This window comes from Anabrus simplex, chromosome 3 (assembly GCF_040414725.1).
Source record: "Anabrus simplex isolate iqAnaSimp1 chromosome 3, ASM4041472v1, whole genome shotgun sequence".
Lineage (NCBI taxonomy): Eukaryota > Metazoa > Arthropoda > Insecta > Orthoptera > Tettigoniidae > Anabrus > Anabrus simplex.
Window position 1 is genome coordinate 152,430,787 of NC_090267.1, and position 72,089 is coordinate 152,502,875.

The following is a 72,089-nucleotide window of genomic DNA, read 5'->3' on the forward strand; positions in this document are numbered from 1 at the left end:
TATGTTTTTTTTGCTAGGGGCTTTACGTCGCACCGACACAGATAGGTCTTATGGCGACGATGGGATAGGAAAGGCCTAGGAGTTGGAAGGAAGCGGCCGTGGCCTTAATTAAGGTACAGTCCCAGCATTTGCCTGATATGAAAATGGGAAACCACGGAAAAATTCTTCAGCACTGCCGACAATGAGGTTCGAACCCACTATCTTCCAGATGCAAGCTCACAGCCGCACGCCTCTACGCGCACGGCCAACTCGCCCGGTAAAAAAAACCTATGTTTCTTAAAGAATGTGTTTGTTTATTGTAGTTAAATTAGAATCTACATTTTTGTTGCATAATATATACTATGATAACATGGTGTTGTCTGACAACTGTTAAATTCCATGGACAATAAACAAAACTGAAGTTCGATGGAAAAAAAAAAGAAGAAATCAGATGCGATCTGCTACGTGCACTTGTTTACATCGGGTTTAACATATAAACATGTTATTTGCATTACGTCCCACAAACTACTTTAACGGGTTTCGGAGACACCGAGGTGCCGGAATTTTCTCCCTCAGGAGTTGGCGTGCCAGTAAATCCACCGACACGAGGCTGGCGTATTTTAGCAAGTTTAAATACCACCGGACTGAGCCAGGATCGAACCTACCAAGTTGGGATCAGCAGGCCAGCGCCTCAACCGTCTGAGCCACGCAGCCCGGCGACATCAGATTTCAGCTTCTAGTAAACATGCAATTATTTGAATATTAAGCTACATACGATGGGAATATTTTCTTTAATAAAGCGTCGCAATATATAAGATAGTGTTTCGATTATGGTAGGATAGGGAAGGAAAGACTTATATCGGGAAAATAACAGGTTTTCTCAACCGACACTTTAGATTCTTGAGAAACGATTCTGATTGATCGTAATTTACTCGTATAATTTATTAACTGATAGACATACAGTATAGTTACTGTACTGTAGATAGTTAATGCTTTTATTCGTAGTGAAGTCAGAGCTCAATGCCCTCCGTTACACAGAAATGCTTTGTAATATAAATATGGGTCCGCCTCTGTGGTGTAGTGGTTAGTGTGATTAGCTGCCACCCTCGGAGGCCCGGGTTCGATTCCCGGCTCTGCCACGAAATTTGAAAAGTGGTACGAGGGCTGGAACGGGGTCCACTCAGCCTCGGGAGGTCAACTGAGTAGAGGTGGGTTCGATTCCCACCTCAGCCATCCTGGAAGTGGTTTTCCGTGGTTTCCCACTTCTCCTCCAGTCAAATGCCGGGATGGTACCTAACTTAAGGCCACGGCCGCTTCCTTCCCTCTTCCTTGTCTATCCCTTCCAATCTTCCCATCCCCCACCAAGGCCCCTGTTCAGTATGGCAGGTGAGGCCGCCTGGGCGAGGTACTGATCATTCTCCCCAGTTGTATCCCCGATTCAATGTCTGAAGCTCCAGGACACTGCCCTTGAGGCGGTAGAGGTGGGATCCCTCGCTAAGTCCGAGGGAAAAGCCAACCCTAGACAATAAACAGATTAAGAAAGAAAGAAAGAATATAAATATGAACAAAATTAAAATTGTACCGGTAATTAATGCAATAGAATAAAAGTGTATTATTTTACCTGTCTCACCGTGTAAGGCTAGCCTGTGTATCTCTTAACAGAGAATTCAGGTTCGATTCCCGGCCAATGCAGGGATTTTAATTTTGGACCAAGGGATGAAACGGATTCATTCACAGGGGGTCATACCCAATCGATCCTCCATACATAGAGATGAGTGTTAGTGGACGAGAAGTGCATTAAATTAATAAGTTGTGTACACATTCTAAGAACTTAACGGTGAACAGTTTCTGAGAGGGAAGGGAAAGATTATTGTAAATGAATGTTCAACAACTCCTAATTGTTCTATCGAGTGACAGGCCCAATTACTGCGAACTGACTGGCAGGGGGGCAGAAAATATTCTTTACGGAGGCTCCTATCACCCTAAATCGAGGCCTATTAAATTTGTTACTGAAGTACACGTACATTTCTGATGGATCAAATCAAAGTACGCAATATTACATAAACTACAGTATTTCAGAAGATTAGTATAACAAGTTTTTTCACTTATAGCTTATTTTGCGTCCTTTAAAGCGCTCTACGAAAACGGAAACATGGAATTGTGGCTTTTATTTTCTTTGTTTGGGTGTTGTTGAGGGCACGCGACGCCACTCATTGGCAGAATCGCTTGAGGAGGGGGATCAGCGGTAGTGGGGAGGGAGAAGAATGAAGTGGGGGGGATTTCCATTCGCTCGCCGGCCTAGACTTGCGATGCTCCAACTCAGCCAGACGCCGCAGCGGAGTGAAAGCTGGTGGCAGGAAGTTCCGAACTGTGGGGATAGTACTTAGCGCATCACGAGGTGCTTGTAACTTTATTTTCTAAGGGATCGTATACCGAAAATTTAAGGGACACATTTTCTATGTGTATCGTTGGCACCTCTATGAGTGTAATTCAATGCTGAAACATTATCCAAAGAATTAGTAAATTTTCAGCGCTTTAATTACATTTTGTTACAGATTTAAATAATTATACCAACATAATATCCCCGAGCTGTGTCGGTATTTAATGTCTGTGAATATAAGGTACTGAACAGCACTTTCTTTATCGACTGTGGAGTGGAGTGAAGTATGACAGCAGGTCAGTGTTGTGTGCTGTTGGCCCGCTCGGCCGCAGAAGGGTGTGGACTGAAGGGGACACCAGTAGCCCGATGCCTGTTTGGCCCGCCAGACCCGGCGGAAACCCGGAAGCTCATGGAGGAAGAGTTCGCGATCAACAGAGAAAGAATGCTAAGGAGATGGGGGATGGATATCCTCACCCTGGAGCAACCCACGACGCCACCTTCACCGGCCGTAGTCAGACCTACGCCTTACTCACGACAGACCAGGATCTCAGGTAAATACACCAGAATTTAATCCTGTACAGCTCAAATTATTTCGAATGACAACTGTTTCATTAAAAAATTACTGAAGTTTGTGTGTTGTGCTATAAATACGTAATCTTTTCAGATTTCGTTACTTTGAAATATTAGTGAATTTATCCGGCATCATAAGACAGATTCAGTTCAAGTCTTTATTGAAGTTATTCAATTCTGTGACATATGAATATACATTTAAATCCTTTAACCAAAGTATGCTTTTGATAAGTGGTGTTCCTGCTTTTAGAGTATGTATAGACTTAAAAAGGCATTGCTGCTGTCTAGAAAAATAGACGGTAGGGAAAGACAGGGATATACTGTATATTAGGACTAAGTAAATCATAAAAAAACACAGAGCCAGGGAAGAGGAAAAGATAAGCAGAAATCATCCTCCAGCTACTTCCCATGAATACCATAAAATTGTTATTGTTGTTTGTTCACTTGAAAAGAATAAGAATGATGGGAAATCAAAATGCAGAATCTTTTCCTCCATTCTAATAAAATTTGAAGTTATCGGTGTTATTCATATCAGTGTAGGTATATTTTTTTTTTCGTCGCACCGACACAGATAGGTCTTATGGCGACGATGGGATAGGAAAGGCCTAGGAGTGGGGAAGAATCTGCCTTGGCCTTAATTAAGATACAGCCCCAGCATTTGCCTGATGTTAAAATGGGAAACCACGGAAAAAATCTTCAGCGCTGCCGACAGTGAGGTTCGAACCCACTATCTCCCAGATGCAAGCTCACGGCTGCGTGCTCCTAACGGCACGGCAAGGTATACTATTAACCATGTAGTTTCAAGAGTACCGTCCTTTGTATATCCTATCAGTCCTGAGAATGCCTATGTTGTTTGGATTGTTCACTAGCTGAGCTACTCCAGAGTTACGAGCTATCTTTTAACATTACGAGGTAAATTACCATCAAGTCGCATGTTCATAATGAATCATTACAAATGGAAATATCCGGATACCATATGACGCTACTGGACTTGATAGGGTGAAATCCTTTTCATTTGAAGAGTAACATATTCCCGAAATATTGTCACCAATAAAAACTTCATCTGCTTTTCTTTTCCTAATTAGCAAGAGTAAGCAAGCTTGTAGTTTTATGTGACTGTTGATATCGTAAGCGTAGCCAAGGGGTGATCCAGTTTTACATGGAATACGAACCACATGGATGTGTCTTTTCGTTTTTCAAAAACCCACACACATTGGCCGGGATTCGAAACATGATCGCCTTGGTCAGAAGCCAGTGATGATCCCACTCGGCTATCACGCCCTCTACTAAATGTTTGTACCATCAGATGGGGCAATGGAAGTAGAAGTAGCGCGCAGGAAATTAAACATACACAGGAGGGGGGCGTAACAGATGAGTGACATCATCATTGGCTTCTCACCAAGGCAAAGGCGGTCACGAAGTGGACTTTTTGAAAAGAACATTCACGTCCCTCCCGTTCGGAATTCTCGTAAAACTAGAGTATTTGACACTGTTATGACAATATTAAAAGTCATGTAGAACTACAACTTTTCTTCGCCCTCTTTACCTAGGTCTACCTACATTTTCATGGCGAACTGTCATTCCTATCTGTGTTCAGTGTCTCTGAATGAACTAAGAGCGTTCCTGGTCTTTTCTTCGTAACTCTTCGAATTCAGTGCGTAGTTATCATTAACACTGAATAGCCGATCTGAATTTCTCAATCTGGCTTTCAGAGCTCAAATTGGTGGGTTCGATCCCGTCCCGGCTTAGTCTGACGTGTGAAGGCGCTGGGATACGTCCCCCTCTACCAGTACGTGAAAGTACTCCTGCACCTTGGTGTCTGCAAAAACTACAACAGTAGTTAGTGGGATGTGAAACAATTATTATTATTATTATTATTATTATTATTATTATTATTATTATTATTATTATTATATTTTTTGCTAGTTGCTTTACGTCGCACCGACGCAGATAGGCTACGTCTTATGGCGATGATGGGACAGGAAAGGGCTAGGAGTCGGAAGGAAGCGGCCGTGGCCTTAATTAAGGTACAGCCCCAGCATTTGCCTGGTGTGAAAATGGGAAACCATGGAAAACTATCTTCAGGGCTGCCGACAGTGGGGTTCGAACCTAGTGTCTTCCGAATACTGGACACTGGCCGCACTTAAGCGACTGCAGCTATCGAGCTAGGTATTATTATTATTATTATTATTATTATTCGCATTCCTTATTTACGTTATTTCTTACTTTTCTTGGCTTTTCTCCCAATTTAATTGGGTTTTACGACCGGATGACCTTTTTCACGCCAACCCACTCTTGTGTGTATCTGTGGTGTTTGGTAGTGCGGTGTGTTTTATAGGTAGATGAAGGCAAAACGGTGTCGTATGAGTTGCGCCGAGTATAAGTTGCGCCGTGTTAAAATCAGTATAACTTGCGCCGTGGTCATTAATCATCCTAGGAACTAGAGGTCTTGTTCGGGAATTCCACAGGGAAGTTTAGTGTTTCAGAATGTGACAGTGTCCACTCCCTACTTACCCCTTATCAGGGTTTTCCAGCCTCGTCACAAATCCTCGTCACGCACGCATAAAACTATTCGTAATTTCTTACCTGGATCTCGTTGTGCATCGTTTACTTGAAGAACGCGAGCGATGGAGTTCATCGAGACCACAAAGGGAAGAACAAGTTTAGTTTTGGAAGGTTTTTGCTACCGAAAACGAAGAAAAAATAAAGATAATTCCATTGTATGGCAATGTATCCAAGAGAAAACCAAATGTAAAGAAATTGATCAGAAACATGTCTTATATCCTCCAACTGGATTAGACATTTAGTACTGAACCGTTCATTCAACGGTGCTTACTTTTTAAATATGCAATGTAAATATTATGTTTAAGACACTGACAAGGTTATAGGCCTACCGAAAATTTAAATCATGTATATAGGCATTAGTTTTCATAAGGATGACAAGGTCGAATGGCCGCTTTCTGTATTGCTAGACTTGGTTTGTTAAATAATGTCGAATCATTCAAGTAATACTTAAGCGGCTGATTTAAGTTCAATGGAGATCGTCTCATTAAGACATAATTAAACAACCCTGATAGAATGAACATTTGCGACGGAAAACTGTAAATTTCAGGTATTGTTAAGATTAAAAAAGCTTTATGACGCTGATGGAACGTAGGCTTCCCATCACTGCTCCGGGGGTTAAATCTACGATAACTTTAGATAGCGTTTATGCTGGACAAAGCTGGCGTTCAAAATATTATTTCTGATTTCTTCATATTTATATCAGCATCACTGTTTGAAACAATTTCATTTGTCATTTATTAATCTTTCATACCCAGGGGAATGCAACAGGCCTCACCAGGGCACATAATTTCCTTTCTTTGGCAGTAGCTATGGTTCATTCTTGAGCCCTATCACTTCATAAGGGGTGCATGTCGGGGAAACGTAGGGTGAGACAGTTTTTTTTCTGTTTTCACTGGTCATTCTTTATTCAACAAATTGGCTACATTCCATTTACCATCCATTAATCTTTGTCCGCAAAAGCACGTCAGATCTCGCATTCGGCAGTATTTTCTTCCTTTAGCGGTATTTCATCCTTCATTCATTCTATTCCTGACCCTTTCAGTTAGCTACAAACAGGCTGTGGATATTCTTCATAAGACTGAAAGACTGATTCCATGTTTCCACACTTGGTTTGTAAATTAAGTCAAACTACGTAGTTATACACATTTCACCCACTGATATAAATACGATGCAGGTTTTCTAAATATGCAAGAAACCAACATTGATAGAGTGAATACTGAGCTCGATAGCTGCAGTCGCTTAACTGCGGCCAGTATCCAGTATACGGGAGATAGTAGGTTCGAACCCCACTGTCGGCAGCCCTGAAAATGGTTTTCCGTGGTTTCCCATTTTCACACCAGGCAAATGCTGAGGCTGTACCTTAATTAAGGCCACAGCCGCTTCCTTCCCACTCCTAGCCCTTTCCTGTCCCATCGTCGCCGTAAGACCTATCTGTGTCGGTGCGACGTAAAACAACTAGCAAAAAAAAAAAAAGATAGAGTGAATGATATTTTTTTATATATTAATTTCAAAATCTCAGTACTACAGATATTCACAGACATTCCTTGAACTTGGAAATAACCCCCTGCGATGCAGCGCAGGTAGCAGATGCTTAAGACAGCTGTCAAAGCACTTCTACTCCTGGCGGGGAATCTCCACGGCGCAAATTATACTGGGCGCAACTCATACAGAACCGGAAAAACACGCACTCCCCGAAACAGAGGGATTAACCATACACTATTAAAATCCTTCACCTGACCGGGAATCGACCCGGGATCTTCTGAATCCAAGACCAGTAAGCTGACTGTTTAAGCAAGGAGCCAGGCCATTGACTTTACAATAACGTTCCATTAACGTGCATGTATTGGAAACTTATATGAGAAAGATGAGAATGAAACCAAGTAAATTTCCTTACTTTGAAAAGAAATTAAACAAGAGTCCGTTCGGTTCATTATGTTTCATTTAGGTAGGTCGGTAATAATGCATCTTGAATGATGAAGGTTGCATTATGTACATACACGTCGTTGGCTCCTCAACGAACAGGATCACTGAAAGTAACGTGCATTCTTCGCCCTTCCCTGCAAGTCTGCTAAACTTATTGTCTTGATTCTTATCCAAAGAAAACAACCACGTCTACTACTGATTTGGGGCCGATGACCTAGATGTTAGGTCCCTTTAAACAACACTGCTGCGGTTGAAGAAGTTCAGTGTTTGCCATTGAACGGACGGTGAATGTAAACAAAAGTCTACGGTTGTTTGCGAACAAAGCAAAGTCTTCTCCGTACAGGCCATGAAAGCCCTTGGAGGGGTGGAAGGTACCTCGGCACTTAATGGGATAGAGTGGTTAGCTCTACGCCCGGCCGCCTTTGCCTCCAGGAATTAACCTGGTACTCATGTTTGGTGTAGGCTGAGTGAACCTCAGGGCCATATGCACCTCCGGAAGTGGAAATCTCATCTCTTAAGTTTTACTACTTCCTAACGGGGATTCGAACCTACGCCCATCCGGGCGAACCGATCACGCCTTTACCGCCTCGGCCAGGCAGCCCCTGTTGATTGCGAACACTTCATTAATATTCTCGATTGTGGACACAAATTATTTGGGAAGAGTTCCAGCTTGCTCAAGCGTTTTCCTTTCCATCCCTCTTCCACACCCGTCTTACCAATCCAGTTTTGCTATAGTCATCATACTAAACGTTAGCTTTACCACTATGTTGAGTTTTTAATTCGTTTGCTTGTTTGGGGTTTTGAGTAATCGTTGTTGCGCTATTATGGAATTTCTTGAGACTGAGAAAGGTAAGCCATGTTCTCCATTGCGAGTCCGCAATAAAGACGCAACTGAAAAGGGAAAACCCTGGAACGAGCTGGCACTCTTTCCAAATATTTTGTGTCGGCAATCGAGACTGTTCGCAACCATGACGACTCCAAGTGTACAGCTCCTAGTGTGTGAATAACTAGATTCTTTGTGAAACTGACTCTAGTCGACCTACTGAGGTAATGGTGGTGTTGGTTATTTTTTCACGTAGAACTAGACAACCATCCTCTTCGTGAGGTAGAGAGGTTAACGATCTTCATATTCCTGACCTTCACTAACTCATAGGAAAGCTTTTTTATTTCTTACTGATAAGTTATCTTTATTTGAGAGATATGTCATACAAGCGACAGATTCAAGCACTGCATTAGAACAATGCTCTCCTTGTCCTGTGTAGCCAAGCAGCTATGTGTATGTAATTGATAGTGGCAAATTGGAGATGAGACAAATATTGTTTAATGCAACGTTCTGAAAATATAAGTTGAGTTTAAAAAGTAATATTTACAAAGCTTGTCGTTCTACAGTACGCGACTGTTGATAACTGTAATCATAGTTGTGGGACCTCCAGTTTCTGAACTGTGAGGGTATACAAGTATTTCATTTCAGAAATGACATGTTTCAAATCGAGGAATCAGTGATCATATTACTCAGCTATCATACCACACAGATACGTAGCAGGAATTGTTAGGTAGGGTTATGTTTTGCTACATCAGACTATAGGTCACAGAACGAACAAAACGAGAATACGACGAAAAATATGAAATGGCGTAGGCCTATGTCTTTTAGCGCCGGGAGTGTCCGAGGACAAGTTCGACTCGCCAAATGCAGATCTTTTGATTTGACTCCCGTTGGCGACCTGCGCGTCGTGATGAGGATGAAATGATGATGAAGTCGTCACATACACCCAGCCCCCGTGCTAGCGAAATTAACCAATTATGGTTAAAATTCCCGACCCTGCCGGGAATCGAACCCGCGACCCCTGTGACCAAAGGCTAGCACGCTAACCATATAGCCATGGAGCCGGACAAATACGACGAAAATACAGCTAAGTAATGATATTAATGGAGAGGGGTCAATCCCGGATATCAGTTCGACTGTAATTCATGTCATATTAATATAAATTGAATCTTCCTCAGTACATAACAGTCACACCAGGCAAATGCTGGGGCTGTACCTTAATTAAGGCCACGACCGCTTCCTTCCCATTCCCAGGCCTTTCCTATCCCATCGTCGCCATAAAACTATCTGTGTCGGTGCGACGTAAAACAAATAGCAAAAAAAGTACATGTCAGAAGGTTCATAATGATACTAATAAGTTCATCTTCGAGTATTTAGCTGTTGTCATGTGTGAGAGTGCCACTGTGATGTTTTGAAATATTTGGAAAGTAGATCTGAACTTTTTCCTCCGTCAGAATTAAAATTATCACGAAGCATATATTTCCCGTGAAGTTTCAGCAAAATCATCCATTTTAAAAATAAATAGGTGTGTCTTTTCAGTTATCGTTCTTATTTAAATAACGTGTAACAATCAACTTATTTCTGCTATACAGGAATTTGACCTGCGTATGAAAATGTAGGGATGAACTTTGAAGCTGTTTCTAGGAGAACTTCGAAATTCAGTCCAAATAAATCGTAGTTACAAAAGTACCAGTGTAACGTCCGACTCATTGGCTGAATTGTCAGCCTTCGGTTCAGAGGGTCCCGCGTTCGATTCCCGACCGGGTCGGGGATTTTAATCACCTCGGATTAATTCTTCTGGCCCGGGGTCTGGGAGTTTGTGTTTGACCCAACACTTTCCTCTTCATAGTCACACAACACACTACACTACCAACCACCACAGAAACACGCAATAGTGATTACATCCCTCCATATCGAGTTGGCGTTAGGAAGGGCATCCGGCCCTGAAACAGAGACAGATCCACATGTGCGACACAGTTCGCACCCGCGACCGCACGTGTGTGGGAAAACCGGTAGAAAAAGAATAATAAGAAGAAGAAGACAGAAGTACCAGTGTAAGACGTGTATGTCAACAAGTTTCTCGATTTTTAAAATACCTTGAGGAATAAGTATAGGTATTTTTAAAAGCTGTTAATGGATGGCTGTATAATCAATTTTAAAAATATTATAAGGATGTATGTGGAAGAAAATTAAACTTTTAATTTCAAGTGACTCACTTGAATTTCCGGGATTCAAACCGCAGCAGACATGGTAAAAACCTGGTGTTATACCTTTCGGCTATAACGCCCGTTTTAATCTGCTCTCCTCCCACCGACTTGATTCAGTATCTGCTCATTTGTGATACCTATTTCAGCACTCTTCTATAATACCACACTTCAGTATCTTCACTTTACTTTTAGTCCAGTTATTATCCGCATCTCACATTCATACAGTGCCATGCTCCATACAAACGTCGTCAGAAATATCTTCCTATTATGCGCATCTGTGAATGAGGTGAGATTTACTTTCTTGACAAAAGCCTGCCTTGCTGGGCCTAATCTCCTTACCTGTTCTATAATTGGTTATATACATAGTAATATTTATCTACTTCCCTCAAGACTTCTTCATCTTATTATCTTATTATCATCTTATTATCCACATCATTCAACTATTTTTCTACCGCATTCCTTTATTTTTCGTTTCATATTTACTGTCATCGTTTCTTCATTCTTCAAGACTGCAATCACAGCAGTTTACCCCTGCAAACTCAAGAAAATAATAGTAAAAGCAAGCGTACTCGGAATTTGCATTGCCTCTTATGGTAAATGCTGGGTGTGGAAGTGTTGACCCAGTTCGTGTGTTTATTGTTAGCTACTGTTCGCCTGATGCCCAGTCAGCCTAGAGTAAACATTTAAACTGCTACGACCTACTTTCATGAAAACTTAAAACAACACATAACCCTGCCTGAAAACTAAGCTCTTGTACATATTACTGAAGATTCCATCAACATCTTTTATTCTTGCAGGTAAACATGAAGTTATATTATTAGAAAACCCCACATGCTAGTGTGCAATTTGAATATACACAAGCAGCGACTTATCTGGTTACACAGGGCGAGTCTGTTTATGCTTGTACAGTGATAATATAAAATTCAGCTGGTATATAGCTGTGATGAAGATAGTTTATTGCCATTATGCTCAGGAACAGGTCTTTGTCGGGAGATAAAAGTTCAAAAACCAAATACAGTACCATACTTTGTCCTTATTTTGGTATTAAGTTGCGTAAATCTGTTGTTCCGGACATGACAGTGATTATAATTTTCGCTATAGGTCATTCCACGTTAAGAAAACAGTACTGCTCATGGCACAAGGTTGCCATATCGAACGGATCTGCTCAACAGGATTAAAGAGAACGGCAGCATATATATTGGCGAAGCTCACTATTTAATTTCATGATAAGGGGGAGGGGAAGAAATTAAGCTGAAAATTATTTTTTTATGAAATCGAGGGTATAGGGTTTGAGGGGGGAGGAACTTATTAGGTTTCATCAGAAACAAAGGTGAACTACTGCGAATATAAGACATCATTATTGAAGTTTAGGGCAAATTGGGGAAGAAAATAGACAACAGATCATTTTTATAGGCTCGGAGGCACTTAATAAATTTGCCCAGGCAATGCCTACTACTGTAGAATGGTAGCAATTAAACGCGCTTCTGAAAAAAGTGGTAAAAAAATAAAATGCACTTAAGAAGCAGGTAAATTACTGAATCTTTTTTGCTATTTGCTTTACGTCGCACCGACAGAGATAGGTCTTATGGCGACGATGGGACAGGAAAGGCCTAGGAATGGGAAGGAAGCGGCCGTAGCCTTAATTAAGGTACAGCCCCAGCATTTGCCTGGTGTGAAACTGGGAAACCACGGAAAGCCATCTTCAGTACTGCCGACAGTGGAGTTCGAACCCACTATCTCCCGGATGCGAGCTCACAGCTGCACGCTCCTAACAGCACGGCCAACTCGCCCGGTAAATTACAAAATCAAGCACACACAAAATCATAGCGAACTTCTGTATCTCTTCAAGTCATGCCGAGATGTATCTTTGCACACCACAGAATCATAAGCTTCCTAACAACTGCTGTAGTCTGTAATACGAGAATATTGGAAAAACACAAATTGATTGTTTCTCTTTAACTGTTATAAGCCATCGGGGATTTACGGATTACGCGGTACATGTACCAGAGTAACTCAGAAGGAAAATAAAGGAAGGCAACAAAGCGATGGTTGTTTCTGTTATCACGGAAAACCATCTTCAGAGCAATCAATCGACGATAGCTCACAGCTACACGACATGTACCACGTAGTGAACAGTCCTGCCAGATACCATCCTACAGCGTGCACATGCAAGGAAGTGTGGCGAAGAATCCTGTATGTTGAGTCAACAGCTCGTAGGCTGGTTGGATCCTCATGAAGCCCTGTCCTCTATCCACGTGGTTGTGAGGAAACCTCCAAAAACTACTGATGAAGAGACCAAGGCATAAATGACGAATTTTAATTAGCATGGCTGAAAGGAAAGTACGTCATTGAAATCTGGGTGTCGACATTCTTTTAACAGCTGAAATTGAAGAGCATTGAATTTCGAATTCTAAAAATATTCTGTAATTAGAGTGCTCATAAGCCAAGGAACCTTCGGTTTCACCTGAATCCATTCCTCATGGCCGTGAACTTTGATTTCGAAAATATGACGTGCATTGATAGGGCTTCATGTAGCGATCGTTCATGTTCCGTGTTCCGTGGCGGACTGGTCAACATCTTGGCCTACGGGCCTAAGGGTCCCAGGGTCGTATTTCAGTCGAATCGTGGGATTCCAGTCATGGACGTTTAACTCCCTTCACTTGGGGACTGGGGGTCTGTGCAGTTCTGAACATCCTTGCAACTCACACACAAGACTTTACTTTACTCCACGGCCTTCCTCAGATATAATAGCTACGTGACATTTTATATTTTTTATTTGCGAAATGACCACTTAGGATCACGCTACAATTCATTTTTTCTTTGTCTGAAGTTTCCTCTTCCTCCACTACTCCCTCATATGGGCGCTATGCTGTTTCTTCTGTTCATCAGTCTAGGCTCTTCCTGTCTTTCCAGTTCTTTCGACTTGAAACCCTTTCAAATTTTGAATCATGGTCCGATATGTTTTCCTGTCTAACATCTGAACTTCTGGATTTTGGAATTCTCTAGATTTTTACGAACTTCGTTAATCCAAGCCGTCAATGTCTTCTTGTTCCACAGCAAAGCAAAGTCGTCTCCGTACAGGCCATGGAGGCCCTTGGAGGGGTGGAAGGTAACCTCGTAACCTCGGCACGTGATGGGGTGGAGTGGTTAGGTCTACACCCGGCCGCCTTTCCCCCCAGGAATTAACCTGGTATTCATTTTTGGTGTAGGATGAGTGAACCTAAGGGCCAAAAGCACCTCCGGAAGTGGAAAATGCGTGTCTTCAGTTTTACGACTTCCTGACGGGGATTCGAACCCACGTCCTTCTGGGCGAACCGAGCACGCCTTTACCGCCTCGGCCAGGTAACACCTTCTTGTTCCACAGGTAGTCGAATAACATTTTGGTTAGTCTGGATTTGTACATTATTATTATTATTATTATTATTATTATTATTATTATTATTATTATTCGAGAGGATAGCTACTATACTTGTAAAGTATGACATCCAGTAATCTAACGACTATTTAAAAAATAATTAGAAGAAGTGGTAGAAGCCTGTTTATCCCCAAGAATTTACAGAATATGCTTCCATCTCCGCCTCGGTTTTTCAGGCCTTCTCTTCCCTTTGGTCTTTAATCTCATAATTATTTCCACATGAATCCTTTCGATTATGATCACTACACTGGCTCCTCCTCTGCGAATCAATCCTTTCAGTAATCGCCTTGATTTGACAGTATTCTCTACATGTTCTCATTTCTTTTCTTGCTTAGTAATGTGTGGTTTGTGATTTTTCTTGGACAATTTCCACAAGCTTCAGCTGTTGAGTGCGTCTTCTTTCGCTTCCTATTTCTCCTGCGTAGGCCTCTGTCTTCAGCAGGTTTGTTATTCTTAACCATTCAGAGCTAAGAATACATTGCCCCGCTCCTTTCATTCTGACCTAGGTTTTATGAGGGGAACTGTTGTAGAAAAGCTACCGAAAGTTATCTGTTCTAACCAATGTTGCTAGAAACATTTCCAGGCATAGACCGTGTCCTGTTATGAACATATCAGGCAGTAGCAGATCCAGAACACATTCAAGGGGGGGGGGGGAAGCAAGGATCACATTTCGGTGGGGTTTTTTTTACAAACTTGTCCACTAAAAATAGAGTGGTTCTTTCTTCAGAAAGATACTTTTACGAAGTTTACATAATATCAAGTTTAGCAAGTGATTTATTTTAAAATGTACTTAACATGTATGTTCAACCTTTAAGAAAAGGCTACGTAAATAATTGATATAGAATCTTCCACTTGGACGAAAATGCAGATCATTGATTTGGATTGATGGAACAGCAAGCGTTACTGATGTTGGCAAGGGAACTTCTCTACGATTTAAGAAGTTAATTGTCTATGTTGTAATGGATGTGTAATTGCAGAAAGAAGGGCAAGCCTATGATTCGCGTTGAGTCAATGTTTTCTGAATATTTAAATGGATTTTCTCTGTTAATAACAACGTGAAAAAAGGGCACAGGACAGGGACTGGGCCCGGGCCCTATGGCACACAATCACTTAATCCGAGCCTGACTGAGGCGTAGTGAATTTAAAGGAGGAACTCAAATATTCCTTATTTTTTCAGATAAAAATATTTATTCAGAAAACATACAACTGAATCATTTTCTGTAATAATAATAATAATAATAATAATAATATGGTTTTACGTCCCGTTGACTTCATGTCTACTGTATTCGGACACGCCGAGGTGTCGGAATATTGCCCCTCAGGAGTTATTTCACGTGCCAGTAAACCTACCGGCAAGAGGCTAACGTGTTTCAGCACATTCAAATATCACCAGACTGAGTCAAGTTCGAAACTGCCAAGTTCAGTGCTCTACCGTCTGAGCTACTCAGTCCGGCATTTTCATTTTCTGTATCCCACTTTTTTTTTTTCAAAAAAGAAATTCAATAACTTAATATCTCTAACGAACAAATTACGAAGCTATTCCATAAGGTTTTCTCTAACCAAATATTTTTCTGTTACGGTACAAGAAATAAAATTACTTATTACCGAGCACACTGACTTCTTACTGCTGAGTTCCGTAGTTCAGATCCCGGTCACTCCATGTGAGAGTGGTGTTGGACAAAGCGGAGTAAGGACAGGTTTTTCTCCGGGTACTCCAGTTTTCCCTGTCATATTTCATTCCAGCAACACTCTCCAATATCACTTAATTTCCTCTGTCAGTCATTAATCATTGCCCCAGAGGAGTGCAACAGGCTTCGGGACCCGGAACAATTCCTATCCTCATTGCTAGATGGGGGCTTCATTCATTCAATTCCTAACCCCGTCAAATGACTGGAAACGGGCTGTGGATTTTCATTACCGAGCGAATTGGCTTCGTAGCTCGGGCCGCATAGCATTTCGAAAGATTGTAGGGGTTTGTTTTTTTTTTGTTTTTTTTTTTTTTGGTACAAGTTGCTTTACTGTACGTCGCGCCGACACAGATAGGTCTTATGGCGACGATGGGATAGGAAAGGCCTAGGAGTTGGAAATAAGCGGCCGTAGCCTTAATTAAGGTACGGACCCAGTATTTGCCTGGTGTGAAAATGGAAAACCATCTTCAGGGCTACCGATAGTGGGATTCGAACCCACTATCTCTCGGGTGCAAGCTCACAGCCGCGCCCGGTAAGGAACGTTAAGGACGACACAAACACCCAGTCCCCAGGCCAGGGATATTAATCATTTACAATCAAAACCGCCTGTCCCAGCCGGGGATCGAACCCGGGGTCGCCGGGTGACAGGCGGACGCGTTGCCTCCTACACCGCGGGGTCGGACGTCCTACGCTACTAGTGAATTCAATAATGCTGACTCACATTATTGTTTCCCATGGCTCATACATCAAATACATGAAAATTATAGATATTTCGTCCCATGCTGCGTTCGCCCTGAAAAGTCTTAAGATGTATTCACTTTATTTGTAAAACCTGTCCCTACAAATGCAGTGCACACGTCCGCTTTATCGGCTACTCAATGGTGTTATGAACAATCGAAGAGTAAGAGTCTACTGTTAGTTGTACTCTCCAGAAGCATTAGTTCCGGAGACTCGTATCTCTCATCCACCCCTTCATTGAAATATATTGCTGCGCTATGCAGGTTGGTATTATCTCCCGACCGTTGTAATTTAAGATTAAGTTCTTTAAACTCAATAATTTGATAGCGTGTAACAGAAGAAAGCTTGCTGCCCTCATCTGTAATATAAAGTATCAGATAATATTTCCATCCCCTTCTGCCGTTAAGTGCGTCATCTCCAGTAGTATAGAGTGGCAATTGTAGTGCCCGCATGGATGTTAACGGATCGCTACATCAAGAAACACTGTTCCCAAAGCGAGACCACCGTGATCGTAGTACGAAGATATATCAGACTTAGCGGGAAGGGATTTTATCTGATCTGACCCTAGGTTGACAGATTCCACAGAATTAGGAATCTGGTTTGTAAATATATTCTAGAAAATACGGAAAATAGGTGGAAACCTTCCAATTAAGTAAGTATTCCAGAACATATGAAATGAGGTGAAGCGGGCGAGTTGGCTATACGGTTAGGGGCGTGCAGCTGTGAGCTTGCGAAAATAAATGGAAATGTTTGGATATTAGCGAAATATTCTAGAAAATACGGCTTGTAAAAATCCTAGTAAATACGTACATGAAAATATTCCGATTTACAACTATTCTACAAAATGCGAAATTAGGTGGAAATATTTCCATTTCTTTTTCCTATTTGCTTTACGTCGCACCGACACAGATAGGTCTTTTGGCGACGATGGGATAGGAAAGGCCTAGGAAGTGGAAGGAAGCGGCCGTGGCCTTAATTAAGGTACAGCCCCGGCATTTGCCTGGTGTGAAAATGGGAAACCACGGAAAACCATCTTCAGGGCTGCCGACAGTGGGGCTCGAACCCACTATCTCCCGATTACGGGATACTGGCCGCACTTAAGCGACTGCAGCTATCGAGCTCGGTATTTCCATTTTTAACGCCCTTAACTTATAGATACACATGACTAGGTGGAAACATCATCGATGGCTTTGTATCAGTACAGTATGTGTTTTACTTCTCTTCAACTGTTATAATTTTTTTTAAGAGAAGCTGTTGTTCTGATTTCTTGTTTTAAAATGTTCCTTATTGTGTCAATGCTACAGGTTTCCACTTGAAGGCACTCGTAAGTGCTAACTGATGTCATTCCTAGGGTCTCTCAAAGAGGAAAGTAAGATTGACATCCTGTTACGGTTTTAAACTTGGTGCGGGTTTCCCGTCTCATTAAGAATTACGTAATTTTCAGTAAGTTCATCAAAAGTATGCGAGCGGCCGTAGCCGTGTTGAAACACCGGATCCCGTGAGATCTCCGAACTTAAGCAACATTTGGCGTGGTCAGAAGTTGGATGGGTTGCCACGCGCTGTTGGTGGGGGGTAAGGGAATGGAGGAGCGGAAAGGAACTGGCCACCCTATCGCACGTAAACTCCGGCTCAGGAACACCTCTGCGGAGGTTCGGAGCTGCCTTCTGGCGGAATAACCCTTACTTATTTCATCAAAAGTATAGGATATTTCTAAACGTATACTGGAATTTTGAATCAGTCTGATATTTTCCCGTCTTATCTTCCGGAATATTATGCTCATACCCGACAGCACTATCAGATTCGTCCGTTGCCAGGATTTATCTCCTAAAGATTTTAGCCACATTATATTAATTCCTCTGGCTCGGGACTGGACGATTGTATTTGTCTTAGTACAGTACACACCTCACTGCCAGCCACCATACAAACATGTACAAAAGTCGCAAACTTCCCTCTCCATAGGGTTGGCGTCAGGAAGGGCATCCGGCCTTACACCAAGGGCAAGTTAGCATAGTCTATGCGACACGTATCATACTCATGCCCCCTCCGGTGTGTGGGAAATGTATCTGAAATTAATAATTATTATTGTTATGATGTTTATTTTATTATTATTATTATTATTATTATTATTATTATTATTATTATTATTATTATTATTATTATTATTATTATTATTAGCCTCCGTGGCTCAGGCGGCAGCGCGCCGGCCTCTCACCACTGGGTTCCGTGGTTCAAATCCCTGTGACAGGCTTCGGCAGCCGGCACAATTCCTATCGTCGCTGCTAGATCGGACTTCATTCATTCCATTCCTGCCCCGGTCGAATGACTGGAAACAGGCTGTGGATTTCCATTACATTATTATTATTATTATTATTATTATTATTATTATTATTATTATTGAATCTAAAGTTCAAAACAATGCTTGTTGCACAGATATTGCAGGGTTGCTGAGTTAAGTAACAAGGCTATCACAGCTCCAATAGTGTTTTATTCCGAACTAAAGATCTGGTCCTACATAGAGTCGAAAGCATGGCCTCGAAAGTTCGCGCCACGCCCCTCACAAGTATGTAATGAAGAAAGCGCACCGATGTGAGCTCCATTGAGAGAGTTACAGCCTGTTTGCTCAGATTGTGAACATTCGCTTCACTTATATTTATCAGTGACGTCGGTCTAGCTACTGATTCAACAAAGATGACACAGAGCCGACATCAGCTGTTTTTTTAGCTCACTGAGTCAGTCAGTCATTCAATCTAAGCCCACAGTAGGTCATAGACTTTACCGTGCACACATACCCACGTTAATCGTGAAAGTACTAGCATTCTCTGTGAGGAACAGGGTTGTCCATTGTCCGTATCCTGGTGAAAACCCAGCTCTCAATGTGAGTCAAATAGCTTCAGCTTCTTACCCTCCCGTCTTCATCTTCCCAACCTTTCCCACAATTAATTACCTGTTCTGGACTTAACTCAGGTTTACGGCCGGGTGTCCTTGCCGACGCCAACCCTATATAGAGGGATGTATTCACTATTGCGTGACATAGGTATACATTTTTTCACACCAGGAAAATCCTTCCGTCGCCGAAAACCCTCGATGTGTTAGTACGGCCTAAAATAGTTAGCAAAAAATATATACTTATCCACAAATTTTGTGCAACACGAAACCCTCTGAACCGAAGGGCAGTATGTTAACCATTCAGCGACATTAAACCACTAGCCAAAAAATGACGCTAAGCGTTGGATAGTTTAAACACACTTGTGTATAATACTAGGGCTTAACAGGTGTTTCGGCGACTATCAGACACATAAGGGCCAGGACTGGGAACGAAGTGGCCTTAGCCTTAATTATTATTTAATTAAGATTCATCTCCCGCATTTTTCTGTTGTAAAAATGGGAAACCAAGTAAAACGATCTTCAGAATTGCTGATGGTGGGGTTCGAACCCACCATCTCCTAATTGCAAGGTTACAGCTATGCGGCACGTAATACGCGCCAACTGGCTCGGTACTTTCAACACGTTAAAGTGCACGTTGTTGATAATGAAATGTGTCCTGATCTCCCCACCATCATCAATTAGGCTTCATGTGGAATAAGTCAACAAGAGAAGTTCACTTCCTGATAAAACGTGTATCAGTTAGAACCTCCAACACCGCTGGGCATATTTCATTTACTTCTGGGAACTGATTTTAATGGATTTATAATAATCAAACCGTTTTCTCAAAATTACTGGAAGTCTCCGTATTATTCTAAAAACAATCTGTAATGACTAGGTCCGTGTTGAATGCCTATTCAGATAAGTACTGGCATTATACACGCAAGACCAGGAGCTAAGGAGGGTGAGCGCACAGTCACACACAACCGGTTTGCATCATAACGGTTCAGTACGCGACAGTTCCCTTTGTTAATTATTGATTTATACCAAAAACGGGCTGATTCAATATTAAACTTTATTCCAGCTTCATTAAGGGGAGTTGGAATACCTTATATCATCAGTGTTAAATTGACACATTTATGCAGGTACCTTCTTCTTCTTCTTCTTCTTCTTCTTCTTCTTCTTCTTCTTCTTCTCCTTTCCTTCTTCTTCTTCTTCTTCTTCTTCTCCTTGGCCTTTTCCCAACTACAAGGGGTAGGTAGTAACATGTATTAAGCTCAGTTTTACGACCCGATGCCTTTCCTGCGTGGAGGAATGTGTTCGCTATTGCGTGTTTATGTGGCGGTTCGTAGTGCCATGTGCAGTTCGCAAATGATGATGTGTATTAAGACGAACAGAAATACCTAGTCCCCGAGGTAAATGAATTAACCAAACACGGTTGCAATCCATAGCTCGGTCGGGAATCAAACCCGTGGACCTCTTAAACGCTGACCATACAGCCAAGGAGCCGGACTTTACCTCTGAAACCTCTAAAGACCGTACCGGTTCAGTTTCAATATTATTATTATTATTATTATTATTATTATATTATTATTATTATTATTATTATTATTATTTAATGGAAGCAATATTTTTATTATTATTTCACAATTTTATTATTTTTGGAGACGCCGATGTGCCGTAATTTCGTCCCACGTGGTTTCCTTTACATTTTAGTAAATCTACCAGTACGAAGCTGGCTGATTTGATCACCTCCAGATACTACCCGACTGTCCGCCTCCGTAGAGTATCGGTTAGTGTTATTGGCTGCCATCCTCGGGGGCCCGGGTTGGATTCCCTGTACAGCCAGAAATTTAAGATTGGCAGGATGGCTGGTATGTCGTTGAAATGGCACATGCAGCTCACCTCCATCGGGGGTGCGCCTGAAAAGAGCTGCACCACCTCGGAATGAGGACACGAGTTTGCTTTGTCCGGCTCGTTGACTGAATGCTCAGCGTACTGGCCTTCGGTTTAGAGGGTCCCGGGTTCGATTCCCGGTTGGGTCGGGGATTTTAACCTTCATTGGTTAATTCCAGTGGCCCTGGGGCTGGGTGTTTGTGCTGTCCCCAACATCCCTGCAACTCACACACCACACGCAACACTATCCTCCACCACAATAACACGCAGTTACCTACACATGGCAGATGCCGCCCACCCTCATCGGAGGGTTTGCGTTACAAGGGTTGCACTCGGCTAGAAATATCCACACGAAATTATTATTACTACCGGACTGTGCCGGAACTGAAACTGCCAACTTGAACCCAGAAGACCAGCGTCTGACCTACTCAGCCTGTCTGTTCAATTAATGGAATGTATATTTATCACAAAAAAATGCAAGCCATACTCGTATGAAAATATATTTTTTGACGGTTTTCTTTACGTCACGCCGACACAGATAGGTCTTATGGTGACGATAGGATAGGAGAGGGAAGGAAGCGGCCGCGCCTTAATTAAAGTACAGCCCCGGCATTTGGCTAGTGTGAAAATGGTGGACCATGAAAAATTATCTTCAGGGCTGCCGACAGTGGGGAACGAACCCACTATTTCGCGAATGCAAGCTGACAACTACGTAACACAAACTCGGCATATATTTTATAGTTTTTATTTCGTGTAGCTATTTCTAGCCGAGTACAGCCCTTGCAATGCAGACCCTCCGATGAGGGTGGGCGGCATCTGCCATGTGTAGGTAAATGAAATGGCGTATGGCATTTAGTGCCGGGAGAGTCCGAGGACAAGTTCGGCTCGCCCGTTGCAGGTCTTTTGAGTTGACGTACGGGGTCGTGATGAGGATGAAATGATGATGAAGACGACATATACACCCAGCCCCCGTGCCAGCGGAATTAACCAATTATGGTTAAAATTCCCGACCCTGCCGGGGAATCGAACCCGGGACTCCTGTGACCAAAGGCTAGTACGCTAACCATTTAGCCATGGAGCCGGACCATATGTAGGTAACTGCGTGATATTGTGGTCTAGGATAGTGTTATGTGTGGTGTGTGAGTTGCAGGGATGTTGGGTACAGCACAAACATCCAGCCCACGGGCCATTGGAATTAACCAATGAAGGTTAAAATCTCCGACCCGGCCGGGAATCGAACCTGGGACCGTCTGAACTGAAGGCCAGTACGCTGACCATTCTGCCAACGAGTCGGACATTTTTTAGTTATAATAATGTAGATTGTGGGCTAATTGTCATAACGATTTTTAAATCAGAAAAATGGCTAAATCGGAGGGAGGGGAAGTAGAAATGGTTTTTTGCTAAATTTTGAAAATGATCAGCTTGATGTAGAAATGTTTCAAACAACATTTAAATTAAATTTTGAACATTTCGATTGAGCCAACTCTGACTGTCACAATTCCGATTAACCTCGGAAATGGTACCACTGTCTGTTTTGAACCTGCAATTTTGGGAACCAGAGGCCAACAATCTACCATTAGCCTAATCCTCTGAGAGTTTCCCCAGCACTAATCTAGAAATATAATACACCGAGTGACTACTTTCCTTTTTAAAATTAAAATGGAGAACCATGCTGTTATAGATTATGGTTGGAGTATCTGAGTAACTTTCTTACAGTTCGATTCTATGCATATCGAGTTTTGTAGCGTTTAATCTGAAATGTACCATTCCGTTGGCTTTGTATTTGAGGAATTAATAATAGGAGCAGACACGCAAACGACTTCAAGCAGGAGATGCATAGTCGCCCCGAATTGCCTGCGGGAAGTCCTGTCTACATTGTTCCCAGGCTCTGCCCACCCCTGTATAATTTGCATTGCCTTCACCAAGAATTTCCACTTGTTTTATTATCGACTCCACTTGTCAGCATGCAGGAGAAGTGACTGAACATAAATTTGCAACCTAAGGTAAATTATCGTCCATTACAGATTATACTGGTTCTACTGACCCACTTTCAGAATGCTAAACTGGTACTAACTCAAACTAACGCTGCCACCTGGCGGGAGAGTCTCCCGCCAAATCTAAGAACGAGAGAAAACACGTCTTGTAATAATTCTCATTCGATGTTTGCTATAGAACTAGAAAACCGTTACGTATGACTATCATCTCATTTTAGGGGTCACGGAATCGATGGATAAAGAATTACGATGAGAACCATGCTGTTATAGATTATAGTTGGAGTATCTGAGTTGCTATCTTACAGTTCGATTTTTCTGAGCCGAGATGAGTGGCTCAGACGGATGAGGCTCTGGTTTTCTGACCCCAACTTGCCAGGTTCGATCCCGGTTCAGTCCGCTTGTATTTAAATATGTTCAAACACGTCAGTATCGTGTCGGCACATTTACTGACACGTGAAGGAACTCCAGTGGGACTAAATTTCGGCACCTCGGCGTCTCCAAAACCGTTAAAAAAGTAGTTAGTGAAACGTAAAACAAATACCATTAACAAAAATTATTAATCAGTTCGATTCTTCAAACGCCATGCTATTTCTTCGTGTAGGCCCATGCTACAGGGAAGAAAATGTTCCTCTTCAACTAGTGACACACATTTCTTTTAATAAATAATGTTATCGTTTACGCGTCCCACTGACTATTTTAACGGTTTTAGGAGACGCCAAGGTGATGAAATTTTGTCCCGCAGGAGTTCTTTAAAATCTACCTACACGAGGCTGGCGTATTTGAGCACCTTGAATTATCACCGAACTGAGCCGGGATGGAACCCGCAAACTTGAGCTCAGGAGAATAGTGCTCTATCATCTGAGCTACTCAACCCGGCTACCTTTCTTTTACTTTTTAGTATATATCTATCCCACTCGTATATAATTCTCACCCTATTAAGTAGGCTATTATCCACATCTCATGGACCAGCACCTCCATTATTATTGAGGATTTGTTTCATCTTAACATGTTCTCCGTAGTATTTAAGCCCCTCCTCCAGTCTTATTCACGGCTGTCCAACTCGTTGGCTGAACGGTCAGTGTACTGGTCTTCGGTTCAGAGGGACCCGGGTTCGATTCCCGGCCGGGTCGGGGATTTTAACCTTAATTGGTTAATTCCTACGGCACGGAGGCTGGGTGTATGTGTTGTCTTCATCATCATTTCATCCTATTCACGACGCGCAGGTCGCCTACGGGATTCAAATAGAAAGACCTGCACCTTGGCGAGCCGAACCCGTCCTGGGATATCCCGGCACTAAAAGCCATACGACATTTCATTTCATCCACGGCTAATTAATTCATTCACGATTTCTTCTTGTTAGCTAACGTTGCACTAACACAGAGGTTTTCAGTGACGTCGGAATGGGAAAAGGGGTTAGGAAACCACAGAAACCATATTCAGAACTACCAATCGTGCGGTACGAACGCACAATCTACCTATTGCAAGTCCACAACTTTACTACCTGTGTCGCGTAGCCAATTCACTCGGTGGAATATATTAAAGGAAATGTTTTAATTTGAACATGATAACTTTATATTGCAAGTTTAATAAAATTGAACATTTCCTGAAAAGTGCACCGCTGCTTTACTAACTCAGAATACCAGATTTTCTTCACAGGACATCAGACCTACTGACAAGGGGAGGCCACGACGTTCGGATCACGGATTAAATTCAAACTTTGTACACTTTTAGCAGCCTATTAAGACAACATAATGTGCAATTAGTAAGGCGTACTATTTACGCGTACTCGAGAACATCGCAAGAGAAGATTTCGCGTCGAATATGTAACGGTGCGTTGCAAACATGAGCATGAGATTGAAATTCAGTAAAAAGTTCATGCATATACGCGTTTTTTTCATTTAATTACCTTTAAATTGTCCTTTATATGAAAGAATATGACCAATGTGGAAAAAGCTATGAGCGGGACTCGATCCAGCAATTACGGAGCTGGAACGCTAACCAGTAACCACTCCACCGCTGCCATCTCGTGCTCATGATCGCAGCGCACCGGTACGTATTCGACGCGAAAACTTCTCTTGCGATTTTCTCGAGGACGCCTAAGTAGCACATTATGTTGTCCTAATTGACTACTAAAAGTGTACAAAGTTTGAAGATAATCCGTGATTCGAACGTCGTGGCCTCCCCTTGTGAGTATGTCAGCGAGTATCTCCAAAATTGACCTTCACATTGTACCATTTGCTCTTGTTAGGTCTGTATCGTTGTTCTTTCCTTCTTGACTTCCATTAGTAAACTCCTTTCCTCTCTCGACCCTGACACTAATTACATTTCCATGTGTCTGTCTACCGTACTCTTTAATGTTCCATTGCTTACTTTTTCTGTTGTGCTCAAATCCTTAATCGAAAATGGACTGTATATACGGAAAATTGGAAACATTCTATATGGAACGTTGAAATTCACATGTGTGAAACATGTTCAGAACTTAACAGCTCAATCATCATTGCTAGAAAGTCTGACTGATGATATTATTGTCAAAGGCCGCACTTGTCGAAGAAAAAAATCAGTTTTTGTCAATAGAATAAATCAAAATCATTTTTCCAAAATTCTTCTGTTCTTTCTATTCTGTTTTTCTGTTTCTGTTTTTTTCATTTCCTTTGAAAAATAATAGCATTATCAACATTTTGCCAGAGAAAATTTGATATCGAAATCTTAATTTATAACCTCTGTTATAGATTTATGAAAGGAGAACTAAAAAATAAGCCTTGGTCTTTTGTCACCATAACATTATTTTGATTAACGGCTCGTACTTTCAAGCGCACTCTTCTGAAATATGGTCTTAAAAGGGAATATATCCCGGAGGTTGTATTTGAATGACGCTCATGACTCCATTTGAATACAAACAAATACACTACGAAATATATTACACCAGCGCGGTTTATGTGATAGGGAATATACACACACTGCATTACATTGTATCTTGGAACATGGAGCTTCTATAATATTGCTGAGCCTCCTACTGTTTGACCTCTAAGCTACTTGATGTAGCTACTGTAGACACGTGTGTCGTTATGTGTCGCAATGTCCCGGAAGAAAGTACTTGTCTATTAACCTTGAGAGCTAAACTGCACGATAAAGGTCACAATTCACATCCCGTCAGCTTGTGCAACTAGACGAGTTGCTAGAGAAAGAGATCTAGTTCTCTGTTGCAGAACAAAGATTATTCTCCTACCAACATGTCCTTCAAATTAGTTCTAGAACATTCACGTTATAGATGTTACTTACAGACTTGGTCCGGGTTCTATTCCCGGCTTTATCATGACTTTAGGACTGGTTTGGGTCCAAACGAGGGGCACTCAGCCTCAGTTATGTAGCAAAATGGATTAGAATTCTACTCTTGGCCATGCTAGTAGTAGTTCGGGATGGCGATGCCAAAATATAACCTAATGTATAGGCCACGGCCGCTTCTTCCGACTTGACTGGTTAGGTAGCGAATTTCTCAGGTGTTAATCTGTTATGGTCGAGTTTGCGACTTCGAATTCCAACACCTTCTCGGTTGGAATTTAAGAATGTTTTAATGCATAAGTAGATAAGTAGATTTAATTTATCAGTAGATTTCAAGCATACTCCGAACCACAGGGATGATTATTTCAATAGTATTTCAATAGTATTACAAACAACGTTGATGAAAATTATTTCAATAGAACATTCCGGCATTTCAGCATCAATTAAGATATATCAGTTGCAGAGGTTTTAAACATATTATTATTATTATTATTATTATTATTATTATTATTTACCTTCCCACTTCATTTTAGATCCAATTAATAATAGGTTACCTCCTCAGTAGTGACTTTACACTCCGCCAGGTTACCGGATAGATTTCACATACACTTCTTACAGACACAGACACAATTATCAGCAGTGCTCAAGTACAACAATATAAACGTTCGCTTTTACTTTGTTTCCTTCTTTTCAAATTCTAATGAAAAACAATCTTAGAGTTCAATTATACATTAGATGTAACGGCCTGTTACAGATTAAACTAAACAAATTTAAAAATCGAATAACTATCACCCATCAGCATTAAGCAAGCTTGTAGTTTTGCGTGTCTGTTCACACGAGATCATAGTAATGAGGCTTCCATTTCTTACGTAGGTTCCAAACCACAGCAAGGTGAATTTTAATTTCAAAAATCCCACAACCATTCCCTGGGATCCAAACTACGGCCGCCTTGGTGAGGAGCCAGCAAGAACGTCACTCAGCTATCACACTTCTCATAAGCATCAGAAAATGGAATTTTAAATATTTTTATAGTGTAACAACTCCTCAAGTACTGATACTGGGCATAAATTTGTGATATTCTTTTCACATTCAAAATGTCTCCATAAATAAGTTTTTTTTTGTTTTTGTTTTTTTACACTTTGGTTCACGTCGTACCGATACAGATAGGTCTTATGGCGACGGTGGGACAGGAAAGACCTAGGGGTAGGTGTGAAACGGCGTGGCCTTAATCAAAGGTGCAACCCCAGCATTTGCCTGGTGTAAAAATGGGAAACCACGGAAAACCATTTTCATGGCTGCTGACAGTGGGGTTCGAACAAATAAGATTTTCAGCTGTGAGAAACTCTTCGCGAATAGTCCCGAATGTTAACTTTACTCCCGACAATGGCTTGGGCTTGTAAATTGGATTTTAACCCAGGAGTGGAGCCGAATAAAGTGGACAACTGATACGCCAAACCCTTGTGTCCTAGACTACGTCCGTGCCGAGGTAATTTACTTCTCTGTAAGTAGATATGACTTGTACAGAGATACCTTAATCGACATTGGACCTTGGAATAGTTCACTAAACAGCTCAGGAACTTCCCCCAGGCCCACGTTTGTTTACAAAAGCAATATAAAAGAGATCTGCTAATTATACAGTTCGTGGAGAGAAGAAATGCAGACTGGCCTGAGCTTCGGCGGCTGTAGCTGGTGAAAGTGAGGACCCTTGCCAACATTTTTTCACGAAGTCCTTGAAAAGAGGCGGGCTTCGGCTCGGCTTGGCGGAAGCTATTTGAAGACATGTGATATTATCGTTTAGTCACGGAGATGTAGCACGGGAGTTCTGGTTAATTTACTCTTACAATAGAAGACGTGACATCTTTCCACGTGTCTCTGTATCAACAAAAGTGTTTCATCCATAGAATGAGTTAAATATTCTTCTGCCTATCTGCCTGCAATAATTAATAGGCTTCTTGAAAATGTGAAAGAGTGTCCGAATCCACTGAAATTTTACACTCCAAATGGAGACAAGGGATATCAAAACTGTTTCTTTTATCGTTATACCGGTACACAGTTTCAAACTTGAATCCTAATCAGTGCTAGCGAGAATTTTATCATGGAAATGTCTCGTTCCTTCGAGTCGAAAAGCGCGGATAATGCGTAGTTTGCATGTCTGTAAAGTCTTCAGCCCGAAGGCTGACTGGGTCCAGAAACAGCCCCACCAAATTTTATGTAGTAATAGGGAAACCGCAAAAACCAATGCCAGTGCTATAATGAGGCGTGATAAGGCACGATGAGGAGTGAGATAGTTTGCCATTACTTTCCTTACTGGACCAGAAAGTGTGGCTCTATGACTAGCACATTTCGTAATCTCCAGCTGCACTGATCGTCCTCCGAATATCATTAGCATCACTTATGTCCCCCACCAGCTTCCGTATTGTCACAGATATAAACGAGCCAAGACTGGGGTGGAAGCTACATTTTTCTCTGGCCTTTTCCAGCAGATAGGTCGAAAAATACCGCACTCGTCAAGAAATATCAAAAGACGGAATTCTCTTCGTACAGTATCATAATGAGATGTGTTGATTAATCAGCCCGAAGCCTGATTGAATCCCCAACAGGTCTACTATCGACTGTCACATGTATCCTAGGTCTCTCAAGAGAGATACTAGGTAAATGAGGAGTGAGGTAGTTTCCCGTTGACCGAGCGAATGTCTGCACGGTTTGCGTCACTCGGCAGATAGTGGGTTCGAACCCCACTGTCGGCAGTTCTGAAAATATTTTTCCGTGGTTCCCCATTTTCATATCAGGCAAATTCTGGGTCTATACTTCAATCAGAGTCATGATCGCTTGCTTCCCACTCCTAATCCTGTCTTATCCTACCGTCGCCGCAGGACATATCTGTGTCGATGTGACGTAAAGCAAATTTGTAAGTGGCCCCGGTCTTGAAAGCCAAGACGGCTGAGACGATTTGTAGCTCTGACCACGTGCCACCTCGTAATCTGTAAGCCTTCGAACTGAGCACTGGTCGCTTGATAGGCCCATCAGAGCTCTAGCACCAGGAGATCTACTTGTCGTATTTAAAACACCTCCATATTCTATCGAATCCAACTTTGCTATTTTGCTCTCAGAAGGCCAGCGTCTAACCGACTGGGCCACTGAAGACGGCCCACTCAATTGTGATTATGTCCGCCTTGTTATTGTCGTTGGGAAGTGACGTTAATCATCTCTGAGGAACTGTACAACCCATTAAATTCCGAATAAAGAAGGCACTTTATGAAGAAGATCGAGCAGATGGTGCAGATAAAAACGACGCAGTTTACATCCTTGCGATGCAGTTTCCGCGTCGAGCGCGCGGAGAGGTATGCCAAGGCTAAATAATGATGATGCTAGATCCCGCTGGACTGCTTCCTATTCCCCTCCGGCCCCTCGGCCAGACCAACTCACTGTGCAAGAGAACTGCAACTGCAGGAAGGAAAGTAGGATCCGTTTTTGTAGAGGTGACCTCTACCGAGAGCTATACGTCGTTACTTTCAATACTGTGGGGCGTATGAGTCATTAGCTTCTCACCAAGGCGGATGCCGTTCGAATCCCGACAAAATCATGTGGAATTTTCGAAACATTTGGTGTGCTTGCCATTTGGATGGATGGCTCACGTGCCGTTGGCTACATGAGAGGTAAAGACGAGCTGGCCACCCTACCGCAAGTAAACTCGTAGATAGGATGCCCCGTTGCCTAGCTGAAAGAAATAACTAGCGAAGTGGTTTGGTAGGCCAAGGCCCTTCCGGGATATTATGCCATGGGGTTTGGTTTCCTTCATTAACAATTCTGTGAAGAAGGCAGAGATCTGTGTACTGCAGACGTTTACTTAGGTCCAAGATATTGATGTATAACAGAATTTCTTAGGTATTAATCTGTGTTAGGTCTGGGATACGGCTTTCACAATGTACGCGATGAATTAGAATATTTATATAGACATTTGTGGGGGCAGCTGATGATCAAATTAGGGAGAAGAAATAAGTGTTAGGTTGAACACCCGTCCAGAAGTATAATTTAACAGCGTTTTTCAGTGAATCTGAACAAATTCTAAGATACCTCATGGCATGAGATTTTACTTGGTCTGTATTTGAAGAAAGAAATTTTGTTTGATATCATGAATTCTTCTAAGATTATTATGTTATTGTTGAGAAGTTTCAGGCTTTTATGACACTGTAAGCCAATACATGCTGTTTTCTTCCGACACGGCGTTATTAGGGTATTCGAAGTCTAGACTTTCAAACCCCTACGTTTTCCCTTTTTCCCTTCACGTTTTTCTTCTCATTTCTGTTTTCATCTTCATTATCTTAATAATAATTTTGGGCTGATGGCCACATAGTTTTGCATCTTATAGCACCTATCGCGATAACCACTACCACCACCATCGCTAGTTAGTTCATTATAATGACGGCTGAACAATACAAGCGACGCTTGCCCTTGAAAAATACAGTGAGTCCTATTTAATGGGTAGAAATAAAACTAAGCACGGAAATTCTGGACGTCAGTACTTTCATATTGACAAGTTCCATAAAATCAGATTGGTAGGTTTTGCATGTATTCAATTCCAGCTGAACGGTAGACAGACAGACAGACAGACAGACAGACAGAACTTTCAAATACGATCGACATCGTGTATGCTATCTGCCTGTTAGGTCATCAGCCCAGAGGCTGGTTGGATCCTCAAATAGCACCACCAACGGTTATGCGATTATAAGGAAACCCCAAAAACCAATGGCAGCACCAAAATGAGGCGTACTAGGCAAGAAGAGGAGTGAGGTAGTTTGCCATTGCTTTCCTCACTGGGTCAGAAAGTACTATTGCAGCACGACTGACCCTATGAGAAGCACCTTTCATAACACTCAAATGCACTAGTCATGTTCCGAATGCCATTACTCAGCTCTACCCATACCCCAGCAACTTCCATATTGTCACAGCCATGGATGTTGACAGGGACTTCGGTGGAAGCTACACTTTACTCTGGCCTGTGCCAAGAGATGGATGCAAAAGTACTGTATCCATCAAAAAATGACAGCAGGCATGTATGCTATCAGTTACGTTAAAATTGTGACAAGAAATCGAATGCACGGACAGATATTCTATTAGTAAATTGTAGGAATTCGAACGACTTCGTCTGATGAAGACAGTATATCATGGGGAACAACACGTAGAGCTACTCCACGCAGTAATATTGTGTTATCTCTGTCAGTTTATACCCGCTAGGAATTCCGTTCCCGCCAAAACTATGCCTCTTATTATTCTACTTCTTACTGTGCGTCTTCGAAAGGTCATCTCAGAATAGCGTCATATCACAGACGACATTTCAAGGTTAGATTTTGCCCGGGTGAGAGGTCAGTATTTGGTGCTGATAGAATTGGTCAAGTTAAAAAGAAAAGTACTGTACTCTTTCCATTGCAATGTCGCCTTACCCAGAAAGATTCCCAAGTGTACTCTGTTCACCGTTTCAGTGTGGTTCCTTCCAGAGTGACACCGTAGTTAAAAACTCCAATCAAGGTGTAAGAAAGGTATCACGTCTCTTTGATAACTTTGAGATGTAGTTTTTACCACACATGTCTCTAGTTGAGGAACCTGTTTCGAATTTATTCAAAGTAATCCTCAGCCTATAAATACACGAGGAAAACATATAGGCCTAAGTACAGGCTCATTATATGTAGTATTACAAGCTACACAATTATATTAGAAATACATTTAAAAAATAGCTGAACAAAACTTCTGCAGTGTGAAGGTTTGACATCAGCACAAGTTACTGACAAAGGAAAATCGGGCAGCGGAATGAATAAATACCACAGCATCTCTGCTACAACTATTACATAATGTAATACAAGTCCACACCTGCGGTCAGCGACAATTTCCAAGAAAGGAAATTTCATACACCAAATTAGTATTACATAGCTGCACTTTCAGACAGTGGGTGAACCGAAGATACTGAATAATATATTTCTGGAGGTAACTGGAAAAAAAAAATGCGAAAAGTTCACTGATACGAACAGGTGAATGGTGGACGAAATAAGTCTGTGCCAAAAATGAACACACTTATCAGTAAAGAAGCGGCTTAAATGGTGTCGTCAAATGAAGTGACTAGAGTATGTTATATTAGTCAGGAGACCAATGGACCCAAACTCAGAGGGCATAGGAGACCGAGGAGATCATCAGACTATATATAATCATATCAGGATAGGAATAATCGAAATATAATAGGTTCAGTTGCGGATTGAGGATGATCAAGACACATCGTTCGTACACAGTTGTTTGCAGATATTATGCAGAAAGTCAGGATATGCTGTAACGAAAATGTATTTGTTTAAATTCTTATGCATGCAGACATTGTATTCATTAACGGTTTTATGAAGTTGGTAACTGATGTGCATATGTCCATACGTAAGCTCTGATGTCCATCATCAAAAATTTTCCGAAGTAACCCTCCGTGGGGGAGGGGCTGGGGCTAGGGGTGCAAAGATCACACCCAGCCATCCGTGGTTCGAATCGCAGACAGTGCATATGAGGTTTTATATGAGGAGACCGCTTAGTTCTTATTCTTCTTTCTCTTCACGCGAGACTGGACTCTAACTAAATTTTGATTACTTTGATCGTTGTATCTACAGAAAACTAATGTTAAACTACAAATTCACGTTGCGACTTCCCTTCGTCTATTTTTCTCAAATTAGTAACAGTCTGGTATAAATCGCCGAAAGGCACTTTTTTCATGTCCCAGGGTGACCAGAGCCGTAGCTGACTAGTTATTTAAATGAACACATATGTAGAGAGGTCTAAAAGATCATTATCACGATGATGATGGTGATGATGATAAGAAAAGGTATAACTTCTTCTTCATCTTCATCTTCTTCTCTGATGCGAACAAGTTAGGCCACTTGATTCTCCAAATGCATGTTAATAATCGTATGCTATAATCCTTGAAATTAACTGCTTGTAAATTTTTATGTGTAGCTTAGATCGTGTTGAAATATATTTTATTACCGAATACATAATCTATAAGCATTTCTTTAATATTCATAAAAAGTCCCATGTTTGATTAAACATGGTGTGATTTAGAGCCTGTTTTACTTCATTATGTATTGTGTGAAGTGTGTGGGGGATCGTCAATCACAGTGACCAGTTACGAGCTAATAAATTGCATGCATATATTACGTCCTCCTCAATTCGTCTCACATGACCCCACCATCGAAGCCAGTTTCTAAGTACAGTTTCATCCATCGAGATTATTCCTAATTTAACTTCTATCTGTTTAGTTTTATCATTCCGAGTACCCTCTTGCCATTATGCCCATCTGTTTGCACCAACAATCATTCTTTCTATTTGCATGTCTGTTACATCAAACTTACGAATAAGATATCCTGAGTCGATCTAGCTTTCGCTCCCATATTGCGAAGTCCGATAGTTTTATCCGATAACTCACTCCTTTCTTACAAAGTGCTGTATATCGCAAATGCAAAATCTTTTCTGCATCCTTGATTCAATTTCACCTACTATACTGTTGTATCACCCTGGGAAAGAACATGTTTGAAGAACTTGAAATGGTCCGCCTGTTCCATTTCCGTTTTTCGTGCAAGATATTCAGTCCTCTTAGGTTTCTTCCCCACTGCCATCACTTTAGTATTGAAAATGGTCATTTTTGTGAAGAAAAAAAAACATGTTATAGTCACTGTACCTCTTTTCTTGCTCCAAGATATTAGATTGCAGGCTTTCAGCATAGTGTGACATCAGGAAGCCGAGAACGACTTGGCTAATAAAATTAATTATAACAATATTTTTATTCGTCCTCCTATTCAATACATATTCACACCTCCCTGAGAGGGTTAAAAGGTCATGCCAAAAACTTCATACATATTTCAACCCTATTTATGGATCATCTTCAGTGCAAACAAATTAAGCTGTGAATATGTATTGAATAGGAGGATGAATAAACCATATATTGTTACAATTCAGCATTGTCAATACGAAATTAGGCTAATATTATGTAATAATATATTAATACAGTAAAATTAATAAATTCAGGTTCAATTTCTATTTCACTCGCTATGTCCACGCTATTCGGTACACATCCTCTTCAGTCCTTGGAACAGATATCAGCATTTCTCCATTTTCTTCAGTACATTCCTGAATATGCGTGTTTTCCACGTTTTTCTTGTAACAGAATAACACGTGCGCTTGTTTACCAACAGTTGTGGCTCATCACATTTGACACAGTTGGTTATCAGCTTTCTTTCCAGCGTCGCAAATTTTATGATAACCAACTTCCACTACACTTCCTGTTCTTTTGAGGCCATGAAACTATGCCGGATATTCAACATAAATGTTCAGTGCCGATTTGATTTAAGCAGCGCATATCCTGATTTTCTATCACAGTTTGAAAAGAGTTCATGTCCAATCTTTAGACGTGTAAGGCCATTGAATTGTCTTTTGAAACTAGTAACTATGACTGTCTGTAGTTGTAAAGTTGTGAGTTTGTAGTTCAATCTAGGATTGAACATTCTAAATGTACAAAAGGCAATTCAGTGGTCTTACTCATCAAAAGATTGAACATTAATGTTTTCTAATCACACCATTTTAAGCGATAAGCGTTTTGTACAATAAATAATAGTTTTATTACAGTCAAATGGCCATGTAAGTACATTAATTTTAACATTTCCAAGCCACATAGGTCTCATTCTTCTGAACAGAACTTAATCAACGATTTCCCTCTATTAGGACATGTTGAGACGTGGTATCTATCACATTCACGATCGCACAATTTACACATGCATCCAAATTCAGGTTGATGAAATGTTTTGGTTTTGCAAAGCTTTAAGTGAAAACCATGAGGTTCGACTCAGACTGCTATGTCGCTAGGAAAGAAACGCTGAATAAATTACACATTTTGTACAATAAGCTCAATGATTTTCGCACTGTGTTTTTAAAGATTTTAACTAAACATAAAATAAAATTGTAACACTTCTACCGTTGTTAAGTTTTAAAACTGAAACTTGTTTTTCACTGAAGCTGAAATAGGGTCGAAACATGTATCGTATGAATATTGGAACAGGTATAGTGAAGAGAATAATCTAAAAATGACACTGAGTTTTACCTTAATGCTCTTCTTGTGAACAGTATGCCTGAATAAAAATGGGGGAAATCGTTATGGGTGACTATCACGATAATAATAATAATTAATAATAATAATAATAATAATAATAATAATAACCTCTATGGTGTTGTGGGTAGTATGATTAGCTGCTACCTCCGGGGGTAGCAGGTACATCCCAAAACAACACAAGACCCTATGAACGTTTACGCCCTACACCTCTTATAGTTATTAGCTGGAATTGGCGGATAGTTCGTATTTAGAATTAAGTTTGGAGTCAGGCATGCCGTTATGTGCATTGCAGTATTTCGCCAGCGTGTGGAACAAGGTTGCCATCAATGTCTGGAATATTCCAACTTGTCCGACATTCAGTGAGATGGCGTGGACTTGCATCAGAATGCAAGTATCCCAGCTACTCGACATGGGATGTGTCAGGTAAACTATTACGGTTACTTCCTGTACCACGTTGGAAAGTCTGTACATGTATATTGCGAACTAACTAATGTTCGTAGAGACTGGGGGGTACTATCCACTTCCCTCATGTTTGGGAACTTCTGAATGTTTACAAGCCAAGTTTCATTTGATGTACGATTTCGTCACGTCTGTGATGGAGAATTACGCTGCAAGGTCAGGGCGAACGAGGATCACCTGCTATCTGGCGATGATAGCGTACGTCTGGAGGCCACAGCAGGCTTATCTCGGCTAGACACGCGAGTCTCGATCATTGAATGATGCTCGATGTAAGTAGCCTGCTTTAGGGCACAGTGAGGTAGATGCTGTACTATTGAGAACTTCAAAAGAAAACTCTGGCAAGTTCGCCGCCATAGTCCAAGTTTTTTTTTTTTTTTTTTTTTGCTATTGGTTTTACGTCGCACCGACACAGGCAGGTCTTATGGCGACAATGGGATAGGAAAGGGCTGGGAGTTGGAAGGAGGCGGCCGTGGCCTTAATTAAGGTACAGCCCCAGCATTTGCCTTGTGTGAAAATGATGAACCACGGAAAACCATCTTCAGGGCTGCCGACAGTGGGGCTCGAACTCACTATCTCCCGGATGCAAGCTCACAGCTGCGCGCCCCTAACCGCACGGCCAACTCACCTGGTAGTCCAAGGTTTAGCACGGTAGTTTCCAGCATGGTCAGCACAAAATAGATTCCCGGCTTCACAAAACTAAGTCTGGGTAAGGGAATTAAACTCTCCTACACAAGTAGCATAGTTAAGAAGAGAAGTGATTTGTTCAGAAATCACGATTTTCAGTGATATCTTGTTCGAAGCAGTATGACACTGCAGCATCAATCTTCAAACATATGTCGTTCTCTTCCTATCATATTTGTGTTATTTATTCAATCCCTTACACACTCCCACATTTTCCATATTAATTTCTTGTGACTTACTTCAGTCATCCATCCATAAATCACAATTTTCATGTAATACTATCCATTCTTTCTTTGTCGCCTTTTTTCCCACACACACTGGTGGGGTCGCGGGTGTGAACTGTATCGCGAATGTAGACTTGGACCTGTTTTATGGCCGGACGTCCTCCGTGACGCCAATCTCTATTATATAAAGCCAGAAGGCTAACTGACTCACTCACTCACTCACTCACTCGTTGACATTTAATGTTTACCCTCTTCCAGGTGCGCTAGAAAATTGCAATTTGGCAGTATTATAGCTGTTAGCCTGTAACCGACGGAGAAATCCCAAAACGTTCCAATGTTTAACTTTTTACCTCTGAAAAATATCGAAATGTTGAGGCAATTGTCATGACGGTACAGACCATCGTTTCGAGATATTTTGTGACTAAACGATAAGACGTATCGCAAAACGGACAACACATTCGCCACCCATCATGAAAAGATCTGCAGCTTTCGTTCTATGACATTTAGTCTATATCGATCCCTTATACCTTACATAAGTTTCATTTTCCGATTTTACGTCAACTTCGTACATTTTCCATAATTAATTTTACTGTTTGGTACACTTATATCACTGATAGCATCAAGAAATTCGGCAGGCTCATTGGTATGTCCGAGGGCCATATACATGCCAAGATGCATGATTATAGCTTGCAATCAAGTATCAAAAAACCGAAACGAATATGGAGATACGACAAACATCAAAAAAGAAAAAATGTAGATCGCTTCATCCTCGATACGCCTCAAAACGTTTTAGGACTGTCGCTGTCCTTTAGGCGAAGAAAATTATTACTCAACTTGTGAAAAACGTTCAAAATTTGCCCCCGATCGAAACGGTTACCTTTATCTATGCTATAAATGCCAAATTACAATAAAAGTCATAGGACCAAACATCAAGGTAATCAAAGGGCCGTTTGATGGCGCTATCCGTTTGTCGATACGGCGTACCGTTTCGCCACAGTAATTTTCCAAATTACCGCTTCAAACGAAATGCAACGTGCAAAATCGAGTCCTATGTATAGGGATAAATTCACAATTGTATGTTACTGTAGTGGTTGGTAGTGTGTTGTATTGTGGGTAAATGAAGGGGTGTGTATCGGAAAGAAGCACAAATGCCTAGTCTTCGAGTCAGAGGAATTAATCACACACATCGAAAATCTTCAAACCACCTGGGAAATCGATCCCGGGGCCCTCTAAAGAGAAGGTCTCGATGCTGACCATTCAGGCGTGGAGCTAGACAGTTTACTACTCTCCAATAATAACACGAGACATATTTCTCTTTTTTACATTGCAGGGGTGTAAAGCGATATGCCGTGACGTTAGTTGAACGACAGTACTCTAAATAGCCACTACTAAAATATTTTTTCCTTCTTTCTTTTATAATTTGTTTTACGGCGGACCGACACAGATAGGTCTCATAGCGACGATGGGATACGAAATGGCTAGGATTGGAAAGGAAGCGACCGTGGTCTTAATTAAGGTACAGCCCCAGCATTTGCATGGTGTGAAAATGGGAAACCACGGATAACCATCTCCAGGGCTGCCGACAGTGGGGTTCGAACCCTCAGTAAATTAATTTGTCCACCGACTCAAGTACAGGAAACTGAAAAAGTTTTATTTACGGACACAATTAAAATAATATACGGTATCTAGTTACCCTGATCATCCACAAAATATGCAAAGAGATCCGGCGCCCGTATGAAATATATTGCACTTTCAGACTTAAAAAAAATTCAGCTGTGTATTAAGATGCAGTCCTAGAACCAGAGCAACTAACCTTGTCCTACCGAGAATCCAACCCAGGGCCCTAAGGTCGCTGTGCTAACCATTCAGCCAAGGAATGTGTATATGGGTATAGCCTATGAATAGAAAATGGCATGTCTCGGCAGTTTCTGGAGTTGAAGACAGCAGCAGATGGTATGTAGGAGTGTATTCCTCGGGTAATACATTCCCGCTCTCTGACGTGCTGTAACAGATCGCACGTCATTTGTCAGCCAGGTTGTGCAGTGCCCCACTTGGTACTGAGCCATGCCGTAATTGCATAACGTGCTCGGAATATTGAGGCTGTCCTCTTACTCTCAACACGACGGATGGCTGATCTCCTTAGGTTCTCCACTTCTATCACCAGTGAATTCTCTTTTCGTAGGCTTCCCTACGGCCTAAGGGTTGGTCCGACGCTCTCATCATTATTGACTTATTATTATTATTATTAGTATTATTATTATTATTATTATTATTATTATTATTATTGTTGTTGGCATTTTCCTAATTACGTGGGATCAGCACTTTGTATGGATTTAACCCAGTTTCACGGCCGGAGACCTTTCCTCAAGCAACCCTATAAGAAGGATATGTAGTCTCTATTGTGTGTTTCGGTGTTGGTTTGTAGTATATAAATGAAGATGTTTATCAAGACAAATACAACAACCAGACCTGTTCAAGAGAACATACGCAGCTCCGACCCGACCGGAATCAAACTCGGGCCCCTATGAACCGAACGCTACTATGCTGACCATATTGTGAAAATAGAAAACCACGGAATCAGAGCTGGGGACAGCGGGATTCGAACCCACTACTTCCGAATGCAAGCTCACAGCTGCGCACCCCTAACCGCACGGCCAACTGGCTCGGATTTATGAAATGTATTTTTTCAAACAGAACAGGGTCTACGTCACGAAATAATTCACAAAACATTGTTCGAATGTCGTATACAATGGACATAAACGTGTCATAATATATTTCATTACATATTTGACTTCGAAGTGAATTAACTTATTTAGAACAGAATAGTGCAGTTGTAGTTGTTGCACCCCGATTGTCAGCTCGTTGGATCAAAATTTCCAGCATTAGACAGTAACTATCGGTGACGCAATTTCGTACCCTCCATACTGCAGGAGTATGACACAAATCTGTGGGTGGGTGCTCAAAGGAGCCGATGCCGTGTATGACTTCATAACCTCCTTAGCGATCTATGTTGCATATTGTTCTTCAGCTGTTTGTACAGAGTAGATCGTGTGTTGCTTGCATATTAACCCAAGCTTCTCTTTCAGGGTCACACTGTTACTCATCAGCCAATCACAAAAGCAGACCTCAACCTTGGTAGTACTTCCCGCCAATTTTTGTGAGTGTTTGTTGGACATGTTGGCAGGTTTCCTAATCTTTCAAGTCGCGACTTGTAGCAAGGAGGAGTGGTGGGGATATCTTCTGTGTAGTAGTAGGTCAAGACGGGGAGAACAGAGACAGATTGAGGAAAAGGTTTACTAGGCTGTGAGCGAGAGTGAGAGAGCAGAGATGCTGTTTTGTAGCACGGAGGGGAAAGGGACGAAGCTACAGATAAGGAGCCGAACACAAGAATGATTAGAAAAGAAAGAGAACGAGAAGAAAAAGAATGGCCAGAGAATGTTGTCATGAAGGTCACGAGAGAGCCAAGCAGTAAATATTTCAAGTTAGGCGGGATTTTAGACCGCCTTCCGTTTGGGCACCCTCATTCCCCCACCAAAACTACTTGCTTCTTACGAAACATTCTGCAATGGAATTTGGGCGTTCATGAATACTAGTAACGCGTACTGAAGTGATATTTAGTGCCGGGAGATCCCAGGACGGATTCGCCTCGCCAGGTGCAGGTCTTTTGATTTGACACTCGTAGGCGACTGGAGCGTCGTGATGAGGATGAAATGATGATGAAGACAACACATACACCCAGTCCCCATGCCAGGGAAATTAACCAAATTCCCGATTCCCGACCCTGCTGGGAATCGAACCCAGGACCCCTGTGACCAAAAGCCAGCACGCTAGCCATGGAGCCGGACAGTAACGCGTACTAAAATAGTTAGAATAACAGCGTATTAAATGTCCTTGTTGAGACCTCCGTACAGGCCCTTGAAGGTGTCCATCATGTCAGCACTAACTGACAGTTTATTAAAACTAGTGTCTGCTAGATTAAAGCGTCGATTAACCTTGTCGATGACGCTTCTCAAAAAATAATTGAAACCGAAAGGTTTTGAAACCTATTGCTTTGTTCCCTGTTGCTTGACAGATTACGTATACAATGTAAAATGCTATAAATAATAATAATAATAATAATAATAATAATAATAATAATAATATACGGTTCTTTTTTTTGCTAGGGGCTTTAAGTCGCACCGGCATAGATAGGTCTTATGGCGACGATGGGATAGGAAAGGCCTAGGAGTTGGAAGGTAGCGGCCGTGGCCTTAATTAAGGTACAGCCCCAGCATTTGCCCGGTGTGAAAATGGGAAACCACGGAAAACCATCTTCAGGGTTGCCGATAGTGGGATTCGAACCTACTATCTCCCGGATGCAAGCTCACAGCCGCGCGCCTCTGCCCGCACGGCCAACTCGCCCGGTATACGGTTCTTTGGCTGAACGGTGAGCGTACATAAAGACCCTCGGTTCAGAGGGCCATGAGTTTGATTCCTGGCCGGGCAGGAATTTGAACTGCGTCTGGTTAATTCTTCTAGCTTGGTATCTGGGTGTTAAAGTAGTGTTTGTGTTCGTTTTAATGCATACCTTCCTTTATGGTATATAACACACCTCACTACCAGAAACACGTAATAGAAAGGGCATCCAGCAGTAAAAATGGACAATGATCCACATTATTGTAATAATAATAATAATAATAATAATAATAATAATAATAATAATAATAATAATCATAATAATAATAATGGAATGTAGTAGTAACGCCTTCTAGTTTGTAGATGGCTGATGTAAACAAACATGTTGTGGAACACTTGGCCAAGTTCAAGGTTTGGCGCCCATTCTTTGCTCTGAGTAAGACTGTGACTTCATATGCGTGGGCAAGGTCGTGGTATGAACGGTCGTCTTCCCGCTCCGGGCACTCTGCGCGCCAATCACACCAAGTTGCGCAATCTGCGGCTATCGAAAGAGTTCAGATGGTTTTGTCAATAACGCAACTTCTCACTGCATTTTGAACTTAGTAACAGCATTGCTGTTTAGCTTTTTCTATACCTCCCCAATAACACCAGCAGAAATATTTGCATGCGTTGGGCACATCTTGTATGTTTGTGAGGCTTGGAGCTATATTCCAAAGACGCCACTAACAAGACCACAGACGTTTCAGAACAAAATTCTAAGACAAGAATCTAATTGTTACTATCTTTCATTAAGATACTTAAGGATATCCGAATTACAGATATAAAAGCTCAAATGACAAAGATCGTCAAAGTAATCAAATCTAGAAATATCCTCCTTCATATCATACGATGTTTGTATGTAAATGTCCGACTCGTTGGCTGAATGGTCAGCGTACTGGCCTTCGGTTCAGAGGGTCCCGGGTTCGATTCCCGGCCGGGATTTTAACCTCCATTGATTAATTCCAATGGCCCGGGCGTTGGGTGTTTGTGCTGTCCCAAACATTCCTGCAACTCACACACCACACATAACACTATCCTCCACCACAATAACACGCAGTTACCTACAAATGGCAGATGCCGCCCACCCTCATCGGAGGGTCTGCCTTACAAGGGCTGCACTCGGCTAGAAATAGCCACACGAAATTATAATTATTATGGTATGTAAATGATCTGTCGTGACACATTTGGGAACTAATCAAAACTCAGTCATAGATGGCCCAACAGAGAACCGGTTTACTCCGCAATCTGTTACGTCGAAATTGACGCACAGTCTTCCTAGATGGCGTCAGATTGAATCTTCTTCTTCTTTTCCTACCGCTTTTCCCACACCTATGGGGCCGCGGGTGCGAACTGTGTCGCACATATGGATTTCGCCCATCTTTTACGCCCGGATGCCCTTCCTGACGCCAAACATATATGGAAGGATGTAATCACTATTGCGTGTTTCTGTGGTGGTTGGTAGTGTAGTGTGTTGTGTGAATATGAAGAGAAAAGTGTTCGGACAGACACAAACACCCAGTCCCCGAGCCAGAATAATTAATCAGAAACGATTAAAATCCCCGACCCGGCCGGGAATCTAACCCGAGACCCTATGAACTGAAGGCCAGTACGCTGACCATTCAGCCAACGAGTCCGACTGTACCCATACCATCATATTATTATTATTATTATTATTATTATTATTATTATTATTATTATTATTATTATTATTTACAGGAACACCATATTGGTCAAGAAACACATTATTCTTATTTTAGGAAGGGCGTATTTCAGGTCCGTCTATGAGTGGTCAGTGGTTTTGATACTGCTTTTGAGATCACTTTCTCTGTTACCAAGTCATAGCTTTTCTAAGCTATGACTATTGGCTTACAAGGAAACACGTAGAAAATCCAGTGTTGCATCACTATTAAGGATCGGCTTAGTGAAGAGAAATGTCTGGTAGACACATGTTTATGGATGATGTGATCCAAAGAAGGCCACAGGCTAGTCGTGCAGGCATGTGGCCTACTGCTCCTGCAACAGTTTTCCTGACAGGAATATACGGTATAGCGTAACTCACAAGGAACACTACCCAAAGTGTACACTCCAAATCTGATGAAACCAGTGTCACTGAAAATACTTTTGAAAATGGTGAAAAATGACTTCTAAACTGTCCGCAATCCGCATTGCTCAGGTGAACAATAACGCCTATTGACTCGTAATCATCAACGCTTAGATGAGGAAAAATATCTGTACCGAGCGAGCGGCTTCGTGGTTTGCTCAGGTAGCTTGCTTTCGGGAGATAATAGTTTTTGAAAGCCACACTCTCGGCAGTTCTGAAGATGGTTTTCCGTGGTTTCCCAATTTCACATCAGGCAAACCATGGGGCTGTACCTTAATTAAAGTCACGGTTACTTCATTCCCACTCCTAGTCCTTTCCTATCCCATCATCGCCATAAGACCTATCTGTGTCGATGCGACGTCAAGCAATTATTATTATTATTATTATTATTATTATTATTATTATTATTATTATTATTATTATTATTATTATCATCATCATCTGTTTACCCTCCAGGTTCGGTTTTTCCCTCGGACTTAGCGAGGGATCCCACCTCTACCGCCTCAAGGGCAGTGTCCTGGAGCTTCAGACTCTTGGTCAGGGGATACAACTGGGGAGTATGACCAGTACCTCGCCCAGGCGGCCTCACCTGCTATGCTGAACAGGGGCCTTGTGGAGGGATGGGGAAGATTGGAAGGGATAGGCAAGGAAGAGGGAAGGAAGCGGCCGTGGCCTTAAGTTAGGTACCATCCCGGCATTCGCCTGGAGGAGAAGTGGGAAACCACGGAAAACCACTTCCAGGATGGCTGAGGTGGGAATCGAACCCACTCTACTCAGTTGACCTCCCGAGGCTGAGTGGACCCCGTTCCAGCCCTCGTACCACTTTTCAAATTTCGTGGCAGAGCCGGGAATCGAACCCGGGCCTCCGGGGGTGGCAGCTAATCACACTAACCACTACACCACAGAGGCGGATTATTATTATTATTATTATTATTATTATTATTATTATTATTATTATTATTATTATTAAAAAGTAGGTACCTAATGTTGCTCATCATTGAACGTACATTAATTGATTAGTAACAGCACACAGTTAATCGAATATCTCAACAATAATAAAATAGCCTACAGTTTCTAGTTTGTTATTCTTTACAAATCTAACTCGCATCTGTATTGTGATCCATACTTCAAAAATTAATAACCTGCCCATTCTCTAGCAGGCGAAGATTGTAACTGAGAAGGTGGTTAAAATAATAATAATAATAATAATAATAATAATAATAATAATAATAATAATAGTAATAATCGTATGGCCTCAGCTACCGTTTTGCAGACATTTCGATTTGACGCCATCTGGCTGTCTGCTTGTCAATTTCGACGTTCCGGTTTACTCTGTCTGTCATCTAGCGGACCTAGAGTAAACCGGATCACTCTTGGGCGTCTATGGCTGAGATTGAATTAATTTTGTCGGGTAAATACCAAATGTATCACCAGAGATCTTTTACATGCCGACACCGTACGACATGGAGCGTCGAATGGACTTTTTTCTGCCCTTCAAAAACCCGACTACCTCTGCCGGGTTCGAACCCGCTATCTTGGAATCCGGAGGCCGACACTCTACCACGGATCCAATTAACCATGCTCATCGATGGTTGAAAGATAACTAGATTTTGAAATCAAATATCATCCATGTCAAGATTTTCTCTTTTTAATCCGCGTTTGCGGCCAGAAATCTTCGTATTCATCTGACATTTATATGTATTACTCTTGCTGCCACCATTATGTAGTTCCATTAGTTAATTAATCCTCGTTCTCATACTACTTGGTATTTACTTCTTCTTAATGTGCCACCGTCTAGCGAAGGTTGGCGGTCAACATGGCGATCTTGAATTTGGATGTAGCGACACGGAACAGACCCATCGTGTCCAACCCATACCAGTCTACGGTATTCTTCATCCATAGAGTTCGTCGTCTACTTTTTCCTACTGTACAGCGAAAGGTGTAACATATTTTCACTACTGTTTCGCTGTTTGCCGACAAAATGGGTATCGCTATTCATCGTTTCGAAATTGCCCGTGAGGTGGCTATGATCGTTATGGTATGGCACAGTGATTAGCCGGTTCGAGTCCCGTTGGTGAAAAAAAACAATCACCATCACAGTGTTAGCCGGCAGGGTAGTTGGGGTGGTGGTTCACAAATTCGAATCACTAAATTACGTGCCAAAAGCCTGCGTTCACTTCCAAATCTCTCTGCAGTTTTCAAGTGGAACGAGGGAATATGAGGCTGTTGATGGTGATTCGTCTGTCGGATGGAGACGTTAAGCCTTGAACAAACTCGCTGGTGTTACTTATTGCATCGCTTTTAATTATTTCATTATTATGCACGTTGTCGTCCTGTTTCTTGGCTGAATGGTCAGCGTAATAACCTTCCGTTCAGCGAACCTTGGGTTGGGGATTTTAACCGTGTATAGTTAATTCATCTAGCTTGGGGAATGGGTGTTTTTGTTCATCCACCCGGCCGTAAAATCTGGGCAAAATTGATATGAAGTGCTGAGTCCAAAAAATTGAAAAAAGGACAAGAAGAAGCACTTTTAAAAAATTACTGCCGATCTTATGGGTAGAGTAGGTAAATCGTTATTTCGTTTCTAAAGCAGTGGGACTGGTGCCATTTGAAGGTGTTAAAATGTAACAACTCCCTGTCGGTTCGTTAAAGTGTTCGGGGACAAACTACAGACCCTAACGTATGTTGACTGCAAAGATTATTATTTTATTATTAACAGTTTGTCTTGTTCCTAGGCTGAATTGTCATTGTAACGCCCCCTGGTTCAGATGGTCCCGGGTTCGATAGCAGGTCGGGTCAAGGATTTTAGCCGCGTCTAGTTCAGTCCTGTGGATCGCACACTAGGATTTTATGTTCTACTCTCCTTCGTTTTCACGCGGAGGGCCACTATAGATACACGTAATGCACCTCTTCACATCGGAGTTGCATCAGTAAGAACTTCCGGCCAAAAATGAACGAGTGGGCAACCTACAAGAAAAAATAGGATCACACACAACACTAGAGTTAACTAAACAATGTATGTTACAGTTTCAGGTTCTCAGCACTGACGAAATTTGTAAACGACACAACTTTCCTGTCGATCACTTTTATACACACGACCCACAGTAGGTCAGTATATTGCAAAGGACATTTAAACTCTTAAATAATCGACACACTAGTTTCTCTTATCGCCTGATCTACGTCGTCCAGCAGGTCGGGTAATATTTAAACAAAGATAAAAGAAATAGAGAATAACAGGAGGAAATGAAAAGGGGAAAGAAAGAAAGAAAGAAAGAAAGAAAGAAAGAAAGAAAGAAAGAAAGAAAGAAATAGGACAGGGTGGCTGTTTTGAGAGATCTGGTTGCCAATTCGCGAACAAATCCTGAATTGCTATTAGTTCGTAAACACTTCAGAAATAGGCGTGCAGTCCTCATGAAGCCGAAGGTCACTTCTACTGGGCGAGTTGGCGGGAAGATAAACGTTACCTTGACTAGAGATTCCTGCATGCCGCGACACACCACCATGCCATAGAATCCATTCTTTTAAAAGGGAATGATGCTCATGGAAATTGTGGCTGCGATAGTATTGTGTGTCGTATATGAGTTGTAGAAATGTTAGGGACAGTACAAACCCCCAGTCCCCGAGCCAGGACCCTGAAGGCCTAAGGCCAAGCCACTGACCTCTCAACCACGATCGAACTCAAGAATCTAAATATTGACTAATGATCCATCTCCCTGTGGGTGGGGTGGGACAATGCATCCTTGACACCCTGCCTCTCTTACGATGCGACTTAAAAGGGACCATTGGCTCTCAGATCGGGAGTATCGGTTGGCGACCATGCTCCCCTTAGCTGAGCATGGCATTGCTTACACTTACTTGTTTCAGACTCCTCACGTTTACCACTCCTATCCGACCTCCCTTCGTCAACCCTTGTTTTACTCCTACCCCGACGGTATTAGGTTTGTGAGGTCTAGGGATTCTTTTGTTTTCACGTCCTTCGTGGTTTTCCCTTCCTCTTGCCGATACCTACATTTTTCGAAGTGTCGGACCTCTTTCCTTTCTGATTAGTGTTAGTAGAGGGTGGTTGCGCAGTTGTATTCCCTCTAAACAATAATCACCAACACTTAATAATCATAGAACTTTATATATCCCCTGTGGTACAAATCATCACTTGGTTAAATAAATTTGACTACTGGAAGCATTTCATTCTGTGGAACATGTTTTCTAAGGTTTATTCTGAATAAGTGGTACTTAATAAGTCCATTTCATTTCTCTCCAATGGCTGTCTGAACTCACTTTCATTTTATAGCAGAGTTTCATAACAGAGAGAGTTTTTTTTTTTTTTACAAGCATCTTTACTTCGCACCGACACTGATAGGTCTTATGGCGACGATGGAATTTGCATGATGTGAAAATGGGAAACCGCGGAAAACCATCTTCAGGGCTGCCGACAGCGGGGTTCGAACCCACTATCTACCGGATGTAAGCTCACAGCTGCGCGCCCCTAACCGCACGGCCAACTCGCCCGGGGAGAGAGAGAGAGTACACTATCGATGGTATAGCATGGCGGCCGCAATTCGAATATCGGCAAATGTATGTTGCAATTTTTTGTAATGAAAGTCTCGTTCCTGTGGTTTGCTTGTTGATAGTTGATTGAACTATGATTTTACTCGAAATGTCGCTACTCGAACCCAGTAGCGGTTCGTGACATTTTACTCTGGCAGGGCTGTGCCGCCATTTCTCCCCCTCCCCAAACTGTCTAGTTTTCACTGACCAGCAGCACGATACTTTTAGAAGAAGAAGAAGAATATAATCCGATGACACTGGCTGAATAGAAATCTGCTTGCACTAACATTAAGTTAATTAATAAATAAATGAATTAACTACAGTACAGTGCATTTATGCGCACACATTAACAAGCTGACAGCTAATGCAATCCCGACTGCAGTACTATGGCACTGCACTGTTACGCTGATTACAATCATAAGTGATAATAGCGACATTCATGAAAACAATTAAACAGTGCACTCCCGAATTTCTCTCTCCTTGCTCAAATTTCAAAGCATGGAAACTTATTTAACAATTTTACGACCCTACAAGTAGTGCCGTCTCGTTATGGTTACATTTTCAATCTTTATTGTAGCTTCTTTATATAACTGAATTGTTTAAATAGTCAGTATAATGGAAGTCATTATTTTGTAAAACGTTTTGGAATTAATCTCTCACAACAATTAATGTACGGGAAAAACCCTAGGTATATTGTAAAGTGCTTGGCGATGTTGCTGAGGGCTCTGCCGTTCAGGGCTTTCACCGTCCTGCGCTCTTCCTTCCTTCCCCTGACGAGCCTATATTGCCCTTCCAGGCTCCTCCCGCACCCCGCACGCTTGCTGAGACCTATTGAGGGATCTACTGTCACAGTCTGAGCGCCTCACACTAAAGAGAAAATATCGTGCTTACTGGACAGCAGCCACGGTCAGAAAGCCTTTGCCATTTCCTTGAAAAACAGAAAAGCAATGTTTACAGCCGAAATAATAAAGATAACATTGTATGACTGAATAGCACACCATATAAGTTCGACATAGTTTCATGTGTCCATCTCTTTTTTAATCAATATCACAGAATGAAATAACGTTAAATGATTTTGAAAAGACGGCAGCGCGGTGCCCAAAAGCCCTTCATGCACGAACCGCCACTGCTCGAACATTACTGGAATCCTGAACTCTGACCGTACGCTGTGTTATACGTGTAACACAGTAAGCCATTCGGCGAACTGATGACCATTATTTTTGCCACTACCCAGACAAGAAGAGAAGCGTTTGGAACTGTTTAGAGATGAAGTATTAGAACCTTGCGGGACTATGAACCACCTTTCCTGAATTCCTATCTTATCCATACGATACAAATGTTGAGGGAGTAAACTGTTTTTAGTTTCAGACTTGTATCCATAATTTGACCTGAATTAATTATAATCTCTGATACTTGTACTGACAGCACATTACTAAAGGCCGACTTCCAGTTAACAGAATGTGCTAGGATACCCTTCTCAATATAACGTTTTTATGCAGAAGTGAGTGCTTCGATCCTACATCACGTGAGCTTATGATGAATACCTGGAAAATTTTAGTACCATGCATTCCCAAGTCTTTGGTAAGAAGTATACAAGTATTGTACATTCTCAGAGTTAGAAGCTATTTTTGGTCAAAAAATATGAAATGCCAAAAATGATCTCGGAAGTATATACACTTGTCAACACCGGGCGAGTTGGCCGTGCGGTTAGGGGCTTGCTGCTGTGAGCTTGCATCCGGGATATAGTGGGTTCGAACTCCACTGTAGGCAGCCCTGAAGATGGCGTTCCGTGGTCTCCCATTTTCACACCAGGCAAATGCTGCAGCTCTACCTTAATTAAGGCCACGGACACATCCTTCCCACTTCTAGCCCTTTCCTACCTCATTGTCGCCATAAGACCTATCTGTGTCGGTGCGACTTGAAGCAACTAGCAAAAAGAAACACTTGTCAACTTCTTCCGTTATATTCTAGTTATATTGTTCCTCCTTCTGAAAACATACATTGCGAGGACTACAGTATATAGGGCCTATCTTTATAATATTTCAATTTTCTTAAACTTAAAAAAATGAGCAATATAGATCTTTTACGTTTAATTATCAGCACCACAGTTTCCTTCCATTTACCTGTTGGGTGTGTGATGACCTTTTATACCTTCGTACTTTATCGGCATTACTCAGTCTCAGAAAACAAATACTTGTCTAAACTGCTAACAATGCACGCATCAAATACTTGTCTAAACTGCCAACAATGGACGCATCAAATACTTGTCTAAACTGCTAACAGTGGACGCAATCAAATACGTGTCTAAACTGCTAACAATGGACGCATCAAATACTTGTCTAAACTGCTAACAGTGGACGCAATCAAATACTTGTCTAAACTGCTAACAATGGATGCACCAAATACTTGTCTAAACTGCTAACAGTGGACGCATCAAATACTTTTCTAAACTGCTAACAGTGGACGCAATCAAATACTTGTCTAAACTGCTAACAGTGGACGCAATCAAATACTTGTCCAAACTGCTAACATTGGACGCATCCAATACTTGTCTAAACTGCTAACAATGGACGCATCAATGCTTAGCAAGTGGTATCACTCTTGTTTTCTTCCGATCGTGACGGTAACTTAATGCATGTTTAGGGCTTTAAAAATGATAATTAAAATCATATTTATTTGGGAAGCATGGCAGCTGGGATACATCACGGCTAGCTTCTTATCAATATGACGTCGTTCGAATATTGGCCTGTGTGTGGGATTTTTGAGCATTCTAAAATTCGCGTAAAACTGCAGGCTAGCTGTGAAAATTATACTTATAATGTTTTTTGCAATATTAATGTCATACTGTTCAAAACATACGGATTTTCTCTAATCTGGAAACAGATGAAGTGCGAAAATGATATCTCACTACGAGGGTAACGTAGAAATATCAACGTTCTTCTGGTCAAAAGATATTCCCCACATTTAAATGGACTTACGTTCGACTTCTTGTGGAAATGGTCAACGCAGTTCAGAGGGGCCCGAGTCCGATTCTCCTAACGCTGCTACACGATTAGCCTTTGTCGAAAGCAACATAATTTCCATCTGTCCAGCACGTGTGTGCCTTATGAGCACGTGGCGGAAAATGAACGTGACTGGGCTGTCAAACACGGCTCCCTAAACCAGGTGAAGAAGCGGCTACCAGCACCCTCTCCTGACTTAGCAAATTAGTGCTAATACCTTTAAACATAAATTAAATGCGTGTTGTGTACGCAATTGTTTAACGAATGATGTCCCGTAATGGACCCGCATGCGTCAGCCACACGAGGCGCGTGTCTTCCTGAGCAGGTTTCAGCGGGGGTGACACCAATCATGGTGTTAATATCCGTTGCTTTAACACAGTGTCTCCAAACTCTGGTGTACATTATAAGTAGTATTAAGCCTTTGGTAAAGGATATTAAAACTGTCGACTTTGTCCGATCAGAAAGCTTTGGTGGACAGCTGAATAATGTGGGCCATTTGAATTATAGCCATATTGGTATCCTTTGAGATGGTAGTGATTATTATTTTGGAATCAAGTAAAGCTATATAACCATACCATCTTAACGCTCTACTGCATGAATTTTTTTTCATTTTCATTTCGTGAAGAAAATTTCAAGCTTTAATGTTCAACATACGTTCAGTGTATTAGATGTACCAGCAATTCTTAACTGGGGCTAATAGCTTAATACTCATATGTGATGTGGATTGCCATAGTTGAATATATATACGATTTTTCACGATTTTACGCTAAGCTTTTAACATTCAAAGACCGAACATTACTGCCTACTGGCCATGGGTACGTACTGCAAGGCGCAAGTACAACTTGCAGAACCGTAGGTCGGTAATGTCTTTGAGGTTGAGCCAGAGGTACTCCTGAAGCCTGTGCTAATGTGATGGGGAGGGCCCACGTAAAATAAACGGTGGTTGGTTCGCGTGGATGTTGACGGGGTGGAAGGAGTACCTTTGGTTGTAGGGCTATTTTGTCTAATGTTGAAAAAAAAAAAAAAAAAAAAAAAAAAAAAAAAAAAAAAAAAAAAAAAAAAAAACAAGGCATCACTGGGACAGTTCAAGGTGTGATGTAAAACTACCTCTGTCTACAATATTTATCCATTTATACAGGTGAAAAGTTATTTGTTGCCTAAAGGCATCAGTATGCAGTAGAGGGTTAACACTAAGCGGAGGAACATAAAGAGATCCATTCGTTTAAGGATATTTGAAGAACAGAAATATCCACGAAGGACGTTAATATAAGAGCTGCTAAGTCTCATGAACCTCATATAGTCACTTAGCTATCAGTTTGCATTCGGGAGATAGTGGGTTCGAACCCCACTAGCGGCATCCCTGAGGATAGTTTTCCGTGGTTTCCTATTTTCTCACCAGGTAAATGCTGGGGCTGTAAATTAATTAAGGCCACGGCCGCTTCCTTCCCACTCCTAGCCATTTCCTATCCCATCGCGATAACAGCTATCAGTGTTTGTGCAACGTAATGCAAATCGTACACCTAATATTGTGGGAGTGGAGGAGAACAAAGCACGGAAAACGTAACTCAGAATAGCCCCTTTCAGCTCATAGATTGAAAACTCGGATCATTGAACGGTGCAGTTTTCATACCTGGTGTTTCTGCTATCTGAACCAAGTCATTGGATGGTAAACATTTGAGAATTCTGGCTACACATGAGATCACTTAGATTGTATGTTGATTTTTTTTATTGACTAGCTGGTGTGCCCATCGCTGACGGGTTAGTTCCTGCAACCATAGCAGTTATGCCATGTAGAGGAGATGAGGGGCTGCAGAAGAGGCTGTTGATGCCTCAACTAACAATAGTCATCATCATCATCATCATCATCATCATCATCTGTTTACCCTCCAGGTTCAGTTTTTCCCTCGGACTTAGCGAGGGATCCCACCTCTACCGCCTCAAGGGCAGTGTCCTGGAGCTTCAGACTCCTGGTCGGGGGATACAACTGGGGAGTATGACCAGTACCTCGCCCAGGCGGCCTCACCTGCTATGCTGAACAGGGGCCTTGTGGAGGGATGGGAAGATTGGAAGGGATAGGCAAGGAAGAGGGAAGGAAGCGGCCGTGGCCTTAAGTTAGGTACCATCCCGGCATTCGCCTGGAGGAGAAGTGGGAAACCACGGAAAACCACTTCCAGGATGGCTGAGGTGGGAATCGAACCCACCTCTACTCAGTTGACCTCCCGAGGCTGAGTGGACTCCAGCCCTCGTACCACTTTTCAAATTTCGTGGCAGAGCCGGGAATCGAACCCGGGCCTCCGGGGGTGGCAGCTAATCACACTAACCACTACACCACAGAGGCGGACACTAACAATAGTCACTCAATGTTATGTTATTCCTTTAGTGACTTGGGATATTGCAGGCATCATATTTTGGTTGTTTTTATTTCTTCTTCAACTCAACGATGTTAGGGTATCTGAGGTCTGCACTACCAGCATCCCTTCACCCCCCTTCCCCTTTCTACGACTCCTTTTTTATTATTCGATTGATTGATTGATTGATTGATTGATTGATTGATTGATTGATTGATTGATTGATTGATTGATTGATTGAACGATTGTTCTTTGTTTAATTGATTGATCGATCGATTAATTGATTCATCGTTCCTTCATGCTTTTCCCATTTTGATAGCTATATTTCTGGTCAATAGGGAGTAATGACCACGCGGTTTTGCACCGTATAAAAACTGTCACAACAAAGACCACTATCGTCAATTACCTCGTTACCATGACGACTGAAAAATGTTTCCACGTCAGCTATGCCCCGCGTTGATAGATGTAGTAATACAAATTTAATACCTGAATATATCTTTTATTATAGTTCGCATGGTTAAAATATATCAGATATAAAAGACTGAAAATTACATTTTTATTACGTACACGTTTTAGATTACACTAACATTTACAGAGAAATTTGGAAGTTTGTGAAAAATGTAATTGTTACGAATAACTACGCTATTATTCGCCACGCGATAAAAATGTATTAAGCATGAAAGTTTGAAGTTATATATATAGATAGGTAATATCTAATGGGCCACTAAATACTCAATTAATGTATGGCCTAAGGAACAACCAGCCAACTTAAATACCGACTTTCTGGAGATAATGTTAAGCAATTTTACGTCATATCGTAACAAACAAACAAATAGATAAACAAATTAACTGAACCTACTTTAGACTTTGGTGTAACTAATCCGAGATAGAAACGAAGAATGAGGCAACAATTTTAAGTGTATAGGTAAAATTATTTTTCAAATTGGAAGCAAGTTAAAGTACTCTTTCCTTTGTTTTCAGATTTCTGGCGGAACAAGAGAGCCTCGAATTCAGTGAGGAGCAGCAGTGGACTAAAGACGACGACGGATCGTACTGCGAGCAATACCAACAGTAGCAGTAGTATCAGCAAGAGTCCGTCAGAACTCCAGCAGTCGTGAGGCGCCAAGAAGCTGTATACTGGACCGGATTAACGAACGGCTAGCTGAGGTAGCAAGCTGGGTCACTGTGTTGACGAGGACAGTTCCAACAAGTGACGACGAGTTTCTGGCACAGATGTGGTGCAGTCAAATGATACTATACATTACTGCAAGCCCAGATAGTCAGAAAGGTGATAATTATTTCAGATAATAGTCATTCAATTGTTATCTTATGACATACCTTTCATAAGCTCGATGTAACATCATATCTGATTTATTCTTAGGAAACAAACTTGCTCTTTCATAATGAATCCTTGACAATACTAAACCCTACTGCACTCATTTCCACTGTAAATTCTTTATAATCTTACACTGGAAAGGAACTGTTTGTAAATATCCAAGAACCTCTGTTATTTATTTCAGGAGTCTGATGTCTTTCATATTAAGAATACAGTAACTTTAATGCCCATATAAGAACGCTATAGGCAACATAATACTCGTTATGAAAAGAAATGGACAACAGTGAATTATCGAATAAGAACACCGTTGATAGCACATACACAGAAGAAGAAATGTAACATGGTCCAAATGTTAAGCACTAGGAATCTTGTGACCTTTTCTATTGACAGAGAGAGGTTGCTGCCGGGCTGAGTGGCTCATAGGGGATTTCGATCCCAGGCCAGTCAGGAGTCCTCAAATGCGTCAATTTTCTGACTGTAAACTTGATGGACGAACTTACCTGCACGACAAAATTCTGGCATCTCTGCAGCGTTTCCTAAAAGAGTAACGATAGTTTGTGGACAAAGAGATTATTATTATTATTACAATTATTATTATTATTATTATTATTATTATTATTATTATTATTAGAGAATGAATGCTATATGTCTCGTTCTTCTTCGGTAAGTCACTGTTCTCCATTTAGTTTCTTAAGTTGTATATTAAGTAACTTTCTCATTCTGGCTTCTTTAGTTAATATCCTTGATACTGCTTGTCGAGTCCTCTGAAGGTATCTCTTGAATGAGGTGTCAAGTTTATTATTGCCGAAATCCTGGCATACTGAGTGTAGTAATTATAAAGTAACTCCTTGAATATTTCAGCCTGGCAAAGAAGATTGATTTATATTGAGTCTATTTGAGATGAATATTATAACGCTGAAAATTACGGAGCTTGAGGGGTAACCCTACTGAATTTTATATCTTTGTAATTTTTTTGGATTAACACAAAATTTGATGAGACGGTCAATATAGTCTAAATTTTGTTTAAATCCATCTATTAATTTTGGAATCATGGCTCATTCTTTCGATAAAATGGAAGTCTCTCTTATAAATGCTCCAGGTTCACCAGTTTTTCTTCTCGGATTTGAAACTTGCCTTTTAAGTTTAGGAAGGTTAACGGAATAATTTGCAGAATTAATTTTGTTTCTCAAAAGTGTATAGTTTAAAAACGTATTTGTTAGTAAGTGGCCTTGTATCTATAAAGACACGATTTTTCCTTCCGTTGATACAAAATCTTTCTAAAAGATTCAACCATCAAAAAATTAATACTGCAAATATTAAAAACATACTGGTACTAGACTGTTAAATCTCTTCAAGTTAAAAATAGTTTTTCTGAAGCACTTTAAATTCTGGATGTTGTTTTGAGTAAAAAGGAAATCTGGGGTGGGCATGCAGGTGTAATTCGAATGTGTCTATTTCCATAGGAACGTTGAAAATGTGTAAAATATGAAGCGGTACCACCGTGTGCCCTAACATTTGGACTATCTACTAGTGACAATATCCCATTTTTGGGATTTTGGCCATTTTTATTCCAAATTTCAGTAGGGTTTCCCATCGGTACATGGCTATTTTACATGGTCAATCATACGAAAACGTTCCGTGTCAATGAAAGCACTTTACACAAGGTATGAACTTTGATGTTGTTTCCTATTGTCAAGGTATGAGTTCTGGCGATATTGTGTATAAATTAGCTGACGGGCATCTGACATAAGATAACAGTTATATATTATGTATTAAATATTTATTAATAATTTTATTTATTTCACAATGAATGTATGATATAGTGACCTGTTATATACTGGACACACAGAAGAGCTGTTTAGGAACTGAGAGATAAAGCAGCGTATTCAATAAGTGATGTTTGTGTGTTGATAAAGATTATACATTCGTCTGGTGGGTGGTACAATACCGATAATTGCCTTGCCAGCCTACAGCAGACATCCCAAAGAATTATTTTAGTGAACTTAGACTTGTCAATGTCATCACAAGAAGTGTTTGTTCTCAGTAGAGTCTAATGGAATCTCTCTGTATTTCTACGCATGCGTTCATTATATTTTCACTTTATAGTGTGCCAGAAAATACTTTTTATACGTCTTTCTTAATAGAGAATGTACTACCTTTTATGGCAAGTATAAAACTTTTAAGTTTTCTGGGGAATATCATCATACCATTTATGGAATAAACATATATTTTTAAGTAATGAGGGAAAATGTTTCATCTATTTAATAACCAGTGGAAGTCCTTCACTGTCTTCTCTGAAAAGAGCTTTCCCGTGTCCCAGTATTGTTAAAATATTTTTATATCCATCTTACTTGCTAACGAACACATCTCGATATTATACATAATTTCCTGTCTGACTAAATTAGGTACTTGGTAAGAACATGTAGGTCACAACACATCAAATACTCGTTTATATAAATAATTTGAAAATATTGCTTCTCGGATTTATGAAGTAAGGAGATTTTCGTTTAAAGAAACACCGTTTTTGTGGGTCATAAATAAAGACAAATCCAAGTTTTTTCGGTTCTTGCTTAATAGAACATCTGTCATTAATGAAGAGCTTCATGCATTTTTCAGAACTGAAATTAATTGGTAAAGTTTAACGCCTCGTAATATCTACCTAAGATCCTACTGGTGTAAATCTAAACTGCAACATAAATTTTAAGTATTTTTACGTACGGTAATGAACACAACCTCAATCATAACTTATCAGCCGTTTTTTCCGCGAGTCTCTTCTAGATTACTAAAATCTACTCATCCTGCTCAAGCCTTGATAACTTCCCGAAAATACGAAGTCAAAGCTACAGAATTCGACGCTCCCGTTGTCTCCCCCTGAAGTACTTCATCACAGTTGACTTCAGAGCATGTAGATGAAACGGGTTGCATAACTCTCAGGTTTCTCCGTGGGTGGTTTTAAAAGTTCAGATGGTTCTAGGCCTACTTCTTAGCATTGTTTGCATGTGATAAGTTTAGAAGCTTGTGACAATTATGATAATTTCTGTTCTGTAATAAAATTGAATAATTTAAAAAAGTGAATATGTATTGAGATTCCTGTTCATTCCTTTGACGATTAGTAGAGATTAGCCGCTTCATGTTATCAATTATCCTAGGTATCTGTGTAAGTTCGTAAAACAGTTTTCAATAAATTGTATTGCTCAGCAACCATCTTCGATTAATGGTCTGTGATATTCCTCAGATATTACTGGTATTAATGAACATTTCTTCCCATTGCACGGTGACTAGGCACTACAAACTGTAATGCCTTTGTATTTAAAGTTGATTTTGGATTTACTATAATAGCCTTCGAAAAATCTGAAGGAAATGTTTGAGCACTAGCCTTCATGAAGGTTAATAATTTTGTATTCGAAAGCAATTCTCTCAGTTGTGTTTAAAAATGTTACTTGAATTATTTATATAAAATTAACTTCATAAGCTTGTGACATACCCTATATTAATTTCTGATTGTTTTTTGTTTGTTTTTGTTTTTTCATAAAATCAGACACATTTTAAAAATCATAAATATGTTGAGATTCCTGTTCATCAACTTTAAAATCCTTCCCCGAAACTTAGTTTACTATTAAAATTAATGTAAGGAATATGTTTATTATTTGATGGTCCACTACAATACACAGAATGCACATTGGATTAATTCAATGAAAGAAACAAACTGTTATATTAGAAGGTTCGTAATTAGTTGTGGGTTACTTCTGATGAAGCAGATCAAAGTCTTCGAGAAACTTATTTTCACTATATTTTGCCTCTTTCAAATGACATAAACCCAAAATGTATCACGTTTATGGCAGAAATATGTTTGTGGGATTGCTGTAATTGAGGCAACATGCCAGCATTATATGCAAATCAGACTTGCAAAATCATTCGAAATATAATTTTTTTTAAATGAGATTGGGACCATTTATAATGTTAAACTTATTGGTGCTCTGGACAGATCTACGGTGCCATAGCCGAGCTCAATATTTCCAATATTCTCAATTTTACGTTTATTGAGGTATATGAATTGAACATTTGTGCAATATAACGATAGTCTATCGTTAAAAATGCCAGAGAAAAGCTGTAATGTCGTCCAAGAGTTTATACAATATTAAGTTCGCTTATTAAAATGCTGAAATCCGTTTCGAGAAATATTTCTAATAAATATCAAAACTTTGAAATAGTTTATACAATATTAAGTTCGCTTATTAAAATGCTGAAATCCGTCTCGAGAAATATTTCTAATAAATATAAAAACTTTGAAATAACATTTAGCTGAAAATGTCTAACACTTCCTAGAATCGAACCTAAGTCTTTATATTCCAGCTATGCTTAATAGTCAAGCTCTTCTTTTGTCCGTGGTTTTCGTGCAACTATCTGTCACTGTGTTTTCACAGAAATAAAATGCACCTCCGAAAATCGTATATATTTTATGTAGTTGGACGCAAAACTATTATTATTATTACTTTGCTGGAGAGATGTAGTGTTTACAGTGCACTATGTGTTCTGGTATGGGCTAGAATAAATTTGTTACTTTCATTGTCCTGTCCCAGTCTCATCCTTGGCTTTGACAAAATGAAGGTGACCGAGGTATGAGTGATGCTAGTAATACCATTCCTTACGCAGTCAGTCCCTGTTATGAATGGTGTGAAAATAGCACTCATAGGGTCAGTTGGTGCATGCATCTCAGTTGGCTTGGCAGACTGATATGTAATAGGAACTTGTGACTCTGTGAGGAAAGCAACGGGAAACTACCTCACTCCTCATTTCCCTACTATGACTCTTCAGTGACGCCTCGGCTATTTATGACAGCTGTTGGCGGAACTGTGGAGGATCAAAACAGCCTTCGGAATGAATACCCAACATACAACACACATTATTACTATTATTATTATTATTATTATTGTTATTATTATTATTATTATTATTATTATTATTATTATTATTATTGTTGTTGTTATTATTCGCCCTCATAAGCTTTTCTGTCTGGAAATTTGAGAGACTTCGTTTCGAGTCCCATAAACGAGTTACACCTCATTTCTGTTCAGAACACCATTCATGTGAGAATATTTAACTACACGTTTTAAACTGAAGGTATTATAACGTGAAAAGGTAACTTATCCCCAGTAAGAAATATTATGGTTCTTCCAGTTTTTCTTGCTGTACAGGCACTGCTTAAAAGTTGATGAATAGGTCTCCATATTTTTCGTATATTACTCAGTTACTGAACGGAAAACTGTCAGACAAAAAACTAACAGAAACCTGTCTCCTACTTCAATTAATGAACAAATTGCTTTCTTTTTGAATTGTAGATAATGTGTTAATTTCTTCTGTATATCTGTTCTGTTTGGTGTTTAATATCTAGTCCTTTAAATATATTAGTGATCTCATTACTAGGAACATGAATGTATAATAGAAAAAATGTGACTATTTAACTATGATTTCAACAAATATAATTTCTTGTAATCAAAGTATCGTTTTTGTATTCACTGATATAATGCAATAAAGACATATGTATAATTATTATAACTTATGTTGTTGTACTGTAATCTTTTAATGCCCCTTTTCTCCCTTCCACGACGTTTACCACAAGTTAACTTTTTTTAATTACATTATGCCGCACCAACGCAGATAGGTCTTATGGTGATGATGGGATAGAAAAGTTCTAAGGAGTGGCCGGTAAACCACGGGAAACCATCTTCAGGGCTGCCGAGAGTGAGGTAGGAACCCCCTATCTCTCGAGTGCGAGCTGAAAGCTACGTGACTCAGACCGCACTGCCACTTGCTCGGTGTTAATGTTTTTAAAAGTATAACTGTATGTTATTAGAATACACTAAAAGTGCATTTTTGTTAGGTATATTTATTTTACGGCTGGTTACAGCAAGAAAAAATGGAGCAATTCCAATTTTACTCTTAGAAGTATTTATTCATTAATCAAGTATTATTTCCACGGATTGATTAATTAAATCCTAATTTACTCATAAATTAAGTGATGAATTCTTTAGAGCCTTTTATGTGGTCATATCTGGTAGTAAAACACACAACATTTCCGTTCTATAAGAAATGAGAGAAGAATGCAACTAAATTAATAAAATATTTGGAATGCATACAGATGAACTGAACTTTGGAAAGATTGTAACGAATAAAATTATAAACTGCAGTACATTTTAAATTTTCATTAGAAAAAGAACAATGCAGTAATATTAAAAATTGTCAAGAGTTATTTATTTTAGAAATCAGTAAATTGTGGAAGGAATCGTATCTGACAAAAATCACTTCAAGATTTACCATAGTGTTTTGATATCTCATCAGTAATCACGGCATACAGTTTAGAATGGTACTCGATACTAAATAAGATAGAGCTTTACAACTATATATTAGCAGAAAATGAATATTTTTATAGCATGCATTTCTATTTCAAAATGTTGACCAAATTCAATATACGTAGGCCTAGTGTTTACTATTACCTTTACCCCTGTCCTCCCTTCCATGAAGTATACCATAAAGTTACTGTTCTTAACAGTATAATCGTAGGCAACACCTACTCACCTATATTTCAAACAAGGGGGAGAACGAAGAACAGCGAAAGAAAGAAGAAAGAAATAAAGAATTATATAAGGATATGAAAAGAAAAGAAAGATGCGGAGAACAGCTGTTACTGACGCGCTGAGTGGCTCAGACTGTAAAGTGCTGTCAATTCGAGCCCAATAATTCAGTCACTACATTAAGTCTTGAATCACTTGAACTTTTAATAGAATAAATTCAAGTAACTAGTCTTAATTTTAACTCCCGACGGTTATACACATTTTAACGATATTTGTGTCTGTACATTGTTTTGGGTCATTCGAAGTAATTGTGTGATTTGTTGATGATGAGGATGCTTGTTGTTTAAAGGGGCCTAAAATCTAGGTCATCGGCCTATAATGAGACGAATTGTAAGGACAACTAAAAATCCATAATCCTGCACTGACCAGAATTCAAAACATGAGGACGAAGAATGAATGGATGGATATGAAGTTAAAACAATCACTGGACCTGCAATGCCCCACATTCCCAGAAACTAGCGTTAAACAACATAATTACTGACCAAGGGACTGCTCTAGAGCACAACACTGAATCGATGATGCTTGTAGTCCAAACGGGTCAAAAATACAGGTCATTGGTCCTTCATAATGGTACTTATCGCTAGGAAAGTAGAACCATGGTATTTGTCATGTTGCGGTACTAATCAAAAGTACCGTAGACTCGCGGCATTCCACACTTCTTGGTACTACTCACAGGTAATGTAATGCGCACATGTAACACAGACCTATGGTGTTTTGCACATTGTGTCGCTATTTACAGGCAACGCAAACCTATGGTGTTCTTCACATACGTGGACTAACCACAGGGACTCGCACAATCCCGTGGTGTTCCTCATATAGTGGGTACTAATCATAGGCAAGGCAGAACCATGGTGTCGCTCATATAGTGGTACGAATCGCTGCTACTGTAAAATGCATCCTGAGCACACACTGTCGCTACTAATCACAAACCTATTGTGTACATAACATAGTGGTACTACGCGCAAGTAAAAGCGACCCATGGTGTTCCCTGCGTGGTGGTACTAATTACAAGTAGTATCATGGTTCTAAGTTGATCATCCCTTGGTCGCCCCTTTTAGTCGCCTCTTACGACAGGCAGGGGATATCGCGGGTGTATTCTTCATCTGCGTCCCCGACCACAGGGGGTTGTGTGTTTGGTCCGCGAGAGGTATTTTATTTCCCTCAACTCCGCCGGCAAGCCTGTTAGGACCCCCCCGCCCTATCTGCCACCTGAGACGCAACACGTTTATCACCTCTTTCCCTGCTACGCCAGCGTAGTAGGTTCGTGGTGTGTGATTTGTGCTATGGCTGATGATGGCCTACAGTTAGGTTGAAACTAGTTCCAAAGGAAATGTAATTTGACATATTGCACAACTTTTATTGAAAAGGTGGACCCATAAATAAAATATTCAACATATAGGCTACGTCACACTCGTCAACAATACATTTACCAGCTTGCGAAAGAACTGCAGGGAAAAATTTTAACACCGCGCTGTCTCCAAAAATCGTAACAGTAATTATTATTATTATTATTATTATTATTATTATTATTATTATTATTAGAGGTATAGAGAAGGCGTAACTGGAATTGCTAGCCAGAGATTTCAGGTGGGATTTTCAATAGAATCAGTTGAAGGTTATTCTACCTTATAACCTCAGCCAAGACCCGCACTGAGCCTGGTTACATCGCCGAAACCATTTAAGTATTAGAAAGTGGCATTGAAGGAAACGATCGTTCATGCTAATCATTTCGTTTGAAGAAAAGTAACAATGACTCTAAAAAATCGGCGGCAAGATCAAGTTTACACGTGTTAAAATAATAAACACGTACATCAAGCCTACATGATATAAAACGTAATCAACTAAAAAGAAGTCTTGGTGTCCCTGCTAGAACCGGATTGTCAGTGCGCGAATTTGTCGACATTGATCGTTCCAGGCACGTGATTCCTAATGCTGAGCTGTGGATGGCCGTCATCACAGGCTAATTCATGAAAATTATTCAACAGTCTAAGTCTAGCCCCTATCCCTTCCTCATTCCCTCCTCGTACATTCTTGCATTTCCCCATTTTAACAATACCCAGTTCTTTGGTTGTTTAATTTAAAGCTAGCTGCTGTATCCATCCTTGATGGGTTAGTTTCTGTGCAGTTGTCGTCTAGGCCTATATGTGATAAAGGGTAATGGAAAAGAGAGAGTACACCTCCATTAAACGCAGCCAGTGAAATATAATGCTTCCGAGGCTTAGGAGATTATGCTGCAGATCATCTCATTTTGTTCTACTCTGGCTCGGCGACATCAGGACATCCGAAACTTAGGGAGTCTTTAATTTCCCTCTTTATGATTCTTTTCTCCCTCATTCTTTGAGTGTTCGTTCTTTCATGTTTTCCTTCTCATTTCGTTAGTCGTCTTCATTTTCTGATCAATTGGGGCTGATAACCCCGTGGTTCTTCCAGTCACGACTACAACCGCCATCATCTCTAGTTGACATGTTATCACGACTGCACAATATTTTTACGTTAGCGGTACTAAACGTGACGGACCTGGCAATAATATTCATAAATATTTCCTCTTACCATACAAGGAAGATAATATATAGACTATATTTTTGCAGAACTTTTAGTGTGTATGCTACAGTTTTCCGATACAGTTAATATTAAATTTGACAATTCTTCGTTCAGCCTACGCCATTGCATACTAGAAAAAATCAAGTTTCGAGAGTTTTTTCTCTAGCGATATCATAACAAACACATCTAGACGCCAGGATGCAGGGACTAAGGTCACGCGGAAAGGCTAGAAGACACTAGAAGGAGGACGCGAGGGTGGCAGTGAAAACGAGAGGAGAATGGAGGAAAGTGAAGGAGTTGGCCTGACAGAATCATCAACTGGCGGACACACGGGTGGAAAACCTCGACACGGTAAAGTACAAGAGGACGGACAAACAAACAAACAAAGTAAGTAGGTAGGCGTAAGTAAGTTTAATAGAACTTCGTAAACTGACCGAGATTGCACCATGAAGTCCATCTAGGGGACTCTTTTGAGGGTTTGCTGTAAAGGTTACTGTGTACTCTCTGAGGAATAATTAGCTATATGCTATATTTATGATAACGTCAAGTGTACGATTTACTAACTTCATTATCAACATTCATGTTAATAGCGTGCTGGCCTTTGGTCTTCATCACAATTTCATCTTCATCACGACGCGCAGGTCACCTACGGGTGTCAAATCAAAAGACCTGCTTCTAGCGAGCCGAACTTGACCTCGAACACTCCCGGCATTTCATTTCACTTAATATTAGCATAGGTTAGCGCTGTGCAATCCCTCACATCCTTATCTACTACGTTCATGCCAGTTGGCATGTACGAGCGCGAGGGTTTCGTATCATTACTGTCCTCTTATAAGGAAAAGTGAATTCTACAGTGTACTGTATGTGAACCCACATATAAATACGATGCAGTCCAACAGAGATTAAGTGAATGACAAGCCATGGATGACTGAATATGCCGCTTGTCCTACACCCTGAAGGGATCGCGGGTGCGAAATGTGTAGCACACACACACACACACACACACACACACACACACACACACACACACACACACATGGATTTGGCCCTGTTTAACGGCAGGATGTCCGACTCGTTGGCTGAACGGTCAGCGTACTGGCCTACGGCTCAGAGGGTCCCAGGTTCGATTCCCGGCCGGGTCGGGGATTTTAACCTTAATTGGTTAATTCCAATGGCACGGGGGCTGGGTGTATGTGTTGTCTTCATCATCATTTCATCCTCATCACGGCGCGCAGGTCGCCTACGGGAGTCAAATCAAAAGACCTGCACCGGACGAGCCGAACTTGTCCTCGGACACTCCCGGCACTAAAAGCCATACGCCATTTCATTTCATTTCAACGGCAGGATGCCCTTCCTGACGTGGAGGGATGTATTCACTATTACGCGCTTTTTCAGTATGATGTGTTATGTGAATGTGATGAGGAGTGTGTTGGGGCAAACACAAACACTCAGTACGCGAGTCAGAGAAATTAATCAAGACGCGATTAAAATGCCTGATACGGTCACGGCCAGGAATCGAATCCGGTTTCTTCTGAATGAAACAAGCATTCCCAGCTCTCTGAAGTCTATTTTTTTTTTTTTTTTTTTTTGCTAGTTGCTTTACGTCGCACCGACACAGATAGGTCTTATGGCGACGATGGGACAGGAAAGGGCTAGGAGTGGGAAGGAAGCGGCCGTGGCCTTAATTAAGGTACAGCCCCAGCATTTGCCTGGTGTGAAAATGGGAAACCACGGAAAACCATTTTCAGGGCTGCCGACAGTGGGGTTCGAACCTACTATCTCCCGAATACTGGATACTGACCGCACTTAAGCGACTGCAGCTATCGAGCTCGGTCTAAAGTCTATTAGGGAGGGCGACACTTAGTCTCCCGTACGCAAGATTACAAATGAAAAACAGAGGCAATATCAGTTTTTGAAACAACAGTATTCTGACCTTGTTAGGAAGTAAATTTAATTATTTTAATTGAGTGAAGGGAGAAAAATATTCGTTGGCATATGATTATTTCGTCTTCTGTCCAGTCAAGCTTTTGACCGATATCAATCCTACATTTTAAATTTTGTTTTCAAAAGGGATAATGATTCAATTCAACTTTACTGGGGGTGGGGGATGGGGGAGACTTTTACGGCGATTAAGTGATAATGAAATTTACATGTTCCTATCATTATACCTTGAGATTTCACGGGGTTGATTCTGAGTCCATTTAGTCAAATCCATAGTTCGATACTCGCGAGTTCTTGATTAATTATACATATAGCTTCGTGAATACCGGTTACTTTCGTGTGAGCACAGACCTGTAAACCGTCTGCGTCGTTCCCACAAAGGGAATTGAAGGGGGTTAAACTTCTAGCTCCCTATGTTATGGTTGTTAACATGTTTTTATCTTCCGTGGTGCACTCGGTATCACTAAATTAACACAGTCACAGGAACCGTCGAGTAGAATTCCGTTTTCGTTGCTAGAAAACAGAACTATCGGAATGTCGACATTGATAGACAGGCCTCCTGGATGGCAACACTTCGGAAAGTCTGCAGCTTGATAACCGAGATCATGTTATTATTATTATTATTATTATTATTATTATTATTATTATTATTATTATTATTATTATTATTATTATTATTATTATTATTATTGTACCGGGAGATACACCTCAACCCCGTGAATTTAAATTAAGCGCCTGGAAGAACGGTATCATATAAAAATTTAAACATCTAGTACAAGAAGTTGGTACGTTGATCAGAAGATGTCACTACTAAAATGATAGAGTAATATGTTATTTTAAAGTTTCCTAAAATGACTGGATTTCTTTTGTTTTGTTTTGGTGTATCACTTGTTGTAACAACTATTTCAAGAAATTTGGACTTTTGTCCATAGACGCCTCTACTAAAGAACTGATGTCATGCACTCTGGTGCAAAGTGGAATAACTATAAATTTAAAGAAATTTTGTGTTTATAGGTTTTCTGAACTGAATTGACTTTCCTTATTTTTGATACTTCAAGGTTTGCAACACTTTTTACTCATCTCGCAAGCTTGGGAGTCTGGCAAATCATAATTTTTGTGTATTTTCAGCCAATCATAGGCTTCTTGTAACTGTTTGTCCAACAAAATGAGAGGATGTGTCCGGATTTAGTCCAGAGTCTTCTCGAACGTTCCTTTCGGGTGTAAAAGCTGTCGCTTTTTCGAGTTAACTTCTCTTATTGATCGTCGCATTACTGAGTGTGTTGTGTTAAGAGAGGAGGCTGGGGCCTCACCCATCGGCAGGCAGAACATCAGCTAAGGTAAAGGCCACCATTTTCTATCTCTGTAGTTACCTATCTTTCGTAATGTAACTGTACATTTTCTATAATGTAAATCTTTATTTCTGTTCATGTAATAGTTCAAGTAATCCAAGTACTTAAACTGAATACCGGGGTTAGAGAGTGCGAACCCTCTCGAGTTCCCCTTCGATTAATCTTGAGGTGACTAAGATTCTGTAACTGTTTTTCACTTGTAAATTGTTAATAATCTTGTCCATCTAGACACCACAGTAGTTTGGAATTAGCCCCTGCACCATCGGGCCGCAAGCCCAAGTAGGGTTTTAACCTTGGTTTTCAGGGAGCGCAAGTGTACGCCTCCATACATTTTTGGGTTTGGCCCACTAATTTAACCTGTTCTTTTTCGCGAAGGCCCGGTAGTATGGGTACTCGATACCCCTGTATTGTTTCTTAAACCCAACTGCTACAGTCTTGTCAAGTGTAGGTTGTGCCTAGAGAGGCCAGAAATTGTAAAGTATTATGCAAAGGTAAAAGTTAAAAGTTGCCTTGAGTAGGCCGTAAGTCTCCTGGGTAGAATTGTTGAGCATAGAGGCTCTTTTCTTGTAATGTAATTGATATTTGTGTAATATGAGTGGTGCATTTGGAGGGCAGCAACCGTGGGAGAAAATTGCTCTTGAAAATTGTGTTTCGAATTTCTTGTAAAAGAAATTGGGAGATTCATCTCCTGGTCCACTTGTCTGAACGCTAGATTTAGTGATGTAGCGACTTCTGTAAATAGGGAGCTCAAATTGTAATGAACCTTTTCTAGGTTTCTTTTTCTACTCTGTACCCTGAAATGTGTTGTTTCTTCTCTTGTTGTTCGTTAAAATATAACATCTGAAAAGAAATATACCTACCTTTGTGTTAAAGTTTTAAATTAATCTTTGACTATCGTAGATAAACCCATTGAGGCCCGCACCTTCTTTCGCCGCTGCGTTCCACAGAACACCCCGGAACAAATATTATTATTATTATTATTATTATTATTATTATTATTATTATTATTATTATTATTATTATTATTATTATTATTATTATTATTATTATTATTACACATGTTCACTATAGAATGTTATGCCTTTCAGCGTTCAGACTGCAAGCCTCTACTATTAATTTTATCGTTTTTCGTCCCACTAACTACTTTGATGGTTTTCGGAGACGCTGAGGTACCGGAATTTTGTTCTGCCGGATTCTTTTACGCGCCAGAAAATCTACCGACACCGGACTGATATATTTTGACACCTTAAAATACCACCGGGCTAAACCAGGATCGATCTTCCCAACTTGTGCTCAGAAAGTTAACACCTTACAAGTCTAAACCACTCAGCCCGGCTATTATTATTATTATTATTCTTAATATTATTACTTTGCTAGTGATTTAACCAGGAGTGTAGACAGGGGGGTGGTACTTGGGTTAGACTCCCCCTTTTTTACAAAAAAAATAAAATAAACAGAAACTGACAATAACCAGACAATATCAGTGACCTTATAATGAATGCAAGCTCACAGCAGTTTTTTCCACAATTTGCTACCGGGCGTGCTGGCCTTTGGTCACAGGGGTGCCGGGTTCGATTCCCGGCAGGGTCGGGAATTTTCACCTTAATTGGTTAATTACTCTGGCACGGGGACTGGGTGTATGTGTCGTCTTCATCATCATTTCATCATCATCATCATCATCATCATCATCATCATCACCACCACGACGCGCAGGTCGCCTACGGGTGTCAAATTAAAAGACCTGCACCTGGCGAGCAGAACATGTCCTCGGACACTCCCGGCACTAAAAGCCATACGCCATTTCATTTTTTCCCACAATTTGCTTTACGTCGCACCGACACAGACAGGTCTTATAGCGACGATAGGATAGGAGAGGCCTAGGAGTGGGAAGGAAAGATACAATCCCTGGTGTGAAAATGGCTGAAACACGGTAAACCATCTTCAGGGCTGTCGACAGTGGGGTTCGAACCCACTATCCTCCGGATGCAAGCTCACAGCCGTGAGCCCCTAACCGCACGGCCAACTCGCCCGGTAGCTACGTGATGCTATAATAATAATAATAATAATAATAATAATAATAATAATCCCGTGTGGGGACTTACCGGTTACCTCCATCGGGCGCGTCCCATTGGAATTGGGGAAGCTCGCTGGCTCTGCCGCTAGCAGAGTCAAAGGGTAGTAGGGAAATAAAATACCACCGTGAAAAAAAAAACTGGTCCCTTGCCAGGGTTACGGCGAAAACTGGTAAATGACCAGAAGCCAGAAAACATCTTGAGGCAACCTCTAGGGCTAACAACCCTAGTTGTAAAAGGATGGGTACCCGTCCAAAGCAAAGTCAAGTCAAAAAGCATGATGGCACAACATTTCAAGAAATATACCCCAGGGGGTAAATCTTCGGATAAACCCCTCGTCGTTAACACCACAGCGCACGAGTCTCGTTCGGATTCTGGGGGAGACTCGACATCATGCAAGAGACGAGTCGGAGCGTCTCGGTGTACCCCGAAGAGTCAAAAACTCAGTCCAAAATCTAAAACTTTTCTAGCAACTTTCAACATAAATTCACTTACACAAACTGGCAAGCTGAAAACCCTCACCAAAGCTCTTCACGAAAATCAGATATCCATAATGGCCGTACAGGAAACAAGGTACCCAGATGAAGAGATTTTTGAATCCGAAGGCTACCGATTTTTCAAGAGCAAAGCGCAAAGAGGAATCCTCAATGGAGCTGTGATGCTTGGAACCGCGTTTGCTGTTAGAACCAAGATCCTTAAATCGGTTGCAAATTTCGAACCTGTGAATGACAGATTGTCTATACTCACAATTAAATGCGCGAACAAAACCTACGCCCTAGTTAACGCACATGCTCCTACAAACGATAAGAACAAGTCTGATCCAGACGAAGTTGATAATTTCTGGGACCTACTGGATGAAAAATTAAACAAAATCCCCAAACACCATGTCAAACTTCTTTTGGGTGACTTCAATGCCCAACTAGGTCGTGAACAGAAGTACAAGAAAGTTATAGGAAATTACCCTGCTCACAAAAGAACCAATCCCAACGGCAAAAGACTGGTGTCCATTTGCGAAAATCACAACCTGCAGGTCATGTCGACCCACTTTCGCCATCTACCCAGAAAGCAAGTGACTTGGCGTTCTCCCGTCCAAGCTCTCGGAGAGTTCCAAATTGATCATGTTGCAATCTCCAGGAGAAACAGCCCTGAGATTATGAATGTCAAGGTAAAGAAAGACATCAATGTGGCCTCAGATCATTGTATGTCTCTTATCAAATTCAAACCAATTCCCGCAAACACAAGGAAGACAACCAAACAGATCACACGCTTCGACAATGATAAACTTCGGCAAAGGGTCGAGGAGTTCCAGGAGAAGGCTAGACCAAATGACTGTGACTTTAACAACGCCAAGAGTCTCCTTGTTGAGGCCGCACCCTCACCCTCACATGGTGAATAGACTGAGACAATTCTCGTCCTAATGCCTTCAAATGCTAAATCTAACCACATCATTCGCTCATTTACGTGCCTAACAGATACTATGCTACGTGCAATAGTATTCCTGATAAACACTCTGCCCTTCCCTTTTTAACACCCGTTAAGTACACTTTATAATCTCCTATCTCTTCCGTGTTATTTCCCCTTTCCCGAATATCACTTACTCCTAGCACATCCAAAACTTCGGCAAAGGGTCGAGGAGTTCCAGGAGAAGGCTAGACCTAATGACTGTGACTTTAACAACGCCAAAAGTCTCCTTGTTGAGGCCGCCAAAGACGTTGCAGAAATCAAGAGAAGCAAAAAGCATGCCTGGTGGAATAGTACCTGCGAATCAGTCCTCCAAGAAAGACTCAATGCGTGGAAACAGTACAACTCTACGAAATCAGAAAATGATTGGGAAGCCTACAAAACCCAACGTGCCCAAGCAGCTAGGGTGTTCAGAACTGAAAAACGTAAATACGAAAAATCTCTCATTGAAAAGATAGAACAAAACTTTAGGAAGAATGAAAGCAGAGAGTACTACAGAGCCTTCAAACGCAAACTCACTGGCTATAAACCACCATCTCTATGCTTTGAGCGAACGGACGGCACACTGGCGACGTCAAATAAAGAAAATTGCAGCATTCTGGCAGATTACTTCAAGAATTTACTTAATTGCTCTAAACCGAAAGCGCCATTGAGACCAAGGAACCCTTACTCAGGTACCCAGATTCCAGACCACCCGACAGAGTTGAAATAAAGCGCCACATTGCCCGTCTCAAAAATAACAAAGCGCCGGGGGAAGACTCAGTAGTAGCAGAACTATGGAAATATGCCCCAGAGGAATCACTGATATCTTGCAAAAGCAAATAGAAGAAATTTGGAACAAGGACACCCTACCCGAAGATTGGAAAATAGCTTTGATCCATCCATTACACAAAAAAGGCAGCATGAAGAACATCAACAACTACAGAGGAATATCTTTGCTACCCGTGACTTACAAAATTCTATCACTTGTCATCCTGGAGCGTTTGGAAGCACAAGTCGAACATCAAATAGGTGAATACCAAGGAGGGTTCAGAAAAGGTCGCTCAACAGCTGAACAGATCCAAAATCTCAAAACGATCATCAGATATTGTACACTAAGGTCCAAGCAGTATGTGTCTGTCTTTGTGGACTTTAAGAAAGCGTACGACTCCATTGACCGGGAAGTCCTGCTAAACATCTTAAATGAATTTGGAGTTGATTTCAAACTGCTGGCATTAATTAGAGCCACCCTGACCGATACAAAATCCAAGGTGAAGTTCCACGGATGTCTCTCGCATTCCTCTGACATCAAAACAGTAGTCCGACAAGGTGATGGGCTATCCCCGATACTCTTCAACTGTGTTCTTGAAAAGATCATCAGAACCTGGCGAGTGAGATTACAGGAAACCAACTACAGTCCATTGAGAATAGGAACCAAATCCAAGGGGATCGCAACAGACTGCTTAGCATTTGCCGATGATATTGCTGTTCTCTCAAACGACGTAGAAACCGCTAGAGCTCAAGTTGAAATTTTAAAGGAA

At 40.9% G+C, this 72,089-nt stretch overlaps 1 protein-coding gene across 1 annotated transcript; it reads left to right on the forward strand.

The window, feature by feature from the left end:
* Positions 1-2,308: 2,308 nt before the first annotated feature.
* Positions 2,309-60,133, forward strand: LOC136866106 (uncharacterized). The gene is made up of 2 exons (XM_067142784.2): positions 2,309-2,910; positions 54,219-60,133. Exons 1-2 carry the CDS (start codon positions 2,646-2,648, stop codon positions 54,353-54,355), a joined length of 402 nt encoding a protein of 133 aa, XP_066998885.2. The 5' UTR covers positions 2,309-2,645; the 3' UTR covers positions 54,356-60,133.
* The last annotated feature ends 11,956 nt before the right edge of the window (positions 60,134-72,089 follow it).

Bases quoted from the DNA above. Each gene is read 5' to 3' on its own strand.
- LOC136866106 (XM_067142784.2), top strand. From the start codon at position 2,646: ATGACAGCAGGTCAGTGTTGTGTGCTGTTGGCCCGCTCGGCCGCAGAA. The intron at 2,911-54,218 runs GTAAATACACCA...CTTTGTTTTCAG, and splicing joins ACGACAGACCAGGATCTCAG to ATTTCTGGCGGAACAAGAGA.